Genomic DNA, 72,089 nt, shown 5'->3' with positions numbered 1-72,089 from the left:
GCTTATTTTTATAGTGATACATGTACATAACAGAATTTTTTTATGGAAATGCGGGCACTGTCAACTATGCAGCATGCTCATTTGTCAAAACGCCATGCTGGAAGTATTTCCTTGCCTTTCATGTGTCGATCGAAATAAAAAATAAAAGTCGATCGTATCGCATATAGTGATGCATCGGATATAGTGATAATATCACGGAAATCAAAAGGGTACTCTATAGCCGATACAGACTGTATACAGAGAGCCCTGATGTCGTACGTACTCATGATGTCATGACGACTTAATCATGATGCATGCCGACTGCAGTATGGAAAACTGGTTTACTGAAATTTTCGCTCTACCGGACGGTTGATTTTGGCAAATACGGAATATATCACGCCGCCGAAAATTCCCCCTTTTACAGTGCACCTGACTTACGTGTGCAGGATGAAATCGTGTGAACTCCAGTACAGACAGGCTGAGGATCCCGGTACTCATACCCAGGCTTACAGGTCACCATGCCTTCCGGGGAGACGGCGACAATATTATCATTTGAAGTGTGATTGCATTCTGGAAGAGAGAGAAAACAAAGAGGAAAACGCGGAGAGAAGGGACATGTCGTATTAGAGAGAACATACCATGCCTACCCACAGCCGACTCTCTGGTATACAGAAAACCATGCATAAGGCCCTACTCATGATGTCACGATGCCCTGCTCATGATGTCATGATGCCCTACTCCTGATGTCATGATGCTCTACACCTGATGTCATGACTCATGATGCAATACTCATGCCATGATGCCCTACTCATGATGTCATGATGCCCTGCTCATGATGTCATGATGCCCTACTCCTGATGTCATGATGCTCTACACCTGATGTCATGACTCATGATGCAGTACTCATGCCATGATGCCCTACTCATGATGTCATGATGCCCTGCTCATGATGTCATGATGCCCTACTCATGATGTCATGATGCCCTGCGCATGATGTCATTGTATTGTATTGTATTGCTTTTATTTTACATCGCAACTTCGCAAGTCAAACGGGCAATCATGCCCAATGTTATGATGACGATGGAAAGGGAGAAAAGGATTAAGAACAAGATTAGTTATCCTGGATTATGGGGAGTGAAGAAAACGATGAATCTAGGAATCTCTCCTTAGATCATCAACATTGGCCATGAAAGTAGACTTTCAATGGACGCGGGCTCGCTTTCTCACATACTTACTCTCTTTTTCTGTCTGTCTCTCCATCTCTCTTTCTGTGTGTGTGTGTGTCTCTCTCACTCTCTGTTGCGGACGTACACTGTATCTCTCTTTGTCTATCTCTGTGTCTCTCTTTGTCTGTCAGTCTCTCTCTCTCTCTCTCTCTCTCTCTCTCTCTCTCTCTCTCTCTCTCTCTCTCTCTCTCTCTCTCTCTCTCTCTCTCTCTCTCACAAGCTCTTTCTCTCTTTCAGTTTCTCTTCTTTTGTTGCTTTCTCATGAACACTAGCACACACACACACTCTCAACATTGATCACTTATTCCCATCATGCATTTTTGGGTTTCGTTGTGATAGAATATTGTACTACTAGTACTACTGATGTACAACACTATTCTCATGCAACTGGAGGGTATATATTCGGGTGCTATTTGTTGTTGTGGCTAAGAGTGCATGGGTGCTATTTGTTGTTGTGGCTAAGAGTGCATGTGTGCGGCCAGCTAGTTCCAGCATGCAAGGTGTTACATTTGCTACACTGTGGTCTTACAAGCACAGAGAACCATATGTTCTAACTTTCCTTGATACAACTATGAACCGAAGCACAACTGCTGCAAACATTTTTAACTGCCCATTTAGGCAAGATAGGAACAACTAAAAGTAGAAGAAGTAAGTAAGACTAGCGTCCTTCCAGCTCCAGGACAGTATGAACAGGCAACAACATAAATTTTAACAGCATTGCATCGTACATGCATGTAGCAATGCAGAAATAATTGTACATTTAGTTGTGAATGCAAATCCAAGGCGGAAAGCAGTCAGGCGTAATAGATGCCAGCAATAGAAACCAGATCTGTGACGCATGTCACATGCATTCATGATGATCAATGCATCGTGGTTCATCACCATTGAACACAGTAGTACATGTAAATTACACAGAAATAGGAGATTAAATCTAACATATCTCCCTCGTGAAAGAAAAGTGATAAATATCACATGAGTGAGTAAAAGACGAAGACAACAAGAAGAAAAACATGACAAAAACAATGGCAATTGAATATGAAAACTTGAATATGAAAACTCGGATGGAAGAAAAGGACCAAGGACCTACAAGACGTGCTAGAGCTGATAGCCAGTTTGTTGTAGAACGTCAGTACTGTCGGTCAGTTTGGTGCAATGTTATAATTATTGTTATTGCATGAGCTGATTGTCAAGTACAGTGGATATCGGTTATAAAGTCATCGGACATAGTGATAAACCGGCTATATTGATACAAAATGAAAATATCAAAAGCAAAACCAGAAAAAGCCAGTCAAATTATCATTATAACCAATATATCGTATATAGCGATAAATCGGCTATAAGGATACAGAATCACCATTCAAAACACCTCTTTGTGCAGAAAAATTATCGTCTGTAGTGATAGCAACACACGAGTGTGAGGCATTGATGTCTCGACTTGAGCCACATGTATGTTGTCGTAGTGTATTCTGGTCTAATGCTTCCTGGATGATGCCTTTGGGCCAAGAAGTTCTTCACTCTAGACCGGAGAAGGTGCAATAGTATCCATCACGTATCAGTACGCTACATTAGCGCGATCGAGTACCCACACGAGTATAATGTGTATGTATGACGCGGGCAGTTGAAAATCGCCTGTAGTGATACACCGGTTATAGTGATTTAAAATGTGAAAAATCAGAAGGGCACGTTATAACCAATATCTACTGTAACTGGTGATGTTAGTGGACAGCATAGCATAACGCGTTGTTCTTTGGTCTTTGTTTCTTTACTATGAATATGAAAACAATCACAGTTCGCTCAGTACTTGCACCTTTAACTTCCAGTGGCTCAAGATGATGAACTGCATGCTTGTGTACCTTCCCAGCTACTTAAACTTCTAATATCCGAACAGCACCATCCTTACCTGGATAGGTCATAAGCACACGTCCAAGTGGCTAGTGTGCAGTTGCGGTGTGCTTATCCATCACAAGCACGATATCTCCTTAGGGTGATGCTGTTGAAGCAACCACACCACTTGGATGCTTAGCTTCGGAACAATCTCTTCCAGCTAACGTTTCCATACCTGATCTACAATACGTTGCACAAACTCCCAGCGCTTTCTTGGGTGAGCTTGAGTCATTGTAGATGTGTTGGCTTCAGCAGCAATAGTTGCCCTAGCATGGCCAATGAGAAAGTGTTGTGGCAATAGCAGCTGAAGGTCTTCATGCAGCACTAGTTTCATTGCCTTGGCCATTACCTAGAACACACCACCAAAGTGTGGTGCACTTGGTGGCTTGAAGTACCAGGTAATGTCGCGGTATGACCTTTCTGCTGCTAGTCTGAAGTTGTCGAGAAACTTGACAGCTGCTTTTACCTCTTGATCAGCCACACGGAAATTGGTACCGTTGTCCGATTGCATCTCTTGTGGCACACCACGTCGCATGGTGAATCGGGGTCTAAGAGCCAGGAGAAAACCGTCGTTGTCCAGAGATAACCTCGAAATGACAAGCCCTAGTCAGCAGGCATGTAAACACACATACATATCTCTTTGAGTTGTGACCGATCTCGACCCTGGCGTGCATAGAAGGGGATGACATAGCCGACACTAATTATGGCAAATGACTGATGTGGTCCAGTTGTCTTGAAGTCGGGAAGTGGTGGCATTGCTGGTGTTGCTGTTTTGATATGGCCCTTGCGGCAAAGAACGCACTTGGCCCGTTGCCTCCAGGTGGCCTGCATCACTGGAGAGAAGCCACTCACCCGGCACAAGCCTCCACAAGTGCTGTGTGCTCCTCATCGTGAAGTGATACCTTTCCCAGTGAACGTCAACAGGCGTGTTGATGTGTTCGACGACAAAGTGCAGTGGATCCATGCATTGAGGGGGCTGGATCACTGGAGAGAAGCCAATCATCTTGCGAGAGCAGTAGCGAGTGCGTGTGCAGTTCAGCTCCTTCTCTGCATGATCAAGTTGCTACAGACCTTGCAAGCTGATTTCATACACCACTGCCACAGGTTATGTCTGTCAGCTAGCTACAGCAACAATATCCTCTTCATGAATGTTTAAAACTATTTTCTTGGGTCAAAATCAGCTCTCCACTGTCTACAACACAGCATGATCGCATGTGCATGGACAGGATCCGACTGCGATGCAGCTCTCCTGGAAGGAAGCAAAGTTCTCCTGTCGCCAATGCCATCGCTTGTCAGTGTCACTCAAGAAAAATAAATTTCAATTTCAGAAGCTACGAATTCAACGCATTCCAGTCTGCTTCCACCAAGACTACTTACTACAGGGCATCTGATTTGACAAGGTATATCAGTAGGACTTGGAAAAGTCACAGTAACAGTTTTAAACAGTTTGCAAGATCACTAGCCATTACAACAAGTATCAGAACATCAAAACAAACCTCGTGTAGATCCACAATTTCAGATTCAACCCATCGATCTACAATTTTAGGTTCCCTTTCCCGCCAGCTGGACATGCATGCATGCATGCTCTCACCAGGCCGGGAGTCGTCAAATGCCGGTACTTGGCGACTCCCTGGCTCTCACTTGTCAGCCAGCTCACACGTCTTGTCGTGCACGCGCAGACGTCCAGCACACACGCGTGTCGAAATGTGTTTTTTGGCGGGTAGTTGGCAAAAAATTAAGTGAGGGTCCCTTTAGTCCTTCGCCGTTCCAAGTGCACGTGGAGGAAGCGCGTGCAAAGGATGTGGTTGTTTTCGATAGTCGAAAGGAACCGATCATTTTGTTTGGTTGTATGGCTTCTTCAGAGCCAAGTGCACTCGAGGCTGCCGATGAGCATGCAAAATATGCTCAGAATGTTGAAATATGCTGAAAAAACCCAAAATGCGAAAAAAAGCTGAAAACCCCCAAAATGCGAAAAATATGCAAAACATTATCCGCACAGGCCTAATGATGACATCCTATTGAATGTCATCTGATGATGACATCATACTGAATGTCATCCGATGATGATATTACACTGAATGTCATCTGATGATGACATCATAATATTGAATGTCATCTGATGATGACATCACACTGAATGCCATCAGAAGATGCAGGAGTGGAGTGGAGTCGGGACCAACATGGCCGACAGCACGTGACCCACACATGCAGGGGTTGAGTGGAGTTTGAACCAGCATGGCTGTGCGGTATGATCATGAGAGAGAGAGAGAGAGAGAGAGAGAGAGAGACGTGAAACAAACAAAAACATCCTTCACGAACGAACGATGGAGTCGTTTCACTGCCCCTCTCTCGCATGATAATTGACTACCATGACATGTCTCTGACCTGTGCATTTGGGCTTTGCTGCCGTGGTGCTCTGCGCGATGCTGTTATCATTTCTCCATTGTCCAGATTTCTGGCAGGTCAGCACTGCTGGTCCACTCAAATGAAACCCAGGCTTGCACGTATAGGTTGCCTAGGTGAGCAGTAAAGAACAGGGCATGGTTGTCATGGTTATACGGTATTTAGTGCGTTTCTGCAAGTGTGGCAGGGATGCCGCTCTCGCTTATACCATTTTAAGAACATGATACATGCAATGAAGGGTAAGTAAGTGTGTGTGAGAGACAGAGAGGGGGGGGGGGGGGGGGGAGAGAGAGAGAGAGAGAGAGAGAGAGAGAGAGAGAGAGATACAGTTGAACATCGATTATCCGACCACCTCTGGGCAGACAACTGTCAGGCGGTGTTCAGATAAGGCAAATGTTCCGGATAAGAAAAAACTGTCACTCACACACTTTCAGTGGTTATTACTAGCCGCACGACCTTTTTACTTTTCAAAATTTTCGTATTTTTGAATGGCTCACTACATGCACAGTGCGTACTCTACGGCACGTGCGCCCAAAAAAACTGTTACGGATAATCGAATGGTCGGATAGTCGATGTGCGGATAATCGATGTTCAACTGTAGAGAGATAGTGCGTGTGTGTATGTGTGTGTGTGTGGGGGGGGGGGGGGGAGAGGGTGTGTGTGTGTGTGTGTGTGTGTGTGTGTGTGTGTGTGTGTGTGTGTGTGTGTGTATGTGTGTGTGTGTGAGAGAGAGTGAAAGAGAGAGAGAAAGAGAAAGAGAAAGAGAGAAAGAAAGAGAGAGAGAGAAAGAGAGAGAAAGAGAGAGAGAGAGAGAGAGAGAGAGAGAGAGAGAGAGAGAGAGAGAGAGAGAGGAGAGAGAGAGGAGAGAGAGAGTGAGTGAGCGAGTGTGTGTGAGACAGAGAGAGAGAGAGAAAGAGAGAGAAAGGGGGGGGGGAGAGGAAGAGGGAGATAGAGTGTGTGTGTGGGAGAGAGAGAGAGAGTTTGTGTGTGGGAGAGAGAGGGAGTGAATGGGGCTCGAACCCACGACCCTGAGATTAAGAGAGTCTCATACTCTAGGATTATCCCGGTCGGTCTGGACCGGATTATCCCGGTCAGTCTGGATTGGGGGTAGCAAAACAATGTGCGGTGCTTACCTGTTGCATGTATCGGTTTTCGTACTGTCGCTGGCCATTCTTGATAATCTGGGGAATGATGCATTGCGGTGCTGTGGAAAGAAAGAGAGGAGAGGAGGGTATCGCACATACAAGTGTTGCAGTGCGGTATTTTGTGTACGTGGTGTGTTCGTGGTGTGTACGTGGTGTGTACGTGGTGTGTACGTGGTGTGTATGTGGTGTGTACGTTTTTTTCTTTTTTTCTCCACAACTCTTTATTGCACTCAGAAAAATAATAAGGCACCCATTTTGATAGTCCAGGGGATGGCCCACGCCTGGTAAAAAGAATAAACAGAAAAAGAAAAAAAAAGAAAAATAATAGGGCACCCATTTTGATAATCCAGGGGATGGCCCACGCCTGGTAAAAAGAATAAAAATAGAAAAGAATCATGACAAGTACATGACTAGACCTCTAGACAAAAATGTACATGTCTGACTTTAGTTCAACAGTCCTGCAAGGAAACACGTGCCTCGGCTACTACTACAGACGCGGGTCCCTGGTGACACGGTGTGCGGATGAGGATCTTGCCCCACGAAGGCACATCACGCTAGCTCGGACTAATGCAAAGCTTAGCTTGCAGCGAAGCCATGCCATCGTCACGGAGTACGGCTCCTTCAGCTTGTCAGATAGCATGCTGGCAAGACGCTTGAACAGGGCCGATGCACACTTGCTAGTGCCACCAGTGGTTGACAGCACTACTGGCACGAACGTGGCGCGGTCAACCTCAAGCAGACGCTGCTCATATCTCCGGCGTTTCTCCTTTTCATGGCGTGCATACACTGAGGAAACTGAGGCAGCGCGATTTGAGGCAGCGTAGGAGTTGAAAACCCTTATATCAAGAAAGGTGCGCTCAAATCGGCCACCCCAGATTCCGTTGGCGGCAACATCAAGACGGGCCTGATCAGCGGTCGTTGTGGACAGAAGCCGGAATTTCTCTCCGGTGACTGGCTGCAGCATCGGTTCTGTGCACACACCATGCGTGACCTGACGCAGAACATCAGCCGTGAGGTCTCGGATTTCATTGTGTCGAATACTGGGGAATCCCCCAGTACTGCAGGACAAGGCATGGGTGACGTCAAAGTTACCATGGCCACATACGCATCCTGATGGCAGGCGTGCTGGTGTCCACCCGTACCGGAGACAGAGGGCATCGCGAAACTCCGCCTTGGACAAACGAAATCCATGGATGGCTAGAGGGCGGCAAGTCAGCCAGCTAGAGGCCCCCTTCTCCGAAGCTAGGGTCAATTGCAGCTCAAGCTCTGCTCCAGCACCATCCTTGAAAGACTTCACGGCTGCCAGGAGGTTGGTTCGCAAAGTCGTACGTACCTCTGCCTTCATGCGGAGAACTTGCGCCGCGGTGCCATCTAGGGAGGAATCTTGGGCGATTAGTTTCTCCCACAGGGATGTCGTGATCTTGCGTGAATTGCGGTAGTTGCCGCCCATAGATGTCGGGTCGGTGATGCCAAGACCACCATGGCGACATGGGAAGGCCAGCAGTGCACGCTCCTGAGAAGACGGTGGCGCGTGGCCGGTCAGAGCTGGGATCAGGATGTCCCGAATCACGTCTTCAAGATGACCAAACAGTGCAGGGGCATCCTCAAGGGTTCTTGAGAGAAAGGACCACTGCGGCTGTAGTCCCTGAATGAAGGCACTGTCGGCTGCCTGAGGTTGAGTCGATGCAAATTCAGCCAGACGACGAATCTGCTGGACCCAGTCGGTGACCTTATTAGCAACGTACTCTTCCACAAAGGACGGCGTGCCAAGGGCTGCTCCTAGATGACGACAACCATCCTTCTCAATACGCACACCAGTACTGGCAAAAATCACAGTGGCTTCCTCGTACGCCTCGGGTTTCACGAGCAGGATCGACTTTGTTGCATTCAGGAAGTACCCATAATCCGACCCTTTTGCATTCAGGTCATCCCACCATCGCCGTAGCGGGCGAAGGCGGCCGCCAGCTGAGGAATGATCCACGTACCATTCCTGTACCACGTTGGCAGAAGCAACATCAGCGATAAGCGGGGTGACACCCAAGGCATACTACATAGGCATGGCAATGGGGTCACCCTGGGTGGTGCCTTCACACGATAGAATACTTTCTCCGTCGACATAGAGACGAGCGGGGGATCGGTACGTATTAATGACCACTGGGGCCAGTGCCGGGCAGAGATGGCGGATGTTCAGGAGGCAGGCTTTGCGGTTGAACCGGTTGAAGGCGTTGGAGGCGTCCGCAAGGAGCACTCCATCCACGTCCGGATGTGTACGTGGTGTGTACGTGGTGTGTACGTGGTGTGTACGTGGTGTGTACGTGGTGTGTACGTCATGTGTACGTGGTGTGTACGGGGTGTGTACGTGGTGTGTACGTGGTGTGTACGTGGTGTGTACGTGGTGTGTACGTGGTGTGTACGTGGTGTGTACGTCATGTGTACGTGGTGTGTTCGTGGTGTGTACGTCATGTGTACGTGGTGTGTTCGTGGTGTGTACGTCATGTGTACGTGGTGTGTACGTGGTGTTGGTGCATGTTGTTGTGGTGTGAAAAGCAGTCGTCGTCTTAAGTTCGTCATGTCTAGCTGTGTTTCCGTAGTCGTCTTGTTACTCACAGTCCTTCTAAATGCAGTTATCGTCGTCCCATTGTATTAGTGTGGAGATGACACGGGGCTGGGAGCAGGTGAAGAAAAGTCAGTTACAACACATGAACAGCTCATAGTTTACACTGGGTGAGCATATTAAAGGGGAAGTATACCCTAAAATCAAATTTTCACCAGTTGTAGTCTTCGGGGTGCTGAGTCGAATGGTCTTGTTCCGAGGAAGCTGCGATGCTCCATTCCTCCTTTATTCCCAATCGAACTCGCGCACTTCCACCGAAACTGGGTGACTGCGCCCTACTAGATAGGGATTTGTATGGAAAAGTCACTAAAAACGCCATTTCGTTCTTATAAAAGCACGGATGACCGCGATTGGTCCATATGTTGTAGTCTTTTGGCCGCTGAGTCGGCTGGTTTTGGTCCGAAAAGGCTGCGATGCAGCGTTCGGCCCTTATTCCCATTCGAACACGGTTGAGTAAGCGGTCACGTGCTCATTTACAGCCTGTTTGGGCCCATTTATGTCACTCAAGTTGAACCTTTGAACCAGGGAGTCGTAAAAGCCTCTTACGACTCCCTGCTTTGAACCTTCGAGTTGAACCTTGATGTGAAAATTGTAGCCTGCAGGCACGGTGACCAGGCGACTGGTCCGTGACCGCCTACTCAACCGTGTTCGATTGGGAATAAGGGCCGAACGCTGCATCGCAGCCTTTTCGGACCAAAACCAGTCGGCCAAAAGACTACAACATATGGATCAATCGCGGTCATCCGTGCTTTTATAAGAACGAAACAGCGTTTTTAGTGACTTTTTCCATACAAATCCCTATCGAGTAGGGCGCAGTCACCCAGTTTCGGTGGAAGTGCGCGAGTTCGATTGGGAATAAAGGAGGAATGGAGCGTCTCAGCTTCCTCGGACCAAGACCATTCGACTCAGCACCCCGAAGACTACAACTGGTGAACATTTGATTTTAGGGTATACTTCCCGTTTAAGCAGGGGCGTCGGAAGGTAATTTTGTGTGGCAAGGTCAGCCATCTGAGGTAAAGTTTACCTACTGGGAGGGGTGGCTCTGCTGAAAAATTTTGAAAAATTCTAGTCCAGATCAGTGCTTTTGATTGATGTATGCCCGGGGTGCCTGGGGGCAAAAAGTGGTACGGTCAATACCGTAGTGACAGTAGCGTGTCCGACGCCCCTGCTACATGTGTGAGAGAGAGAGAGAGAGAGAGAGAGAGAGAGGGGAGGGAGAGGGAGAGAGAGAGACATGCATTGGCTGCTGCACTTCCGATCATTCCCTGTATCAATAAGTCACGTAGCGGACCACCATGCTGGTTCCAATGCCAGCCAATCCTGATATGAATTCACCACACGACATCATCGGTGGTGGTGGTCATGTTGGGTCAATCCCTGCACCATAGGTTAGGCGATTTTGGTGGCCATATTGGTTCCACTGTCTGCACTTCATGTGCACTCTCTACATTAACACGGTCACAATCATGCCAAGGGGCACACGACCAGCGTGACCAGTGTCCCTTGTCCCCTTGATCAGGATCCCCTGTACCCCTGACCAGGGTCCCTTGTCCCCTTGACCAGGGTCCCTTGTCCCCTTGACCAGGGTCCCTTGTCCCCTTGACCAGGGTCCCTTGTACCCTTGACCAGGGTCCCTTGTCCCCTTGAACAGGGTCCCTTGTACCCTTGACCAGGGTCCCCTGTCCCCTTGACCAGGGTCCCTTGTCCCCTTGACCAGGGTCCCCTGTCCCCTTGACCAGGGTTCCTTGTCCCCTTGACCAGGGTCCCCTGTCCCCTTGACCAGAGTCTTTGTCCCCTTGACCAGGGTCCCCTGTCCCCTTGACCAGAGTCTTTGTCCCCTTGACCAGGGTCCCTTGTCCCCTTGACCAGGGTCCCCTGTCCCCTTGACCAGGGTCCCTTGTCCCCTTGACCATGGTATTTGTCCCCTTGACCAGGGTCCCTTGTCCCCTTGACCAGGCCCCGGTCCCCTTGACCAGGGCCCCGGTCCCCTTGACCAGGGCCCCGGTCCCCTTGACCAGGCCCCTTGACCAGGGTCGCATGACCAAAGTCACATGACCAGTACGTGAAAAAAACAACAACAACAACAACAACAACAACAACAACAACAACAACAACAACAACAACAACAACAACAACAACAACAACAACAACAACAACAACAACAATCCCCCATCCAATTCTTCCTCACTCTTTCTCCTTTCTTACACTATTATCTCTTATTGGCCACTGGCTATCGTGAGAATAAAGATTTGAAACAACAACAACAACAACAACAACAACAACAACAACAACAACAACAGCAGCAGCAGCAGCAGCAACAACAACAACAACCACAACAACAACAACAACAACAACAACAACAACAACAACAACAACAACAACAACAACAACAACAACAACAACAACAACAACAACAACAAGCAACTCCTGCAACGACACCAGCACAAAAAGCCGCTGCCCTCAACGAATTCTTCATTTCACAGAGCAAGCTGTCCGTGGCCAATGCGGATGAGCAAACTCCAGCCATCAACACCACCCCTGACATCCTCAGTCCCCTTCAAGAAATCTCGACTTCCCAAGCTGAGGTCGAAAAACTCCTCCGCGGAGTTGATACCAACAAAAGCCCCGGGTTTGACTCTATTCCAAACCGCCTACTCAAAGAAGCGGCTAAGGAACTTGCACCGTCGTTATCGTCCCTCTTTAATCTATCGTTCCAAACCGGAGAAATCCCACAGGAGTGGAAAGATGCCACCATTACTCCAGTACCCAAGCCGGGTGACCCAACCCAACCAACAAATTATAGACCCATCTCTCTCTTGAGCACTACATCAAAAATCCAAGAAAAAATTGCACATCAACTCCTCTACAAGCACATCACACCCCACCTGCCCAACCAGCAGTCCGGATTCCGTGAGAAAGACGGCACTGAGCAGCAACTTGCCCGTCTCGTCCATACCCTCTCCACTGCGAGAGACGACGGGAAACACGTCAATGCCTGCTTTTTCGATCTAAGCAAGGCCTTCGATCGTGTGTGGCATGCAGGCCTTCTAGCAAAACTCTCCCACTATGGTGTCCAGGGCAACGCCCTGGAGTGGTTCCGACGGTACCTCTTGGGGCGTCGGCAAAGGGTCCAGGTGGATGGCGACCTATCGCCTTTCCTCGAGATCCCTGCCGGCGTCCCTCAGGGATCTGTTCTTGGGCCGCTTCTATTCCTCGTCTACACCATAGACCTTCCACACGCATGTGAGCATCCCAGCACCACCTGTAGCCAGTTTGCAGATGACACCGCTCTGATTTCCATAGCGAGAACTCTTCAAGACTGCACCCAAAACCTACAACAGAGTGTCACAGCAGCTGGAGACTGGCTTCAAAGATGGCACCTGCTGGTTAACACAAAGAAAACAGTCATCCTCCCGTTCTACCACAATAACCGCCCCCCTGAACAGCTACCCCAGATCACCCTCAGGAATAGTCCGCTTACCGTAGCACAAAAACACAAACACCTCGGAATAATCTTTCAGCATGACCTCCGTTGGACGGAGCATGTTGAATACATAGTCAAAAATCACTCAAGTCTTTCAATATTCTTTTTAGACTAAGGTCTACACTCGCCAGAGATTCTTTATCTCACATCTATCAGACATACATGCTACCTATATTCTCATATGCGAGCAATGCTCTCACAACGTTGTCCCACACTTCCCTTGACAGGCTAGAACGACTCCAGCGGAAAGCCGCCAGAATATGTCTCCACCTTCCCCTTTACACACACTTAGAACACTCCCACCTTTTGCATCGCATCAAATGGCCAACATTATTTTCACGCTTTAAAGTTAAACATATACTCTTCGCGCATTCTCTGCGCCACAATTATGCCCCACCACATATACTCTCGTTGCATACTGCTAGCAACGTGCAACCTTCGTATAATTTACGTCGCTCTCGTACTTGGCACTTGCCAACTCCGCGGACTGACCGCTGTCTCCATTCTCCCCTGTACAAGGCCCTTCATTACTTTAATTGCCTGCCCACCCAGCTTCGCGAAATCCCTTCTCGTACTCCCTTCAAATCCGAGATATCCCTGCTGTTGCACAACTCTGTATGCTCGTGTAGCGACCACCCCTCCCCGTACACTTAAGTACGCAACTCTGTATGCTCGTGTGGCGACCACCCCTGCCCGTACACTTAAGTAGTCATTAACCCCTAGGCCCTGCCCACCCAATTCTTCCTCACTCTTTCTCCTTTCTTACACCATTATCTCTTATTGGCCACTGGCTATCGTGAGAATAAAGATTTGAACAACAACAACAACAACAACAACAACAACAACAACAACAACAACAACAACAACAACAACAACAACAACAACAACAACAACAACAACAACAACAACAACAACAACAACAACAACAACAACAACAACAACAACAACAACAACAACAACAACAACTAGGCTAAGAGACTCCCCCATCTATGCTTCTCTTGATCTCTTTAATAGCATTCCACTCAGCCTCCGGCAAATCAACCCCAGACGAGATTTCAAAGCAAACATCCTACCACTTGTCATCTCTTCCGTATGTACTTGCTCACATTGCTCAGCACATCTATAGCTCCATTGCGCCCAGCCTACGTGATAAACTCCCAATTAGTATTGCCATCGCTACTGCCTCAGCAAGCAGCTAAACTTTGATCTCTCTGTATCTGATCCCCGTGCCTGTAATTATTTTTCTCTTATTGGCCACAGGCCATCGTGAGAATAAAAGATTTCAAACAACAACAACAACAACAACACTATTGGCTATGGCAATGGTGGCGGCTGAGTAGCATTCCTACCTTTGCACTGCGCTGCACTTGCGGCCACATTGCACTGCAGGCCTTGCTCAGAGCAGCGGCATGTGCAGCAGGCATGCACGCTCTGCTCCACCTTGACGACGGTGTGCTGGGCGAGCGCTTGCAGGAGAGACGCGTTGGGCGCCGCCTGGCTGAAGAAGAAGCGCGACTGCCACAGGGTACCGCCGACCTCGAGAGCGGCAGACGTGTAGTAGCGATACGTCTTGGACTTCTGGATCACGGCCGCCTTGAGCTCTTCGTGCTGGGCTTCACTCCAACGTTTGGCCGAGCCGCACAGGTACGCCTTGCCAGCTGCGTCAACGCCAAACACACACGGCTCTTCGGGAATCGTAATCGTGTTGCTCACAAACACCTCCATGTGCACGGCGGCTCTGCGCAGCATCTTCTTCAGGCAGGAGCGCATCTTCTTCTTCGCCTCTTCGGCTGGCGAGTCGCCAAAGTCCGGCTCGTGGTCCGAGATGAAGAGAAGAATGGGGGCGATGTTCGCGTTCTTGCTGCTATTGGCCTTGCGCAGCCTCAACAACTGCTTTCCAGTGAGATCAGTGATGTTGTTAAAAGCAAATTGAATAGCACCGTATCCGTTGCGCGTTGCTCCGCTATCTCGGCTATCCTTAAGGCCCTGGCAGGCCTCGCTGAAGCCCTGCACGTCGTAAACCTTGTCATCGGCGTTGTTGGTCAGGACCCTTGGCGATTCCGTGCTGCCAAAAGCGACGAGCGTGTAGCGGTTTGGCGCCTTGGGTAGAAGACCGATGCCGCGCTCTTCGAGTGATCGATCGATGGCCGACACCATTTTCACCAGCCGGTCCTTTGGCGAGTTTGCAGGTCCCGTTGACTCGTCGAACACGACAATGATATCGGCGGCTGTTTCGCCGCAGCGTTGCGAGCCATTGTTTGGGTGGGGCTGCTGGGGGAAATTGATTGGTTGTCGTGTTCTGCATTTCGCTGCAGAGAGAAAGCAACGGAAAACAGAAGGGAGCGCAAAACAAATACCATGAGCCCACGCGGTACCATGTCAAGCGTTTCGTCGGCCACCTGGCCATCAAAGGCAATGCACGCCCATTGCGCAATGACGTAGCTTGTACCGTAACCACCCCCATCCCATCTTGTATCTTTATTTGAAAGTCTTGTTACAAGATAAGTCTCGTTTATAAGATAACTTTTTGGACGGCCCAGAGATTATCTACTGACGAGGGACAACCAGCGTACAGTACATGTCATATTATGACTCTAGATGTGTAAAATTTTAACTCGGATACTGAGCCAGTAACAAATGTAAAAAAAGAGAAGAAAACAGATGAGAACGAGTTATGTCAGTTTTTGTGCCCTGTTATCGCACTTTCTGACTGTTTATCATCTTGTTACAGTTGTGGATAGTTACTGCATAACTCGTTCTCATGTGTTTTCTTCTCTCTTTAAAAAAAATCTATGATGTGTGGTCTTTCCTCTCGTATGCACATTGCTTGCAACGGGATCAAGGTCTCTCCCTCTTTTCTTTGATGTACGAGTGTGAATGTCCTCGGAGTCTGAATGTCTGCCCGAATGTGAACGGGGCATGACAGCAACACACGCGTCTTAAGACACTTACAGATGCAGGAGCCACCCGCACTCCAGCGGCCGTTTGAACAGCTGATGCTGTTGGTGCCGTGAAGGTGAAGGCCGTCGTCACACGTGAACGTGGCCGGAGACACCCGGTGGTCTATTTGCGCATTGGGAATGCTTAGCGCCACTCTGCCAGTACAGCCTGGTGATGCATCTGAGGCAGAAAGCAGGAAGAGAGAGAAAAAGATTTTTTTCACGGTCCACGCGCGACTCGGCTGAAGAAAGAGAGAGAGAAAAAAGGTTAATTATCGTGAACTCACTACGTCAAGAGTATATAACCCCCAAGAGTGTGCTACTCTGCATATGGGGTCTCCGACGGCAAAAAACTCACATCACGTGTCTCAGATGCGTTCGTACAGCGTACAAACGAAGGATAGCGTGCGCGCAATCCGGATTTCTGCCATAATCATGCTGGGGACTTGCATACCCGCAGTGAGTTTCTGCCAGAGAGTGCTTTTTTATTACTCCGCTGCTCGCTAAAAGCGGACTGGAAACGTACAACTGCGACACTGCACCACGTGATGTGAGTTTTCTCCGTCGGCGTACCCCATAGAAAGGGTATCAGGAGTAGCACACTTTTGGGGGGGGGGGTGTTATTATACTCTTGCCGACGCCCGTTAACACCCGGTTAACACTAACGGCAGACGCAGCATTTTGAGCGTAATCCAACCTTAAAGAGAGCGCATGTGCTAGTGTAGGTGGAGTAAGTCCATTGATGAAGTGGCTGAAAGTTGCTGCTCACCCTCGTTGTATAGCACCACCTTTCCGGAAACAGGCATTGCCGGGAATGTGGCAGCATAAGTACAGCAGAGCAGGTGAAGTGCAAGGCAGGTGCAGGGCTGGGCAGGGCAGGCAGGGCAGGCGGGGCAAGTGCAGGGCTGGGCAGGGCAGGCGGGGCAAGGCAGGTGCAGGGCGGGGCAGGTTCAGGGCAGGGCAGGGCAGGCGGGGCAGGGCAGGGCGGGGCAGGTGCAGTGCAGGGCAGGGCGGAGCAGGGTAGGTGCAGTGCAGTGCTGGGCTGGGCAGGGCGGAGCAGGACAGGGCAGGTGCGAGGCAAGGGTGAACAACTCACAACCCTCCGGCTCCCACTAAGATAGTCAGAGAGCGGCCACTGAACACGACAGAAAATTGGGCAACGGCTGTTTAGAAGCAATAACACATTTACTGCCTTGTCGTTGAGCATTTGTGCTCGTTTGGATTTGCGAATTCAAACAACATATACGAACAACCAAGAAGCAACAAGCCCGTATAATATTCTGCACCCGCAATCGAGCTCGCCAACCACATCAGCACATCGTCCCTACTCCCCTTTGTCTTGTTTCATTTTTTCAATTGTCCACTTCCCCTGATTATTAGTAGGGCTGCGTTGGCTAGTAAAAAACGAGAGAGCTTGGAAGCTCAGGGCCCTACGCTATGCTTTTTTGCCTTGATGACTTAGACAAAAAAAAGCATAGGGATGTTATAAATTCTTATAAATTTCTACTTTTTGTTTTAGACATAACCTGGGATTCGAACCCGCACTATCGCCCTGCACGCATCCCCGATACACTTCGCATTAGGGGTGAAACGATTAAGGGATATTCCTTAACGGTTAATCCAAAACTTATCGATTACTTATCGATTATTATCGATTAAGGGGCCGTCCGTAAATATCGATGTTTTTTTAGAGACGATATTCGTTCGTATGGGGGGAGGGTTTTTTGACGCTGTTCGTTGTTTTTGGCGGAAAAAAATATCGATCTTCACATACGCTATTTTTAGGTATGCACCTGGCTTGTACTTGCTTGTCGCGGCTCGTGCACCATGCAGCATGCAGGCACTTGAACCTTGTGTCTTGTACTACCAAGAGTACATACTCTTGGTAGTACTACTAGTACTGCAGCACGTATTATGTACCTACCTGTACACACAAACCGTTCAATATAAAAAATATCGGTCCACTGCATAAATGTATGGATGTTCGTATTAGAGGGGGGGGGGGGGGGGAGGGGTCTGGGGAGATATGAACAAATATCGTCTCTAAAAAAACATCGATAATTACGGACGGCCCCTAAGCACCACTGACGAAAAACTCACCATTTTGCATCAACTACAATCAATTTTGGAACTTCGAAGAGAACAAAAATAAAGGAAACATCGACCGTCGCACAGGCACAAACTGATTCTGAAGGCTACTTGTCCAGAATAGTGAGTTCCGTGAAGCAACCGGAACGAAAATTCGCGGGTACGAATCAGTGCACGGTGCAGAGAAAAGAGCCGCGTGTCATACAATAGATCTAGAGAGTACATCAGGTAGATCTACCGGGTAGAGTCTACGCGTGTGGTGTGTATCCAGAGCATGAGCAACTCGCTGTGAGCGCTGCATACGCGAATCCACTCGTACTCTGGTACATGTGCTGCACGCAGTAAAGTCATGTAGACACACTGCACATGCCGGATATTTCGTCGTACCGTATAGTATGTCGTACGAAAATGCTGTAGCGATTAGAAAAATCGTAATCGACTAGATTTTCTTCAATTAATTTATCGACTAAACCACATAATCCTTTCACCCCTACTTCGCATACATACTTATTCTTCCAAGTTGCTTCACGTTGATCTTGCATTTGAAAGCCCGATTTTAATATGCATTGTGGCCAGCCGTCTTTGATTGTACGGTATGGTACGGGACAGTTACGGGACAGGTACGCGACAGGTACGGTAGAGGGTAGCCCCCCCCCCCCCCCGCCTTGATGACGGCAAAAAAGAATAGGGATGTTATAAATTTTTCAATTCTCCTGTTTTTTCATGCATTACCTGGGATTCGAACCCGCACTATCGCCCTACATGCATTCCCCAATACACTTCGCATTCATACTCATTCTTCCAAGTTGCTTCACGTTATGATCTTGCGTTTGAAAGCCCTATTTGAATAGTGCGGCCAGCTGTATGTGGCCAGCTGTGTTTTATGATACGGTACGGTACGGGACAGATACGGGAAAGCGCCAGGCGTGACACAAACACTCAAACACACACATACCAAATTAAAGCTGTGTGGACCCTGGCTAGAGCCAGACGTTACTGAAGTAACGTCTTCTGCATAGCTACGGGAATAAATAAAATCACTTACTAGCAAGGCCAACAGTGGCCACGATGAGAGTGAGAAGTAGTGCCAGGTGGGCAGACATTTTCTTTATTTGCCTGCAGTTGGTAGTTTGTGAAAGGAAACGATACACACACACACACACACACACACACACACACACACACACACGCACACACACACACACATGCATGCACGTGCACACACACATGAACATGAACACCCACGCACACGCCCGCACACACACACACACACACACACACACACACACACGCGCGCGCGCACGGGGACAAACAAACAAGTTCATACAGATGGCCAACACTGAGGCACAAGTACATTAAAGCACATGCGCACTGACTCACAGAGTCACACACTGCCCACTAGGGTGTAGGTACGCTCAGAACCGTGAATAGCCGTTAACGCTGTCCAATCACCTCTCAGTGCCTGGAACCGTGAATAGCCGTTAACACTGTCCAATCACCTCTCAGTGCCTGGAACCGTGAATAGCCGTTAACGCTGTCCAATGACCTCTCAGTGCCTGGAACATGAAGCTCCACTGTTTCAGTGAAAGCAGTTTGGCGTCTCCTCTACCTTACCTTGTCATAATCTAGATTCGCAACGTAGTACATCTACAGTCAACATCGCTAATAACGACTGCGGATATAACGACAATTCGCTAATAACGACTGCGGATATAACGACAATTCGCGAATAACGACAGAATTTCCATGCCCAGAGCAAAGTCCCATCCCATTGTAATACATATGAGACTTCGGGTATAACGACACTTCGCGAATAAGGACACCTGTTTCACGCCCCACCGAGTGTCGTTATAAGCGAAGTTGACTGTATACTGAGCGAGGTGTCAGCTACGTATACGTCAGGGAAAGTCCCTTGTGCTTTGTTAGCACAGCCGTGCCTGCTTGATTGGATTCAATGATGCCCGTGCAGTCCGCAATGGAACACGCCATGGTGCATCTTGCCAGGAGACAGAACAGGTGGAGAACTTCTCGCTTGAGTTTGAGCTGGTATCGTGCTCAGCACGGAGCATTAGGTACCGGCTTGCCCATAATACGATAGCCAGCCAATGCAGGAGATGCACCCAACCACCCACCCCCCTTCCCGTGGCTGAGCCTTCAAGACCCACCGGCCCACCATCTTTAACGACGGGTACCACTGCTATGCCCGCACTAGCAACACACCGAGGCAAGGATACACAACTTTGCATTACAGACTCAGGGGCGCCGGACACGGTACATTCACTACGCAAATCACCGTAGCACCCCAGCCCCAGGTACTGTAAAAGCTGAAATTTTCCGTGGTGTTTTATTTTCGGTAACTTCGGTGCCGACAATTTTCACCGACATTAAAACGCACCGAAAATTTCGGTACAACCAATTCTGTATACATGTAGTACTAGTACACTTACCTGGAGAACGGGTTTTACCGAAAATTTCCCTCTACCGAACCGCCGATTTTGGAGAATACCGAAAATATTACACCACCGAAAATGTCTGCTTTTCCAGTACCCCGCGAATCGATAAAATACACTGATCTGGGTTCTAAATTCTCAAAATCTTCGCCTCAGCCACCACTCCCCCACGAGTAAATTGTACTTCAGATGGCTGACCGTCCCACACTGAAATACGTTCCGACGCCCCTGAGACTACATGCCCCACACGTTGAATATGTTGGGTCACATCGTATTCTTTAGAAGCTTATCTCTGGCACACTTTTCATCATTTACATGTATTATTCCAGTTCTGCACGCTTACAATCATTATGTTCAAGGGCAGAGCTCTGCCCTAGACTGTGTCTTTATCTCTTTCTTTGCTCACCTATTGCTCATCACTTCTTTTACAGATTTGGTACTATGGAAAGTTGGAAACCCCCTCGATAGGCGAAAGCCTTTGGGGAGTCCTTTAAACTCATGATGCTTCCGCCCTAAAGTACTGAAATTCAGGGCAGTGAACAGCCCAACTGTGTGGACGTCGAGACCTACGACAAAATACACTTGAAACAATAAAAAATACAAATTACACACGTATGATATTCCAACTTCAAATACAACATTCTAGACTAGAACGCTTTTGGTGAGGCGGCCATGCACCCCCCCCCCCCCTCTCAAAGGGGACCAACGGCACCCCTGGCGCCCGTTGCTGTTTTTTAAGAACGTTGAAGCTCCATTGCGGCCTCGTCATCTTTCCACTGAACCTCCAACCCGTGCCCTTCCGGGTGAAAATTTGGAAACAGTCGCTATACACGGTGTAGCCGAGGAGTGGTCGTGTGTGACGGGTTAGAGGTGTAGTAAACTGAAGACAATACTGCTGTTGGCACCTACACATAAAGTCATTTAAGGCCGATTCATACTTCATGTCGCGTACGGGAAACGCGTCGCGTCGTGAAAAAGTTGATCCGAGCTCAACTATTTCGCGTAAGGGAAACCCATCGCGCGACGGTCGCGCGATGGGTTTCCCGTACGCGAGATGAAGTATGAATCAGGCTTTAAAAGGCTGTCCAACCGTCCTGCTTTGAGCAGGGCAGTCATGCTTTGGACCCTAAACATTTGTATACATTTACATGGGACACACTTGCCCTTGTATACATTACACCAAAGCTCTAGCCAAACAGAGTAGGGGGGGGGGGGGAGGACGGGGGGGGGGGGGGCAGTGCCTCCCCCTACTCTGTTTGCGCATCCCCTGTGACAAAGTGCCGCCACCCTACTCATTTTCCGATTTTTCGACATTTTTGTGTATTTTCATGCCGTTCAACGAAAATGCAGTCGATAGTCAGTACTAGAGGGTTCATCATAAAGGCACATTTGTCTCGGGTGAAGTCAGGTGTTCTGCCCGTACGTTGTATTTCGCATTGCACGACAGTTAAGCTGTGTTCACAACTGGCGCGTGTTCGCGTGAAATCACGCGTTTGTGCGTATTTTTGCTGGCTTCTGGGGCGCCATGCGTACGGAAACGCGCCGAAATGGAAATTCCAACATGTTGGAATTTTCAGCGCGTATCAGGCGCGTACCAGTGTACATGCCAGTCACATTGACTGGCGGGGTCAACAAATTAGTACTCGAAGGTGTCGGACGCGCTAAATACGACTCGGATTGCTGTTTTTTTGTGAAAGGCTGAGCGCGCGTTTGGGCACCCATGAACCGCAAGCGTACCGCGTCCCGCGTCCACGCGCCAGTTGTGAACACGGCTTTAGTTTGCAAATAGAAGAAAATGGGGCTACAGGGTTACTGTTTTCCCTCTGCGCATTCCAAACAGGGGCATGATGCGAGAACCCGGGCCTCTTTTCACACCGCATAGGACTAGCTACCGGCGGATTCTGCTCGAAAAGGTAGTAAAATTGGCAGAACCATACAAACCTTATGGCGGGCAATTCCTCGAATTCTGCTCCATTTCTTTATCCACATACCAAACACGCATGAAACTTACCAGAAAAAGTACCGAATTCTGCCAATTTTTCTGCCGGCATAATCCGCCGGTGCCTACATAGGACACATTTCCGTTCCACTATTCTTTTTAGCTTGACCGCTGTTTTACGAGAATCGACGACGCCTGTAACCCCAACAAATAACGCCCCCGCACTGATTGCAGACAGTTCCAGTATTGCGCGCAGCAGTACGCCAGTAAACCGCGGTCTCCCGCAGCCTGGAACTGAACGCTGCTCGGGACACTTTGCCAAGGCCAGAGTGAGCAGTCTTGATGGCCCAACTGCATGCAGCAAGCCAGGCGCCGGACCGTTGTTGTTATTCGCTTGTGTGTGTGTGTGTGTGTGTGTGTGTGTGTGTGTGTGTGTGTGTGCGCGCGCGCATGTGCGTGTGTGTGCGTGTGCGTGTGCGTGTGTGTGTGTGTGTGTGTGTGTGTGTGTGTGTGTGTGTGTGTGTGTGTGTGTGTGTGTGTGTGTGATGATTTGTATTTATGGATTCTTCTCAGGCCTTAGCCTGACTCGAGGAAGTCTCCGTCAACAGCTTTAATGAAGAAGAAGACTGCTGAGGTTTGATGCTCTCCAACACACACAAGCAGACACACGGCCACATTAGAACCCAGTAGACCAACGTCACTGACACGTAGGCTACTCAATACATGCAAGGAACTACAACAATAATAATAATAATAATAATAATGCTAGCCAGATCATCCCGCGATAAAGCACCCAGTTCAAGGCTACGGTTTAAACCTAACAGCTGCCACTATCATTTACACGGCAATGCAGTATTATAACGATACGACAACGTGGCCTGCTGAGGCTGCTATCTAGCATCTAGTAAAGACTGACTCTGTTAAGGTACGTACCTCTTCTATCTGGACGGCGCGTCCGGAACCTGACGGGAAGACAGCAATGATCCTGGTTAAGTTTGGTGTGTGGCGATACGTACGAGGTGGACAAGGAAGATGGAAATATACAGCTACTTGGACGTCGTCCTTCCTCAATCTGATTACGGCCACGGCTTGTCGGCCCGATATCACACGACACCGCGCCGCGCCTCCATTGCATGCCCACAAGCGATGCAGTGCAGCAGCAGCTGCGGTCCCGTCTTGCCCTCCTGTCCTTATTTGCAGGTGGGCCGACACTCAATTGTTCCGTTTCGGTACGCGACCTGCAGTGGGAGGGCTCCTGCCTCAGCTGTTTGTGTACGCGGAATACCGTTAGGGTCGTGGCTATCGGCGAGGGAGGAGGTGTAGACCAGTCTACGGGTCTATCTTCCTACATTGGGCACGCCCTCGGGTATCCATGAGGAATCCGTGTCGTCCATATTGCATCCACTGGCCACATTTGCGGTGATCAGAACTGCACAAAGGACCAAAAGCAGGTCAAATTGATCCCGAAAGGGTTGACTGGGTTCGAAACGAGATGATCCATGACCCGATTTGGAGCGACCCCGGCCCGTAGGTCTACCCGTGGAGTCTTGCTAAAGAAGTAAAGTGCAACAGCGCTGGCAACTGAAGTCCGACCCCTAGCCCTGGAGCGGTGCACTCACAAGTCATCATTATTATTATTATCAAAATTTTGATAGGGCAATCCCCACAGGCCTAAGGCCTTCTTACAGGGTACCCTAGAAATGAAAGTACTGAATTACGGAATAGATGCAGGGAAGAGCATAAGCGGACTGCAGCGGGGAGGGCATTCCAACGGTCGGAACCGATGAAAGAAACTGAAAAGAGACCGAAACGAGTTTTAGCCTTGGGTAGAGTCACAGACGAAGATACCTGGGAGCGAGTGCAGGAATTGGTACGAATAGAAGTAGAACGAAGGCAAAAGCAATCAGTAAGGAGAGTAGTAGTTAACTGATTCAGGACACGAAACACTAAGATATAGAGTTTGAACAAATTTCTAACGTAGCAAAAGTATCGTGGAATTTTTTCATAAACTGGTGTTCGAGGTACACGGGTAGAGCCGACAAGAATCGATAAAACCAATATATCGATCGTTAATGATATTGGTTGATCGTTAAGAGTTATTGAATGATCGTTTCAGCCCTATGATGAACTGCATGTGATCTGCTGGTGGAGAGTAGACATATGTTTAGCAGCTGTCTCTTGGAATTGCTTAATCTTCAACGTACGCAGCGGTGGCTTTCGTACTTGTACCTGTCTGTTTGTCTTGAGCGTGCTGGTGGTAGCATTTAGAAAAGCGATCCTGTCAGCTTTTCTATTATTGTGTTCACATGGCAAGAAAAACGACACCGCTATGCTACGTAAGTTTCTACGTAAGGTGCTCGGTATTTCACTTAGGCTACGTAAGTCTCTACGTAAGGTGCTCGGTATTAGATCTACCAACGGGTGGTAGCCGCGTGCTGTGCACGTGCACGGCAGACATTGTGTTGCAGTGCAGTCCGTGTTTGGATGTGCATGCGCGAGGAACTTTCTCCTTTGGAACTGCTTCTTGTATGAGCTGTTTCGGATATTTCGTCTCCTGGCCTGGCTTATTTCGTTTCGGCGCTGCTGAGACCTCCTTTCGCGGAATATTACTCAATGACAGGTGAGTTGACCAGTTCCCTTTGATTCATTTGCTTGTGTTGACTCTTTCATTTACGAAAAGTGTGCTGATTTTGGGCGGAATGCAGTAAATAATGGAAAAGCTGACAGGAGCTCTTTTCTAAATTCAGCTTTTCCGCTGCCGAGGCCTCCTTTTACGGAATACTCGATGACAGGTGATCTCTGAGTTGACCGGTTTCCTTCGATTCATTTGCTTATGCTCACCCTTTCATTTACGGAAACGTGTGCTGATTTTATTCGGATTTAGATCCATTTTTATCTCTTTGCCCTTGTCTACAGTGTGCGAAGAACGCGAGTTCACCTTCTTGACGGTAAGGCTTATGTTAGATGTGTTGTCGAAATACTCATAATATAATTCATTGTACATTGGTACATTACAAGTAGGGCACTAGTCAGTGGCATACTATCGTTGGCAGTTCCCAATCTGGAGGGAAAGGTTCAAGGACCCATTGACCGAGTTTGCAAAATAAATTCGCATATCAGGGAAAATCTCCATTATGGAGAGGTTCAGTAAACTTGTTTGCTTCATACGAAACAAGCCAATGGGTGCAGTCTCGTCTCGTGAAGATCTCGTACTTGTATGATTGGATTTGTTTACTCGAGTCTGGGCTGTTTGATTTATTATTTGTGAGTACCACCGAGATTGCACTGCCCCAAATAAAGTTTCGTGCCACCAAAGCAAGAATTACGATCTGCAATCTGTTTGTGGTACCTACAAGAATGTGCTGTACATGTATCGTACTTTCTCTGTTGCTGTTTCAGTTGCCGTCATGTTGCTAAAGAAACGTTCAGTAGAGAGGTTCTGCAAAACGAAAATTCGAACGAAGTTTCGCGACAGTGCTTGCGAAAGTGTGTACGAATTTTTGCACGAACTTTGCGTTCTGCACATTTTCGTAGTTTGCGCGGGCCAAGTGCACGTACGCCATGACCCTATCTCACGAAAGTGTGTACGACAGTTCATTTCGCGTTCCCTGCAAGTTTCGCGTCCAAAGTTGCGAAAGTTCATGAGAAGTTTTGCACTTCATGACGTAGAACGAAAGTTTGTACGCATTTTCGTTTTGCAGAACCTCTCTAGTGACTCATTTCTTTCATACGAGACGAGTCAATGAGTTGGTGTGGCTTAGAATCTTTCGCTGTAGAAGAAATCCATCTGTACGCCTATTGGAGAAATAATTGCGTTCACTGGTTATAAAATAGGTTAAACAAACTCACAGAATAAATACCATCGGTCCCTTGGTGTTCGTCCTAAAGAGGTTAGACTGGATATCATTCATACTCACCAAAAGATGTGTAAGATTTTATTATTATGGAGTGCCTTGTTTATCTCTCAGTACCTTCAACCATAGCCTTGCCCCTTTTTTATCCTCAGGATCAGTGTCGTTGTTGGATCGAGGTGTCGGACTCAGCAATGTATTTGTTTAAATTTTAATACATATTTATTGTTCCTCCTTTGCTGTGTTGTTTTAGAAAATCGTGGACCAACAGTTTGAAGTCATTGAACTACTTCCAAATGTTGTATCGACATCAACAGGATTACGATTTCAGTGCAATATGATGCAGGATGACCTTATCACGATAACCCATGATTATAAACCATTATAAACACAGAATCAACAAAAACATATGTGGCGCGCACCTGGTTACATTTCTCAAATAAATCTGATCGAGGGTGGGGAAATCTGAAATATCTGAAAGGCAAGACAATTTTATGACAGTCATGAAATTCTGCTACAGCAACATGCACAGAATGACCTCCGTATAAAAAAAAGTATCACCACGGTCCACCACTACTCACATGTTTCCCTGCAGAAGAACATGCTAGTGCCATTTTCTGCAAGAAAAGGCTTGCACATCAATGCGTATAATACGGTATTGATATGATGTGAAGGCCATCATTTACGTATTGATATAGGACATTCCATTGATTGGTGACAGAAAAAACAAAAGAAATTATAGCAATAAAAACTGCTTTATGGCAGTTTTCTAAAAAAGGTTATTGTGTTCTAGTCCATGGACCCCGTCTAAAAAGTAAGAAATTAACGAAATGTGATAGCCGAAAATTAAAATTTCACACAAAACCTCACAATAATCACACACAGAATGAAAAGCTACATGTAGAAGACCTTTTCCCCTCGTGATCCTCTTTCCTATGCATGCATGACATGCATGTTGCCAATTGTCGGTGCAGTACAAGTTTAGTGTTGAAAGCAGCATTTCAAGTGTTGTGATTATTGTGAGGTTTTGTGTGAAATTTTAATTTTCGGCTATCACATTTCGTTAATTTCTTACTTTTTAGACGGGGTCCATGGACTAGAACACAATAACCTTTTTTAGAAAACTGCCATAAAGCAGTTTTTATTGCTATAATGGATATTGTAGTTCACACAAACAAGTTGGTGATCGGAAATATCACATGGAATAACATTGCAGTCTTTGTAAATCAGTTCATCCCTGCCTGGTCTCGCAGTAGACGTGGTGGAGGAAGAGCTTGAGATCAGTGCTAGGTCTATGGTTGTTGCACTAGGGAATCTAGTTGGTGACGTGACAACGTTTCGGAGATCAAAATCATGGCAGAATGTTCGTAGGTGAGGGTAATGTGCGTGACTAGGGTCTTGGACATTGACATTGAAATCGCCTAGAATTATGCACGCAGAGGAGGCCGGTGTACAATCCAGTATGTCATCAGTTAGGCTAGATAAGGTTTGCCAAAATGCTACAGGTACTGTTGGAGCTCTATATGCACAGAGGATAGTGAGAGGCTGGGGGTGAATGTTCACGTGTACTGCAAGGGCTTCAATGGGAGAGGAGTGATGTAGTGCTCGATTACCGAAGCATTCTCTTACGTATATACTGACACCACCTCCTCTCTTTGAGTTCCGATCAAGTCTATGCATGGTGTATCCAGGTACTGTAATACATATGTCAGGTACACTGTCGGATAGCCACGTTTCCGTTAACGTTAATAGATTTCGACCGTCCGGGTTCGAGTAACGAAAGTTGCTCCGAAGATCCGTTCAAATGTGACCGAAACAGAGCAAATCTACGAAAATATTTTTCGTTACCTGGAGTACTAAAATACTGATATTTTACAACTCCCTGTCTTGACTCTTCGTACCCGCGCGGCTGCCGCGTCGACCCACTACGAAAACGTTCACGCGTTGTGCGCAACCTCACGGTTTACGAATATTCGTTAGCTTTTTTCGTTAAAAATATTCGTTACGGCGCTACGAATTTTCGTTGTGCGCAACCTCTCTAATATGTCTAAATCGTGAGCATGCATGAGTGCTTCAATTTCATGTAATTTATTATACAGGCTACATACATTAAGGTGAGCGATACTTAGCTTTCGTGCTGACGTTTGAGGGGATGCCCTGGCAGTATCCTATTGGGTGACTGTGTTGAGGAGACGGGTGATGTCGTCTGATGACAGCGGTGCACCATTATTGATAATCTTGTCACGGGGGAGGTGGCATCGTACACCTTTGTCGCGAAGAGCTCGAAACTTCGGGACTAAGTCCTTCCGTCGTCGTTGTTCTTGTCGGGTTAGGTCGTGTTGGATGTAGACGTTGTCTCCTTTGTATTGTGCTGACGTTTTGTTGCGTAGAAGTAAATTCTTCCCCTGTGGGGACAACACCACTCACGAGACGAGGCGCTGGTTTTGCCCCAGCACGCGAGCTAGATGTTTCATCCTGTGGCCGTGATGAATGGCTGGCGCCAAGCCGGCCGGGCTGCCGATTTGATGTCCTCTGCATCTGGAGCGAGTTGTGGGGCGAGAGTGCCGATTATGGCAGACAGGTTCTCCGATGGGAGCTCCTGTACGCCGCGAAGGATGACATTGTTTACTCTGTTCTGCTGCTCAGTGCTCACTGGCCTCCGCAACAAGGTCACGCAGTGTGTCCTCAGACAGTCCGTATTTGGAGCTTGCAGCAGAATTTGGACTGGCGGCAGGATGTCTAGTCTGGCAGTGATGTCGGCAAATGTTTTCTTCATCTCGACAATGGCGGACTTGGCGCCATTGTCCGCCTTGCCAACATCGTCATTACATTTCTCTACTGCTGCCTTCAGCCTACGGTTCTCCGCTGACAAGCGGTTGATGTCTTGGCGCTGCTCGTCAAGCCTCTTTTCAAGGCTGTCCAGTCGTGGTCCCAGGGTCTCTTCGATGATGTTCTTGAATTCCGATCGAAATTGCCCTTGAAACGTCTCAAAGAGGCCCTTGATCTGCCTTACAGCAGCACTATCGCCAGGACCTTCTGACACTCCGGCGCACTGGGCTTGACGATCTGGTGTCAGGCTGGACAGTGGTTTGCGAGCTGTCTTCTCAGCTCCAGCTCGTCGGCTTTGGGACGGGTTGTCAATTTCGCTTGGGGCGAGACTCTCCGTTGGGCTCTCAGCTCTACGTTTATGAGCTCCTGGGGCAGGGGGAGACGGTTCCCCGGAGACATCACTACTGCATGAACTGCGTGAAGAGTCACCCTTTTCACGGCCAGCGTTACTGGGGGTGGTTATCTTCCGGACAAACTTTTTCATTGCACACTCTCCTGCAAAGTCTCTTTGGTTCAAGGAGATACCCGACAAACAGCGCCACACGTTCCTATGCTTTGACGTGGTAGAATTCTACCCGTCAATTGGTGAGCAGCTCCTCCGTCAGGCCTTATCGTTCCAGTGTCTCATCGCGAAGACCCAGCACTTTGTAGAGATACAATTACTATTATTATTATTATTATTATTATTATTTATTCTTCTTTTCGAAGTAGTGGTTGCGACTTCGGCGATGATTTGTAAGAAAGGGTTTGCTCCCCACAGTCAGTCAGTCAAGTGTCAAGTAAAGTCGGCGGAATAGCGCGAGCTCCGGTGTGGGGAGCAAACCCTTTCTTATTCTTCTTTTACTGGGGAATTCCCAACAGGCGTCAGCGCCTTTTTACAGGGAACCCTAGGTATAATTTGATGGATGAGCGAAATTCAGCTGGTGAACTAGACATGCGGCAAGCCGGTGGAAGTGTATTCCACCTGGCAGCGCCCAAATAAGAAATTGCACTAAAGCCATATCAGGTGTTAGCGGGGGGGGGGGGGGGGGCAGAACAAGAGCAGCAGAGACTTGGCCACGGGTGGTGGCTGCAGTGCGAGCACCATGGGCGCGCAAGGTAAAGCGGTCTCGCAGAAGAGGACTACATGCAGCAAGTCCATTGAGGCAGCGGTAAACAAATACATAGGTTTTGAAGTTAAGGCGTTTCTCAAGGGCGTACAAGTTAGTATGACTGTATAGAAGAGTGGTGGGAGTCATTCTATCCAACGAAAATATTCTCTTTAATGCTACGCGGCTGGCAGTAAGAAGCTTGTCATATAGGGTTTGTGATAAGCAATGAATATATGCAGTGCTGCCAAACTCAAATGTGGACTGAATGATCGATAAATAGAAAAGTCTACTAGAAGTCAGCCTATTATTATGCAAGCCTTGCCTGATAGGTGCCAATGTGTTTTCACGGCGACAGCGTGAACAAGGCGAGAGGACGTACTGTATGGAGGAAGGCACTGTTTCCCATACAGTGCGTCCTCTGTCGCCGTGAAAAAATAGAAGGCAGCCTGCGCGTTCAGCGTTGATCATGATCTTGATCATTGTTATTATCAAGAGGGTGTTATGGACTCTTGTTATTATTAATATTAAATTTTGAATCGGGCAATCCCTACAGCTACAGGCCTACGACCTTCTTACAGGGTAGATCATTCGACCCTGTGTGAATACGAAGAGCGTGACAAAACTGCAAATAAGAGGAGCAAGAGCGAATATCAGCTGGGTGATCATGCCACCGTACTGCCTACTGCAGGGCTACTGGGCGCACATCTCCGGAAATGAACAGCACCTTGTATTTGAGGATTTCCCAAAGCCATCATAGTTTCGTAGTGTGAAGAAGAGGTTGGTGCGACTTCGGCGATAGTAGGGGAAGAGTGTGTTGCTCCCTACATGGGAGCTCGCGGTTTTCTCTGGATGGCAGTCGTGAGTCAGTCAAGTGAGAATTCAAGTCGGCAGGAAAACCACGAGCTCCCATGTAGGGAGCAACACACTCTTCCCCATCAATGCATCATAGTAGTATTGTGTTTGTATTTTTAAAAAAAGAAAAAGTATTTGTATTTGATAACCGCAATCAGTAGTTCTTATTTCCCTTTATAAGGAAAAATTGGAGGCGTATCCAATTTCGAAAGAAAAGGTGTCAGCACCGACGCAATCCACACACTCAAGTACTGTAGAACGGGTACTTTTAGCGACGTAAAAACCCTAGCGAATTTAGCGATTGACTTCTTTTCGCTAAAGTTTAAAGTCGCTAATCCGTTGAGATCTTAGTACCGTAGGGCGTAGTGCAGCAGCAGCAGCAGCAGCAGCAGCAGCAGCAGCAGCAGCAGCAGCAGCAGCAGCAGTAGCAGCACTATCAGCATCACCATCAGCACCACCAGCAGGAGCAGCACTCCAGCAGCACTATCAGCAGCTGATCACCACCGTGACCACCAGCAGCACCACTGAGCACCACCAGAACTGAGAACAGCACCAGCAGCATCACCAGCACCACCACCAGCACCAGCACCACCACCAGCAGCAGCTGATCACCACCGTGACCAGCAGCACCACTGAGCACCACCAGAACTGAGAGCAGCACCAGCACCAGCACCAGCTCCAGCAGCACCACCAGCACCACCAGCACCACCAGTAGCACCAGCACCAGCACCGCTACCTCTACCGGAGCTATTCCCACCTGCACCTCATCGCCCTACCCTGTGACTGTCATCACCCCCAATTCCCCCTCCCCCCATAACTCATGCCAACAACAGGACCCCTCCATTGCGTAGCCAGTGACGATGTTGTTCAGAACATAAAAAAATTGTCGTGTCTCACTGACTCAGTGACTGTGTGCCCATGAGTCATGACTCATGAGACATGGGCTACGAAAACACCGAGGGTTAGCAAGACGAAATTCGCGTTCGCATTCGCAAACAGTTCGCGAACTTTCGCATTTTTCGTTCGGAAAAGTAGTCGGAACACGAATCGCGGATTCGTGTCAGGGCAGTCATAAATTTACCACGCTGTACTGTCTGTACACAATGTACGTCGTGTCAACGTCATGCATGTGCGAATTCTGTTTGCTAATCCTTCTCATAACGCGAATTCCGTCACTGAGTTCGACTTTCCTTGGAGAGCGACTGCGAACGAGAAGTTCGTCTTGCTAATCCTCCGTAATGCTTTCGAGTGACACGCTGGGACTGGTAAAAGAACAGCTTGTGCATCAAGTTTTTTTGGGTTTGCGCCAGGGAGTAAGTCGTAGACGACGGCCCCACTTTGCACTAGGCAGTTTGACACTGACAGCACTTTATCTTGCACACCATCACTGCATCAGTTTGGCGTCGGTGCTGTGGAATTATCCGGGACTTTGTGAAGCGTAATTTAGAAGACAGTACTAGTATGCAGCCGGCCCTTGCCAATGCAGTGGCGCGTCTTTCCGGCATATATACAAGTACACATAGCTCGAACAAGCTGCCCAGATGATCCGAGCACGTCACGGAGTAAATTAGAATAAATTTTTTAAATTACTACAGACCAACAAGGACAATCAAGGCTCAGTGTTTGCTGCTACTTCAAGTTAGTTAGTTTCATGCTCTCGCAATCATCATGTTGTATAATAATAATAATAATAATATCTTTATTAGGATGACCCAGAGGCTTGTCGCCTATCAAGGGGTTCACCGCTTTGAAGGATGTACATTGGAAAGGCTTCCTGTCTGAAGCCTTTCCATACTGGTACTCGATGTTCCAGTTTTGTGACACGAGAATGGCACGAGAATTAGTGTACCGCTGAGTGTACCGCTATACACGTGGTCGACACGTAGTCGACACGTTGTTGATACTTTTTTGACACGTGACCCCGTCAACGGTCTGCTTTGTGCCAATGACACTCGGTAAACGCCGATGTCGCGTACGACAAAGACGACTATCCCGTACGCGAAATAGTTGAGAACTGCATGACGTGGACCTGACGGCAAGGACAACTGCGAGGAGGCCCCTTTCCGTACCCCCTAGGCCCTGACGGGAAGGAGAACTGCAGAAGTCGAACGAGGAGGCCCCTTTTCCGTAACCCATACTGCAAAGTGCCATTGATGGATACCTTTTGCACCTGGAACGACCCCTTAAACGCTGTCGCGGCGACTATCCCGTACGCGAAATAGTTGAGAACTGCTGACGTGGACCTTTTGCACCTGGAACGACCCCTTAAACGCTGTCGCGGCGACTATCCCGTACGCGAAATAGTTGAGAACTGCTGACGTGGACCTTTTGCACCTGGAACGGCCCCGTAAACGCTGTCGTGTCGGCGGGGTGAATGTGCAGGGTACTAGGGTGAAAAGAATTGCTACAAAGACGTCCCCTCTACTAGGCTCTAGGCCTTTGCCTTTGGAGACATCGTCGGCGAACTGAATGCGCAGGGCGAAAAGAATTGCTGCAAAGACGTCCGCTCTAGGCCTTTGGAGACATCGTGGGAACTCCTTCCGGTACTATACAAACTGCTGACGTGGCCGTGGACATGTACATGGAGAGTCATGGTGGGACTTCATGTACATGGATACATGGTGGGAATTCCTTCCGGCACCCCCGTACCGCAAAGCCAACGGTGGGCAGGGGCGTACGCCGCTCGCCTCCAGGAGTAGTTCCCATGCCAACTGATGAACCAACATTCCACACAATTGTATCCCACGGAGTTTCTGCTTATTCTCCTCAGACTGGGTGAAATTTTCATCCACAAGCTGCTATACGATGTCATTGCTATGCATTTTTGATTTTAAAAGACTGAACTTTTCCCCGTTTTATGGATGTTTTGTTCAGCATGACGATTGCGTGCAGTCTTGAAAGCTGCCTAAGTTTCGAATCATCTGGAGCAAACATCACACAGGGCAAGCAGAGGCCACCATTGCACGCCGGTCAAAAGACTACCCAAGGTAACTCCTGTAACAAGGATAGTTGAAAGTGGCGCTGTTTGCCATCCATCTGGACACGCACAGGAAATGAAATCCTTCGCCTTCGGTGGCGCACAATGATTGTCGGTGACGCCGGAAATCTTTTCCGTGTCCGGCAAATGTCGGGGGACTGGATTCCACTGTGGACGTCGACTTTCAGAATATTCCTTCGAACACATATCCCTTCCAACACACTCCCATGTCACTGAAGTAACAACGGTCGCTCTACAGCTTCGCCGACGATTTCTTCCTCAGCGCTGCTCGATGCATGCAGCCTTCGCTTGCAAGTCAGGTGCGTCTCCATTCTCATCTATCTCTTGACCTTCGCCACTAGCACTGGCTACACGCTTTGCCTGCTGCTCAAAATAGCTCTGAATAGAGCGCTGGCCCTCTGGATGTCGATGCTTCATTTTTCTTTTCCACAAAGCGAAAGCATCGTCCAAAACACGACGAACTTCGTCAAAACAAACTGCAAAGGAAATTTGACTCTGAGATCGAGGAATCCGGCGATGTAGAGACTTTGTTGAACCCAGTCCAGTACACTGTGTCCCAGCACCGCTTTCACACCTAGATCTACCTGGGCTAGTCACAGTCCTCGGACCGTCAGCATGGTCAGGCGCGGACTCCAGGCGCTATGCATGCACTTGCACTGCGAGCGCTGGGCCTGAAAAGGCTGGATCCAAAAAATTCTGTACCAATATCGAATTTTTTTTACTGGTTCCCGGGCATCCCGGGAACCGCCCTATGTACGCCCCTGGTGGGGAAGGAGAAGTGCAGACGTGCAGGAAGACGAACGAGGAGGAACCAGGACGAGCGAGCAATGGCAGGACTAGCTGGACCGTAAGTAATAGCTGAATTGTGCATGACAACTTGACACCCATGCGGCACTCGCCACTTGCCACTGCATATTTCTTGTCCACTAACAATGTCTCTCCTCTGCCCCCTGTGTGTCCACGGCCCTGTTTCTGAATTGGCCCGATGAATCGAATGTCTTCCGCAACTGGAACGGCCCCGTGAACGCTGTCGCGTCGGCGACTGAATGCGCAGGAGGGAAAATATTGCTGCGAAGACGTCTCCTCTAGACGACGGTAAGGCACCCCATTGATATGTTGCCAGTGTGTGCCAGGGTATCGCGTGTACGTATAACTTCTCAAAAAAATTTAATGGTCCACAGTCGTGTCGGAAGGGTACGGTGGGACTGTAGACATGTTACCTTCTAACACGTTATCAGGTGGAGAGTGTCTTGTACTCACGTTATCACTATATAAGGTCGAGAGCGTATTGTAGTCACTCTCTCTATTCCTGTACTTCATTACGTTTCAGGTGTACGTATAACTTTTCCAAAAAATTTAATGGTTCACGTCTTCAGATAGAGAGCGTATTGCACCCACTGTCTAGTCTCTGTAGTGCATTGCGATTTTGTTGATCGAACATGAAATGGATACAAAGACAAAGCCAGGCCAAGTACATGGCGAGATGTCGCCAGAAGAACGTCTTCAGGTAGAGAGCGTATTGCACCCACTGTCTAGTCGATTTTGTGGATCGCACATGAAATGGATACACAGACAAAGCAGGCCAAGTACATGAGAGAGTGGACGATGTGCAGATCGACACGGTCTGCGGGTACTTCATTAAAGTTACCCGTGACATAACTAGGATAAAAGTTAATCACTGCAAAAACATTGCCAAGTATGTGAGCACTTTGGACTTGACAGAAGAGTGCACGGGCGACGTTGACAAAACATACCGCGGTGACTGTCACTATCATGACAGCAGGGCACATCGCACGCAGCATCGCAGATCGTGTCGAATTGCGCATCATAATATTGCAAAATTGCTCCTGTGCATGCAAGTGGATTTCATTGCACTTCTCAGTTTGGGAAATGCTCGATTATGACAATTCTCCGTGTGAGTGCACTAGCCCTGAACAGACATGTAGGTGAACCGTTTGCGGTGTCTCATAGCCTACCTCACGACCTTCTGCTTTCTTTCTTCATCACTTGTATCTTGCAGGTTTATCATCCCGTGACGACCACATTGAAGTCTGAATTTGAAGTGTGAAGATGCTTCAGCAACCACATCGTACTTTTCCATTGCTTTCATTGTGCTTCTACTGTGCATGTGTGTAACTTGTGGGGTAAACATGTGATGACATTGTATGCTGGCGACACGGTCAGATGTTCATGCGTCTAACGTACACCTGCATGTTATGCATTGAAAAGGGTTTGCCACTTGCGATCCTGGGACGAGTATCAGGTCCGCTTTGTCCTGTGTGGGCTGTATCAGATTGCTGTTCACTTCTCTATCTGTTGGATATGTGACTTTCTGCAAGTTTCTGGTGTATGATGGCCACGTCCTTGCTTGTCACTTTGTATCATATTACATTCTGTATTCGCTGCTTCCATGGCATGGTCTGCAAACTGCAATCCTTGGGCAAATGTCATGTTTGCTATGTTGTGCTTTGGCCGTCAGCTTGTCTACACGCTGTAGTTGAATTATTTTTGTTTCACAACTGACTTCCTCAAGTACGGTGGTCACTGCTTTGCATGGCATTATACATGAAGAATTTCCTGTTTGTGCCGTGTGCATGTGCGTATGTGTGCGTGGCCACGTGTGTGTGCCGTGTGCATACACATGTTTGTGTATCTGTGTGCGGGGCCGGGGTAGCGAGGCGGGGAGGGCTGGTACATGTATGTATCAGTGTGTTATTGCAGTCGCATGGCTACATACAGTACATCGCGCGCGTGGTCATCATGTTTACCTTCGGGGTTGGGGTGGGGAGGGAACGGAAAAAGAGCTGAAATTATCCATATAAAAATCGCTCTGTGAGCGGTTCTGAAAAACCTTTACTGGTACTGCCCCGTCGTAAAAGTAAGAAATTAGAACTGGCCCATTGTCCCCCCAAACGCGAACTGATCCACCTAAATCGCGAATGACGGGACCCGAACGCACCAGTAGCACGAGGTTCCTACCTGTGGATGCAGATGGGGACGTTGGTCCGGACCATAGGCCATGTACTGTACTAGCGGTAGGCTTACCTATCAAAATAATAAATTCTACTACTACTACTGGTGTTACCCTATGATAATTGCCGTGATCCTGTGCCCTCCCGACCTCGTGCTACTGGTGCGTTCGGGTCCCGTCATTCGCGATTTAGGTGGATCAGTTCGCGTTTGGGGGGACAATGGGCCAGTTCTAATTTCTTACTTTTACGACGGGGCAGTACCAGTAAAGGTTTTTCAGAACCGCTCACAGAGCGATTTTTATATGGATAATGTACATGTACACGTATGAGCTAAAGTGAAAGTAGTGAAAAGTTGTGCAGCGTGAATGCGTTGGGGAGCACACGGGGGGGGGGGGGGGGGGGTATTTTAGAAAAGCGATCCTGTCAGCTTTTCTATTATTGTGTTCACATGGCGCTACCTAACGACACCGCTATTCAGACACGTTGTCTACGTAGCTACGTAAGTTTCTACCAGGGAGTCGTATAGACCCGGGAGGCGACACGCGCATCACTTGTGCACAACCATGATCGACTCAACGATTCAAAATATTACGACCTGCTCGGTGTGGGACAAGTCCGTACATAGGTCATAGCGCGCGGGAAATCCGTACATAGCGAGGAATCGTCGTCTTCGTCCTTTCGAGAACAATTGTCACGGGTCAGACTTTCGATCTCCATTGCCGAAATACAGCCATCTGTGGCCATCGCTGAGGAGTTCACTTGTTCACTGTACTGGCTTACTCACTGGCTTTGCACTGCCACTCGAACTCTGAGGCACTTTGACCACCTAAGATGAGGTAATCCTTTCTTTACTAATTGCCTCAATATTTTCTCACCTTTAGGGCAATGAAGTAAATTCTTTCCTCATGACTAACCTTGACAGACTAAGTTGCCCTGTCCCAGTGATCTACAATACTTATATTGCACATTTGTGAAATATTGGACGAATCCAGATAAACGAAATGACTTACATTCGAAATTACATTTCCAAAGTTTTCCTTCACAAATAGTCCCAATTTGTTCTCACCTTTAGGGCAATGAAATAATTTTTTTCCTCATGACTAACTTTGACAGACTAAGTTGCCCTGTCCCAGTGATCTACAATACTTATATTGCACATTTGTGAAATATTGGACGAATCCAGATAAACGAAATGACTTACATTCGAAATTACATTTCCAAAGTTTTCCTTCACAAATAGTCCCAATTTGTTCTCACCTTTAGGGCAATGAAATAATTTTTTTCCTCATGACTAACTTTGACAGACTAAGTTGCCCTGTCCCAGTGATCTACAATACTTATATTGCACATTTGTGAAATATTGGACGAATCCAGATAAACGAAATGACTTACATTCGAAATTGCATTTTCCAAAGTTTTCCTTCACAAATAGTCCCAATTTGTTCTCACCTTTAGGACAATGAAGTCAATTTTTCTTCAGGACTAACATTGGCTAACAAAATGGCGCTGTCCCAGGGATCTACAATACTTATAATTATTACACATGTGAAATATTGGGAGTCAGAGTGAGGAAATGGCCTAAATTGAAGCTTGAACTGTTCTGCCATGTTTTATGCAGTAAACGCAGGGCTGAGAGCCCGCAAGAGCCATCCCGTAAGATCTTGTGCGCCACCAACCAAACCTTCGGTGAATGTTCACAAGGTTAGAAGCTCGCACAGATAACACACATTGGATGCTAATACAATGCACTCAGGAATGTGTGCAAATACAACAGAATTAATTCCAAATAAAGTCAAAAATAGCTGCCTCAACACAGTGCTAACAACCTTCCGCGTTTTCCATATTCGAGTGGAACGAAAACGCTGCAGTGGAGAGTCCTTAGAAAAGACTGAAAAAATATCATCATATCGCTGCACGAGATCATCCTTATAAGTTATAACGTCAGCTGATCGTACTGTGGTGGATTCATACGGCGGTAAATACACACCTGTCCACACACGCTCTCTAAACTGAAAAGTTATTCTGGCACAGAGCTCTCCTTCCCACCCCCACCATCATCAGTTCGCATCTGGCGCCTAGTCGATGCAGGGTGAGTGGTGTCCGATATAGCATGCTGGTACATCAGGTAGCGCATGGTTGATTAATACGGTGGTAAATACACACCTGGCAATATGGCGGTAAATACACGCCTGCCCAGACACGCTCTCTAAACTGCAAAGTTATTCTGGCACAGAGCTCTCCTTCTCATCACCACCACCACCACTACCACCACCATCAGTTCGCGCCTGGCACCGAGTCGATGCATGGTTAGCGGTATCCGACATAGCAGGCTGGCACATCAGGTAACGCATGGCACATAGAAGATGGCAACGACATAGCTTGATTGCGACGTACATTTCGTTCTCTCTTTTGTGCTGTAGCCTTAAAAAGGAAATAAGACAATGCATGCACATGACACAGACAAGTGATTACTGTTACAAATACTGCATACTGCTTGATAACAGAGAAAGAAAGTCAGTGGTCACACAAGTTTTTGGTCGTCCCTGAAACGAAGATCGTTCCAGGGGAGGGGGGGGGGGGGGGGAGCTAAAATCTCAGTTGACTGACGCTATGCATACACATGTATATGCATGCGATTTTCGTCGTCCATTCATTTCGGAGGGTGGAGGGTCCGAGTACGAAATGAATGATGTTTTTTTCAGGGATGACTAAACACTTTTGCGATGACCCCTTATTGCATCAATTTATCGTCTGAACTGCGCAATTGAGTCCCACTTTTATTATTTTGGGTCCAGATTTCAAGACTCGTGAAGTTCGAGGCGAAAAGCAGGCCGATGAAGGGATGCCAGTAGTTCAGTCTAGTCCGGTGTCATGGAGAGGGACCGATGAACCGGCAACAAGAGAATTCAATACGCATGCTACTCTTCAGTTCATTGCTGGGGAAGATTACTCAAGGCCACGTCACTCCGGCAATTCAATGTACAAATCAGCAGCAACACTTGCAAACGTATTCCTACCAGCTGACCAGCAAGTTACCAGCCATCAGCTCTTCAAATATTTCCAACTTAACAAAGAGATGGACAGATCGGAAAGTATCGTGGCAAGCTCAGGACAACACACTTCCGGCCCTATGTAAAAACAGTGGAAAGTGCGTGCCATGGTATATTTTCGGAAGCATCTCAAGAACCAGCTAATGTGGACTGGGAGTCCATTTGCATCGTCCGATCAGCTGCTACAAGTGCCGTGAGCCAATGGCAAACACGTTTGACAGAGACTACTACCTCTACTGAATGCAAATTTGGCATGGCAGAGATCTACTAGCACGTTATCTTATCTATCAATAGAGTTGTATCCTCGTATGACTATGTGAAGTGTGAGGTCGTACTGTACTGCAGACGCGTCCTCGACCCTGGTTGGAAATGTACGCAACAGTTCCCACCCTCTTGACCAGAGAGCGCACACACCCTAGGGTTTTGATGGGTTTGTACGACTCCCAGCTCTTGACTTTTGTTGGGTGTACGAGACGCACGCACAGTTTTCGTAGGGTGAGTACTTTTTCATGTAGTACTGAATGCGGCAAGCAGGACTCGCCCATCCGCCCCTCCCCAAATGGATCTACTCGAATGGTTGCGGAGGTAGGGGTGCTCTGGCGGGATTTTACGACATGCACAAGCGCGCACACAATATACACACGCACGCACACATATACACATGGACGCACGCTATGTCGCACGTCTTGGGCATGGCTTCGTGAATACAAGTAATAATTTAATGTTATAATTTATAGTATCCAAATGCTAGAGCAGCTTTACAAAACCTACCGTTCAATACTGGATCAATTCATCTTGTGACAGCTTCCTTGCAACACCCATGACTTGACCCCACTTCGTCTTGACGTCAGGAAATCGTTCACACCGGAGTTGGGACACGACTCATTGAAATCCAGGCTTATCTGCTGCTGGGAGCAGGACAGAGCTGATGGACGTTAGCAGCGGCTGTAGAACAGCCATAAACGAGTCTTCTTTCTCCGCAGTCAGGCGGGACAGCAGCTTTGCAACGCAAGCTTTTTGCCTTCTGTGGGTCTTTAGCGGCTGGGATTCGGAACGCTCTGTAGAAACCATTGAACAAGTCCTGCACTCTATCAACCCACAAGTATTTCTTCCAATTCATGATTATTCGCAACTTTTTCTGCAGTACGTGCACCAGATCAGAAGCCGCTAAGTAGCAAGGTTGAAAGTTTCAAGACAAATAATTGAAAAATATAATAACATAGAAAATTAGAATTCAAACCATACCTGTGGCCCAAGCCAACACAGACTGAGCGTTCACGCGAAGAGAACGTAGATCTACGTCAGCTGAGGTTTCCTTAGGATCAGGAGGTGATTCTTGACCCGGATCTGGATCGCGATCAGCAGCACTCTCTGCCTCCATCACGATCATCAAATGCAACTAAGTAGTTCATTCTTCTTCACGATCCTATCGATCCTGCACGAGTCCGTTCCCCAAGGAGTGCACTCCCATGGCATAAGTACGCGGAGTAGTTGGTTTATAACTCAGGGCACGCACCGGGGATATCTGAGGGAAAAGTGGGAGAAAGTGCCGCGAGTCAATCATAGTCGGCCCGGAAGGCCTCGTGTCGCCTCCCGGGTCTATACGACTCCCTGGTTTCTACGTAAGATGCTCGGTACCTGGTCCTGGACCAGGGAGCTACTCCATGGCTCCTACGTACCATCGCGCGGCCGGCTGGCCGCATGCGTGTGCATTGCAGACTTTTTGTTGTTGCCTTTTCGGATGTGCATGCACGAGGAACTTTCTTCTTTGGAACTGCTTCTTGCATGAGCTCTTTCGGATATTTCGTCTCCTGGCCTGGCTTATTTCGTTTCGGCGCTGCTGGGACCTCCTTTCGCGGAATATTTAGAAAAGCGATCCTGTCAGCTTTTCTATTATTGTGTTCACATGGCAGAAAAAACGACACCGCTATGCTACGTAAGTTTCTACGTAAGGTGCTCGGTATTTCACTTAGGCTACGTAAGTCTCTACGTAAGGTGCTCGGTATTAGATCTACCAACGCGTGGTAGCCGTGTGCTGTGCACGTGCACGGCAGACATTGTGTTCAGTGCATGCAGTCCGCGGATCCGTGTTCGGATGTGCATGCGCGAGGAACTTCCTTCTTTGGAACTGCTTCTTGCATGCATGAGCTGTTTCGGATATTTCGTCTCATGGCCTGGCTTATTTCGTTTCGGCGCTGCTGAGACCTCCTTTCGCGGAATATTACTCAATGACAGGTGAGTTGACCAGTTGCCTTTGATTCATTTGCTTGTGTTGACTCTTTCATTCAGGAAAAGTGTGCTGATTTTGGGGCGGAATGCAATAAATAATGGAAAAGTTGACAGGATCTCTTTTCTAAATTTTGCTTTTCTGCTGCCGAGCTGCGAGGCCTCCTTTTACGGAATACTCGATGACAGGTGATCTCTAAGTTGACCGGTTTCCTTCAATTCATTTGCTTATGTTCACCTTTCATTTACGGAAACGTGTGCTGATTTTATTCGGTTTCAGATCCATTTTTATCTCTTTGCCCTTGTCTGCAGTGTGCGAAGAACGCGAGTTCAACTTCTTGACGGTAAGGCTTATGTTAGATGTGTTGTCGAAATACTCATATTCATTGTACATTGGTACGTTACAAGTAAGGCACTGGTCAGTGGCATACTATCGTTGGCAGTTCCCAATCTGGAGGGAAAGGTTCAAGTACCAATTGACCGAGTTTGCAAAATAAATTCGCATATCAGGGGAAATCTCTATTGTGGAGAGGTTCAGTAACTTGTTTGTTTCATACGAAACAAGCCAATGGGTGCAGTCTCGTCTCGTGAAAATCTCGTACTTGTATGATTGGATTTGTTTACTCAAGTCTGGGCTGTTTGATTTGTGAGTACCGCCGAGATTGCACTGCCTCAAATAAAGTTTCGTGCCGCCAAAGCAAGAATTACGATCTGCAATCTGTTTGTAGTACCTGTAAGAATGTGGAGTACATGTATCGTACTTTCTCTGTTGCTGTTTGAGTTGCCGTCATGTTGCTAAAGAAAGGTTCAGTAGAGAGGTTCTGCAAAACGAAAATTCGAACGAAGTTTCGCGACAGTCCTTGCGAAAGTGTGTGCGAATTTTTGCACGAACTTTGCGTTCTGCACATTTTCGTAGTTTGCGCGGGCCAAGTGCACTTACGCCATGACCCGACCTCACGAAATTTCCTACGACAGTTCATTTCGCGTTCCCTGCAAGTTTCGCGTCCAAAGGTGCGAACTTTCGCACTTCATGATGTAGGGCGAAAGTTTGTACGCATTTTCGTTTTGCAGAATCTCCCTAGTGACTCAATTGTTTCATACGAGACGAGGCAATGAGTTGGTGTGGCTTAGAATCTTTCGCCGTAGAAGAAATCTATTCGTATGTCTATTGGAGATATAATTGTATTCTCCGGTTATAAAATAGGTTAAGCTCACAGAATAAATACCATCGGTCCCTTGGTGTTCGTCCTAAAGAGGTTCGACTGGATATCATGCATACTCACCAAAAGATGTGTAAGATTTTATTATTGTGGAGTGCCTTGTTTATCTCTCAGTACCTCCAACCATAGCCTTGTACCTTTTCTCCTCAGGATCAGTGTAGTTGTTGGAACGAGGTTTTGGACTCAGCAATGTATTCGTTTACATTTTAATACATGTTTATTGTTCCTCCTTTGCTGTGTTGTTTTAGACAATCGTGGACTAACAGTTTGAAGTCATTGAACTACTTCCAAAAGTTGTATCGACATCAACAGGATTACGATTTCAGTTTCAACATGATGCTGGATGACCTTATCACGATAACCCATGACTATAAACCATTATTAACACAGAATCAACAAAAACATTTGCGACACGCACCTGCCGCATGGCTACATTTCTCAAATAAATCTGATTGAGGGTGGAGAAATCTGAAATATCTGAAAGGCAAGACAATTCATGAAATTCTGCAACAGCAACATGCACAGAATGACCTCCGTATAAAAAAAGTATAACCACCATTGCATGCTCACATGTTTACCCGCAGAAGAACATGCATTATGCTAGTGCCATTTTCTGCAAGAAAAGGCTTGCACATCAATGCGTATAATATGGTATTGATATGATGTGAAGGCCATCATTTACATTATTGATATAGGGCATTCCATTGATTGGTGACAGAAAAAACAAAAGAAATTATAGCAATAAAAACTGCTTTATGGCAGTTTTCTAAAAAAAGTTATTGTGTTCTAGTCCATGGACCCCGTCTAAAAAGTAAGAAATTAACGAAATGTGATAGCTGAAAATTAAAATTTCACACAAAACCTCACAATAATCACACACAGAATGAAAAGCTACATGCAGAAGACCTCTTCCCCTCGCGATCCTCTTTCCTATGCATGCATGTTGCCAATTGTTGGTGCAGTACAAGTTTAGTGTTGAAAGCAGGGAGTAGTATTGTACTACTCCCTGGTTGAAAGCAGCATTTCAAGTGTTGTGATTATTGTGAGGTTTTGTGTGAAATTTTAATTTTCAGCTATCACATTTCGTTAATTTCTTACTTTTTAGACGGGGTCCATGGACTAGAACACAATAACTTTTTTTAGAAAACTGCCATAAAGCAGTTTTTATTGCTATAATTACTCAATGACAGGTGAGTTGACCAGTTCCCTTTGATTCATTTGCTTGTGTTGACTCTTTCATTTACGAAAAGTGTGCTGATTTTGGGCGGAATGCAATAAATAATGGAAAAGCTGACAGGATCTCCTTTCTAAATTTAGCTTTTCCGCTGCCGAGGCCTCCTTTTACGGAATACTCAATGACAGGTGATCAATAAGTTGACCAGTTTCCTTCGATTCATTTGCTTATGCTCACCCTTTCCTTTACGGAAACGTGTGCTGATTTTATTCGGATTTAGATCCATTTTTATCTCTTTGCCCTTGCCTACAGTGTGCGAAGAACGCGAGTTCACCTTCTTGACGGTAAGGCTTATGTTAGATGTGTTGTCGAAATACTCATATTCATTGCACATTAGTACGTTACAAGTAAGGCACTGGTCAGTGGCATACTATCGTTGGCAGTTCCCAATCTGGAGGGAAAGGTTCAAGGACTCATTGACCGAGTTTGCCAAATATATTCGCATATCAGGGAATATCTCCATTGTGGAGAGGTTCAGTAACTTGTTTGCTTCATACGAAACAAGCCAATGGGTGCAGTCTCGTCTCGTGAAAATCTCGTACTTGTATGAATGGATTTGTTTACTCGAGTCTGGGCTGTTTGATTTGTGAGTACCGCCGAGATTGCACTGCCCCAAATATAATTTCGTGCCGCCAAAGCAAGAATTACGATCTGCAATCTGTTTGTAGTACCTGTAGTACCTGCAAGAATGTGCAGTACATGTATCATACTTTCTCTGTTGCTGTTTCAGTTGCCGTCATGTTGCTAAAGAAAGGTTCAGTAGAGAGGTTCTGCAAAACGAAAATCCGAACGAAGTTTCGCGACAGTCCTTGCGAAAGTATGTACGAATTTTTGCACGAATTTTGCGTTCTGCACATTTTCGTAGTTTGCGCGGGCCAAGTGTACGTACGCCATGACCCGATCTCACGAAATTTCCTACGACAGTTCATTTCGCGTTCCCTGCAAGTTTCGCGTCCAAAGTTGCGAAAGTTCGTGCGTAGTTTCGCACTTCATGATGTAGAGCGAAAGTTTGTACGCATTTTCGTTCTGCAGAACCTCTCTAGTGACTCTTTTGTTTCATACGAGACGAGTCAATGAGTCGGTGTGGCTTAGAATCTTTCGCTGCAGAAGAAATCTATTCGTATGTCTATTGGAGAAATAATTGTATTCACTGGTTATAAAATAGGTTAAGACAAACTCACAGAATAAATACCATCGGTCCCTTGGTGTTCGTCCTAAAGAGGTTCGACTGGATATCATTCATACTCACCAAAAGATGTGTAAGATTTTATTATCATAGAGTGCCTTGTTTATCTCTCAGTATCAGTACCTCCAACCATAGCCTTGACCCTTTTATCCTCAGGATCAGTGTAGTTGTTGGAACGAGGTGTCGGACTCAGCAATGTATTTGTTTACATTTTAATACATGTTTATTGTTCCTCCTTTGCTGTGTTGTTTTAGAAAATCGTGGACTAACAGTCATTGAACTACTTCCAAAAGTTGTATCGACATCAACAGGATTACCATTTCAGTGCAATATGATGCAGGATGACCTTGTCACGATAACCCATGATTATAAACCATTATAAACACAGAATCAACAAAAACATCTGTGACACGCACCTGGTTACATTTACATTCTCAAATATATCTGATCGAGGGTGGGGAAATCTGAAAGGCAAGACAATTAGAGTCATGAAATTCTGCTACAGCAACATGCACAGAATGACCTCCGTATAAAATAAAAAAAGGATCACCACGGTCCACCACTACTCACATGTTTCCCCGCAGAAGAACATGCTAGTGCCATTTTCTGCAAGGAAAGGCTTGCACATCAATGCGTATAATACGGTATTGATATGATGTGAAGGCCATCATTTACTTATTGATATAGGACATTCCATTGATTGGTGACAGAAAAAAAAGAAAGAAATTATAGCAATAAAAACTGCTTTATGGCAGTTTTCTAAAAAAGGTATTGTGTTCTAGTCCATGGACCCCGTCTAAAAAGTAAGAAATTAACAAAATGTGATAGCCGAAAGTTAAAATTTCACACAAAACCTCACAATAATCACACACACAGAATGAAAAGCTACATGTAGAAGACCTTTTCCCCTCGTGATCCTCTTTCCTATGCATGCATGACATGCATGTTGCCAATTGTTGGTGCAGTACAAGTTTAGTGTTGAAAGCAGCATTTCAAGTGTTGTGATTATTGTGAGGTTTTGTGTGAAATTTTAACTTTCGGCTATCACATTTTGTTAATTTCTTACTTTTTAGACGGGGTCCATGGACTAGAACACAATAACTTTTTTTAGAAAACTGCCATAAAGCAGTTTTTATTGCTATAATGTACATGGCGTAGGCATACCGGAGAGCGAAGCACTATGTTTGCAAGTGAGTTTGCGAAGCTCATTCTTGAAAACAATAATCGATGGTTCTGCAGTTAGGGGCCGTCCGTAAATATCGATGTTTTTTTAGAGACGATATTGGTGCGTCTGGGGGGGAGGGGGTTTGAGCCATGTGCGTCTTTTCGAGCATCAGAAAAATATCGATGTAAATATCTGAAGTTTTGCCGATCCCTGCACGCGGACGTCTAAATGGCTATACAAGAAATGTGAAACCAGCTTCCGTTCGCGGAGCTAAAACTCGCGACACAAGAACAAAATCAAAAATTGGAAGCTGTACGCCCACGGCGAATTTCAAGAGCAAAAGAATGAGCTATTGATTGTGGAAATCGGCCGAACGATGCCTGCAGGAGACCTTTTTCAAGACGTAGAGGCAGTGCGAACAAACACGGACGAACTCCACAAGAGTTTCCAGTCTTCACTGTCTGAACAAGGATTTGAAAAAATTCAAGCCCGAGCGTAGCCGCTTTGGCTACACCAGTACACGATGGCTGTGAGCACTGCAGCGCCAACCCGGTTCGCTCCCCCCAGGCGATGCAGCTATTGCGTGAGTGCGGCGGGATTTTCACGCCTACACCGGACCCTCAACATCCTGGGCACTTCATGAGCATCCAAAAAATTAATATTGATTCCATGATCTAGATGTACATGTGCGTCTTCTGGGGGGAGGGAGGGGGGTCAAGGGAGAGAAGCACCAATATCGTCTCTAAAAAAACATCGATATTTACGGACGGCCCCTAAGGGGCCGTCCGTAAATATCGATGTTTTTTTAGAGACGATATTGGTGCTTCTCTCCCTTGACCCCCCTCCCTCCCCCCAGAAGACGCACATGTACATCTAGATGGGGCCGTCCGTAAATATCGATGTTTTTTTAGAGACGATATTGGTGCTTCTCTCCCTTGACCCCCCTCCCTCCCCCCAGAAGACGCACATGTACATCTAGATCATGGAATCAATATTAATTTTTTGGATGCTCATGAAGTGCCCAGGATGTTGAGGGTCCGGTGTAGGCGTGAAAATCCCGCCGCACTCACGCAATAGCTGCATCGCCTGGGGGGAGCGAACCGGGTTGGCGCTGCAGTGCTCACAGCCATCGTGTACTGGTGTAGCCAAAGCGGCTACGCTCGGGCTTGAATTTTTTCAAATCCTTGTTCAGACAGTGAAGACTGGAAACTCTTGTGGAGTTCGTCCGTGTTTGTTCGCACTGCCTCTACGTCTTGAAAAAGGTCTCCTGCAGGCATCGTTCGGCCGATTTCCACAATCAATAGCTCATTCTTTTGCTCTTGAAATTCGCCGTGGGCGTACAGCTTCCAATTTTTGATTTTGTTCTTGTGTCGCGAGTTTTAGCTCCGCGAACGGAAGCTGGTTTCACATTTCTTGTATAGCCATTTAGACGTCCGCGTGCAGGGATCGGCGAAACTTCAGATATTTACATCGATATTTTTCTGATGCTCGAAAAGACGCACATGGCTCAAACCCCCTCCCCCCCAGACGCACCAATATCGTCTCTAAAAAAACATCGATATTTACGGACGGCCCCTTAGTCTTGGTGGGAGGCAGTTCCATAAGAGGGAGGTTTGGAAGAGAAACAACGATTTTGATGTGGTCTTTGCTTTAGGGAGAATAATTTTGTTAGGGCGTCTCGCACTCTGCGTGATATTGAAATGGAATGAAGCTAGGCAACGTCGATACTTGAAAATAAATTTGTGCATGGTAACCAAGCTTAAAAACTGCCTGCGGTAAAGAAGGGATTCAATGTTAGCTTTTTTATTAAATTAAGATCCTGCTTGGGTGTATTAAAGTCGATTTGGATTTTGCGTTTCCTAAGGTAGGATCTTGTAAATCTGGCCTGGACTCTATCCAGCTCAGTCAAGTCGCTTGAACGAAGACGAAAGGACCACACTACGACGCTTTACTCAATCACAGGTCTAACATAGCACTTGTAGAGGAGCATCATGGCCTGCGGTGTGAGACGATGTGCCATGTGACAAAGTAGGCTTACTCTCTGCTTGAATTTGCGACTGATGTCAAGGTAGTGTTGACGGAAGTTTAGGTCTGCACTGAAGCGAACTCCCAGATGTTTGAGGATGTCAATACTGAGAAGAGGTAGACCCTCCATAGTGTAGGTGGCAGATGTTGGTGCTGGTGATGATGCTGCCGCTGGCTTATAACGGAAGCTTAAAGCAGAAGTTTTTGAGGGCGAAAACTCTCCGCCTCTTTCCTTGGCCCAGTTTTGGCATGCATGAATGTCTGCTTGGATACCAGGACTTGACAGAGAGCCTTTGTACGGCAAAACATTCTCTAGAATTTGAATTTGAAGTCGGATGCAGTTTTTCGAGCTCTGACCCAAAATCTGTTTAAGACATGCTGCCTAGCGGGACCCCCTCTCCAGGGGCCGCTGGGAGCAGTGGTGAAGTCAGTGAAGCTATGGAAGCACCCATGGATCCGTGGAGAAGACTGAGCGCCAGAGAACTGATGGCCCGGACAGTGGTATTTCCCGCAGTCAAAGATATCAAGCTGGCCACCTACGTGCAGTGCCTGGAAAAGCATGGAATCGAGGCTGAGGCGATCCTGTCTGTACAGGTGAGCTCCTCCGGGCAGTGCAGAATAACCTTTACGGAATCCTCATTAGCCATTTTGGTGTCCAAGAACGGCTTCGTGCTCAATGAACGGCATATTTCCCCGGAATGTTTGGCGGGTACCCCCAACGTCCAGCTCCATATTCACGATATTCCTGTGTGGGTGAGTGATGGAGCCGTAGAAGCTGCACTTTCCCAGTACGGTACGGTGCAGGGTGCCATACGACATGGCAGACTCAAAATCCGGGATGGCGTTTTCATTGCGACAGGAGTGAGGTTTGCCACCTTCAAACTTGGCACAAACAAGACCGTACCATCGTACGTGAAATCACGGGACGGGAAGAGCAATTTCCGCGTGTACCATGCTGATCAAACACCCACATGCAGGCTATGCAACAAGCCAGGGCACATCGCCAAGGACTGCCCGGAAAAGACTCAAATAAGCAAATCAACCACCAAGACTTCGTCCAACAACAGAGCTGTAGACTCATCCTCCGAACATAAAACCAAAAACAACACCAGCCTTCTCTCCACCGAGTCTGAGCGAGCGGAGGTACTTCTCTCAGACATAGTTGCCAACCGACAAGGTAACCAGCAAGGCAAGGAATCTGATAGCGAATCAGACGATGACCATCAGTCAAGCTCCTCCGAGCCAGAAGACTTTGGTGCTACGCCAAACACCTCAGATCATGAACCGCTGGGGCAAGCAGTAGCATCAAACCAGACCACAAATGTCCACCATCAACACCGACCACCGGCTCAAGACTGCAATTTCGATTCATGCGAAGGCGAAGTCAACTTGGGCAACTCCAAGCGTTTGCGCCCGAGTGTCACCCCCGACAGACCTGAGGATAATGGCATGAGATCACGGAATCGCAAGAAGAGAAAGCAGCCCCCAGGAAGTGCATCACGGTGCTAGCGGCCTCTCCATCGAATCGAAGAAAAAGAACAAGCCAACAGGAATCGACTCGCAATGCCAGTAGTAAGTCACTATACTACTTTGCTAGTCCTTTCATTTCTTTCAATACTCATGCTTAATCCTCACGCACAATCTTTTCTCCCCCACAATGCTACGCAATCAGATCATATTTCATACGATCGCTCTTTCTGCGGGACAAGCAAGTTCAATTTCCTGAGCTTCAACGCTCGCAGCTTGTTCAACAAAATGGACGAGATTGCGCAAGTAGCCATAGAAAAGAGACCCAGTCTTATCGCCATATGTGAAACTTGGGCAAACCCCCTAGAGCCAGACTCTCTATACGAACTCCCCGACTACTCCCTTTATAGGCATGATCGGCAGCACTGTAGAGGCGGAGGAGTCGCCGTGTATGTTCACTCATCCATCCCACACAAACACAAAACAAACATCACGATGAGCAACTTCGAATCACTCTGGCTCGAACTTGACCTACCGAATGTATCACTTACAGTCGGATGCTCCTACCGTCCTCCAAACACAGATCCGTACACATTCTGCCAACAACTGGAGCCCTGTCTAGGTCTCTGCAACATGAACTCTCCGTTTCTATTGGTAGGAGATATGAACGCAAAGCACACCTCATGGCTTCCCACTGATATCACTGATAGAGCTGGCGACCTGCTGAGCTACCTACTAGACACTGCAGGATTAAACCAGCACGTGTCTTTTCCGACCTGTATTTCCAGAGGCAACTTGAAGTCCTGCCTCGACGTTGTCATCTCCAACGTACCAGAAGAAGACCTATCTGTCACATCGTATCCCCCTGTCGGAGCGTCAGATCATGTACTCGTCGGAGGACATGTGTCCCTTGCATGCCCACCACAAGCACCAACACCCCAGCAAAACGTCGAAGCTTGGCGCTGGAACTGGGACCCTGATCGCGTCGTCGCACTGAAAGAAGCCCTGAGCTCAATGCAGCTTTTGCCACCAGCTGAGGAAATCCCGCAGTTATCAATGACAGACCTCTGGTCGCATTGGCATGACTCGCTTATCAACACAGCACACTTGTACTGTACTAACTTCGCACCACGACGTACACACCAGACATGCCCAGGTCGGCGACCATGGATGACTCAACAGCTTCTTTGCAGCATTAAACTCAAGCATCAGCTCTACCGTCAGTATCTCAGAAATCGCAGCGCCGAGAACTGGCTCACATTCGTTACTCAACGCAATAGGACCACAACACTACTGAGAGAAGCTAAATCCGCCTTCGTATCCACTACCACGCAAGGCGACGTAACTGGTGTCCCACAGCGAAACCTGTACAAGTTAATGAAATCACTGCGGTCGTCCCCGAAAAAGGAGCTTCCACCTATTTCAGCGAACGAAGCAGTGGCTAGATCAGATGGAGAAAAGGCGGAAGCGTTTAACAATTTTTTCATTTCGGAAAGCCAGAAGTCCGTCTCCGGACCAACTGAAGCCGTGCCAGAGATTGGCGTGTCGCGCATCATCGGAAGCGAACTGAAGGAAATCATCACCACCCAGGAGGAGGTCAGAAAACTCCTTTCCGCTCTTGATTTCCGGAAGTCGGCTGGGTACGATGGCATCCCGACGAAATTGCTCAAGATCACTGCAGACGAAATATCGTGCTCCCTCGCAACACTTTTCAACGAGTCTTTCTCGCGAGGCGAGCAGCCACAGGACTGGCGCGACGCCACTATCAGTCCTCTACACAAGAAAGCCTCTCGTGCAGAGGTCACCAATTATAGACCAATCTCGCTCCTAAGCGTTGTCAGCAAGGTTCAGGAGAGGATTGTTCACCAACGCCTCTACACCCACATTGAGCCCCACCTACCGGCCGACCAATCTGGATTTCGATCTAAGGATAGTACTGAACTACAGCTCTCCCGCCTAGTGCATGAGATTTCCGCCAGCCGAGATTCCGGTCAGGCAGTGTCAGCATGCTTCTTTGACTTATCAAAGGCTTTTGACCGAGTCTGGCATGCTGGCCTCCTGGCCAAACTCGAGCACCTTGGTGTCCGTGGCATTGCCCTTACCTGGCTCACAAGCTACCTGACTCGCCGCCGACAACGCGTCAAGGTTGGCTCCGCTTTGTCATCATGGAAATCCATTCCAGCTGGAGTACCCCAGGGCTCTGTCCTGGGGCCTCTTCTTTTCCTGGTGTACACGATCGACCTCCCCCCAGCATGTACAAACTCTCACACTAAATGCAGCCAGTTCGCCGATGACACGGCACTCATTGCGACGCATTACACGAGGGATTTGTCAGCTGCATTCCTCCAACGTGCCGTGGACGCAGCAGGACGATGGTTGAAGGATTGGCATCTCCTCGTCAACACCACGAAAACCGTCGTCCTTTCCTTCCAACCCCAACACACCATCCACATCACCCTCCACTCGACTCGGCTGCAGCAGGTCCACCAACATAGGCACCTTGGTGTTACACTCCAAGACGATTTGCGATGGACCCAACACATCATAGAAACCACCAACAAAGCCAAAAAACTACTACACCAACTCCACAAGACACGTAGCACAATGAACGCTTCCAGCCTATTGTTAATATACACAACCTACATCCGACCCGTTCTCGAATATGGCAGCCTTGCCCTCTCGAACACCACACAGCAACAGCGGGACACACTGGAGAGAATTCAACGCCGTGCTATACGCATCTGCCTTCGGATTCCCCTCTTTGCACCAGTTCACCACAGCTCCCTCCTCCATCACGCAAAGCTCCCCACCCTTAGCTCACGACTCCTTGTTAAACAAGCCCTACTAGCATGGGACATCCACCACCAAACCTCCCCACCACGCCTGCAACAACCACATCTTGCACCACAACGTCAACACCAACCATACACCCTTCGACAGACAAGGACCTACTCCATCGGACACGCACACACGAACAGGCACCGAGACTCCCCCATCAACAGTGCCCTCACCCTCTACAACTCACTCCCTATCGACATCACAACCCAACCTCGTAGAAATTCTTTCCGAAACAATGCATCCAGTCTTCTTTTGAGCAGTACCTGCTCCTGCTCCGCGCATCCCCCTGGTTTCTGATATCTCGAACGTGTACTTAACTATCTCGATCACCCCTGCTAACATTATTGCCCCCGCTTGTTTTTCATGATCCATTGCTTCTTGCCTCCCGGTTAATTTCCATCTAGCTGTTTCTGGCTAGTACCAGTTCTATCGCACTTATTAATCATCCTTATTGGCGTCACGCCATCGTGGAATAAAAGAATATAGTATAGTAAAATTAGAGTGACATCATCCGCAAACAAGAAGGTGTGCGAATGATGTATGGCTTCTGGTAGGTCATTAATGTAGATCACGAACAGTAGAGGAGACAGATGCGATCCCTGGGGAACACCACAGTTGGTGACTTTGGGCACTGACATGCATGACTCAATCTTCACGGCTATGCTTCGATCCTGCAAATAACTCTTAGTCCAGGCAGTGACTTTATGGTCCGAGAATTTGCTGACTTGACGGAGGAGAGTTGAGTGGCTTACTCTGTCAAATGCCTTGCAGAAATCTAGGGAGACCAAGTCGAAGTTCAGACGCTCGTCAATGTAGTCGGCCATTTGCTGAGTAAGTATAATAAGCTGGTCTGTCGCAGACTTCTCCTTCGCGTATGCGTATTGTTGACTGCATATCTTCTGTTTTATTGTTAGGTAAGCCTGGAGTTGTTTCGCTACTATTTTTTCAAAGAGTTTTGCTATACAGGGGAGGAGGGATATTGGGCGGTAGTTCGTAGGGTGAGTTGGGCAACCTTTCTCTTGTGCAGAATGTGTGGATGGTGTGGGCGGGGTTTTTCGTTGTGGTGAAGCGCACAATGCACTGTAGGCCCAGACAGATCCTGCCGGCAATGGCAATTCTTTCGGCAAAATATTGCAGAATAAAGGGGTCAGCCTGGTCGTAAAATCCCTGAAAAATCGAATTTGCAAATTCATATCGAGTGCTACATCAGTTGAAAGAGCATGAATAGCTGCAAAATCTCTGAAAATTTTGTCTCGATCTGACTAGCCGTTCAAGAGTTATGGCCGAAAATGTGCCCTTGCAAGGAAAGATTTTTTGTTGCATGCTCAGTGTCATTTGTTGGCAGCACTGTATTTAGAAAAGCGATCCTGTCAGCTTTTCTATTATTGTGTTCACATGGCAGAAAAAACGACACCGCTATGCTACGTAAGTTTCTACGTAAGGTGCTCGGTATTTCACTTAGGCTACGTAAGTCTCTACGTAAGGTGCTCGGTATTAGATCTACCAACGCGTGGTAGCCGTGTGCTGTGCACGTGCACGGCAGACATTGTGTTCAGTGCATGCAGTCCGCGGATCCGTGTTCGGATGTGCATGCGCGAGGAACTTCCTTCTTTGGAACTGCTTCTTGCATGCATGAGCTGTTTCGGATATTTCGTCTCATGGCCTGGCTTATTTCGTTTCGGCGCTGCTGAGACCTCCTTTCGCGGAATATTACTCAATGACAGGTGAGTTGACCAGTTGCCTTTGATTCATTTGCTTGTGTTGACTCTTTCATTCAGGAAAAGTGTGCTGATTTTGGGGCGGAATGCAATAAATAATGGAAAAGTTGACAGGATCTCTTTTCTAAATTTTGCTTTTCTGCTGCCGAGCTGCGAGGCCTCCTTTTACGGAATACTCGATGACAGGTGATCTCTAAGTTGACCGGTTTCCTTCAATTCATTTGCTTATGTTCACCTTTCATTTACGGAAACGTGTGCTGATTTTATTCGGTTTCAGATCCATTTTTATCTCTTTGCCCTTGTCTGCAGTGTGCGAAGAACGCGAGTTCAACTTCTTGACGGTAAGGCTTATGTTAGATGTGTTGTCGAAATACTCATATTCATTGTACATTGGTACGTTACAAGTAAGGCACTGGTCAGTGGCATACTATCGTTGGCAGTTCCCAATCTGGAGGGAAAGGTTCAAGTACCAATTGACCGAGTTTGCAAAATAAATTCGCATATCAGGGGAAATCTCTATTGTGGAGAGGTTCAGTAACTTGTTTGTTTCATACGAAACAAGCCAATGGGTGCAGTCTCGTCTCGTGAAAATCTCGTACTTGTATGATTGGATTTGTTTACTCAAGTCTGGGCTGTTTGATTTGTGAGTACCGCCGAGATTGCACTGCCTCAAATAAAGTTTCGTGCCGCCAAAGCAAGAATTACGATCTGCAATCTGTTTGTAGTACCTGTAAGAATGTGGAGTACATGTATCGTACTTTCTCTGTTGCTGTTTGAGTTGCCGTCATGTTGCTAAAGAAAGGTTCAGTAGAGAGGTTCTGCAAAACGAAAATTCGAACGAAGTTTCGCGACAGTCCTTGCGAAAGTGTGTGCGAATTTTTGCACGAACTTTGCGTTCTGCACATTTTCGTAGTTTGCGCGGGCCAAGTGCACTTACGCCATGACCCGACCTCACGAAATTTCCTACGACAGTTCATTTCGCGTTCCCTGCAAGTTTCGCGTCCAAAGGTGCGAACTTTCGCACTTCATGATGTAGGGCGAAAGTTTGTACGCATTTTCGTTTTGCAGAATCTCCCTAGTGACTCAATTGTTTCATACGAGACGAGGCAATGAGTTGGTGTGGCTTAGAATCTTTCGCCGTAGAAGAAATCTATTCGTATGTCTATTGGAGATATAATTGTATTCTCCGGTTATAAAATAGGTTAAGCTCACAGAATAAATACCATCGGTCCCTTGGTGTTCGTCCTAAAGAGGTTCGACTGGATATCATGCATACTCACCAAAAGATGTGTAAGATTTTATTATTGTGGAGTGCCTTGTTTATCTCTCAGTACCTCCAACCATAGCCTTGTACCTTTTCTCCTCAGGATCAGTGTAGTTGTTGGAACGAGGTTTTGGACTCAGCAATGTATTCGTTTACATTTTAATACATGTTTATTGTTCCTCCTTTGCTGTGTTGTTTTAGACAATCGTGGACTAACAGTTTGAAGTCATTGAACTACTTCCAAAAGTTGTATCGACATCAACAGGATTACGATTTCAGTTTCAACATGATGCTGGATGACCTTATCACGATAACCCATGACTATAAACCATTATTAACACAGAATCAACAAAAACATTTGCGACACGCACCTGCCGCATGGCTACATTTCTCAAATAAATCTGATTGAGGGTGGAGAAATCTGAAATATCTGAAAGGCAAGACAATTCATGAAATTCTGCAACAGCAACATGCACAGAATGACCTCCGTATAAAAAAAGTATAACCACCATTGCATGCTCACATGTTTACCCGCAGAAGAACATGCATTATGCTAGTGCCATTTTCTGCAAGAAAAGGCTTGCACATCAATGCGTATAATATGGTATTGATATGATGTGAAGGCCATCATTTACATTATTGATATAGGGCATTCCATTGATTGGTGACAGAAAAAACAAAAGAAATTATAGCAATAAAAACTGCTTTATGGCAGTTTTCTAAAAAAAGTTATTGTGTTCTAGTCCATGGACCCCGTCTAAAAAGTAAGAAATTAACGAAATGTGATAGCTGAAAATTAAAATTTCACACAAAACCTCACAATAATCACACACAGAATGAAAAGCTACATGCAGAAGACCTCTTCCCCTCGCGATCCTCTTTCCTATGCATGCATGTTGCCAATTGTTGGTGCAGTACAAGTTTAGTGTTGAAAGCAGGGAGTAGTATTGTACTACTCCCTGGTTGAAAGCAGCATTTCAAGTGTTGTGATTATTGTGAGGTTTTGTGTGAAATTTTAATTTTCAGCTATCACATTTCGTTAATTTCTTACTTTTTAGACGGGGTCCATGGACTAGAACACAATAACTTTTTTTAGAAAACTGCCATAAAGCAGTTTTTATTGCTATAATTTGAATGTGAGCAGACCGTACGCAACTTCTCGTATCATGGAAAAGCGCGAAAGTGTGCAGAATTTTGCTCCAAGTCCAAAAAATCAAGTTTTTTAGCCACGTCACGATTGGGCTGCACGGCGGCGGGCGAACCTGCGAACCGCCGTGCAGCAGGACTTTTGCCAGCAATCTCGATCGTGACGTTGCAGATACGTGGCTTGATTACCGTACTGGCAATATAATGTTGCCGCAATGAGGCCATGAAGCGTTACATTGGCACATGTTTGCCGCACGCAGGGCGTTACATGCAAAGTCGCACAGGCCTGCAGGAGCCGTTACACAGGTTTCTATATTGCCGCAGTCCTTTTTTTGCTATTGCAGGACTTCCTGCTGCGTCCAGTTTTGAACTTTTCACCACGCGATACACGTGCTTTCACAGTTCTCAGCCTTTTTTGCAATGAAAAGATCGCCGCACCCCGCCGGACGCGCGTTACGAACGCAACGAAAATTTGTCGCACTAGCCTGGTCGCGCGTTACGCCGCACCCCCCTGCGTTACGCGTTACGCGGCAACATATATTGCCAGTACGGTATTATTTTTGTAGTTGACGTAACTCGTTGATTTAGTGACTTTGGCAAGTTTGAGTCGTGTCAAGAAGTCAGGTAGGCTGCAGTACTACTGTAGGCAGTAGTGGAACGTGAGTGGTAGTCTTTGCCGATTTTCGAGGGTATCCTGGATTTGGTTTGCAGCTCTTTGGAAATGGCTTGCTGTGGATCATGGAGGTCCCAGCACTGGATGTTGTATCAAAGGTACGACCTCGTAGCACGCCCTAAACCTAAAAAAATTCAAAAATTGACTTGGGTCTGTGGGAGCCTGTGAGAGAACGCCCACTCGTGCCATTGTGGCAGATTCCAGGGCCACGTTGAGGGGCCCTATCCCACCACCCATGGCTGCTTCTGGACTTTTTTAGGTTTGGATCCCGCGCACGGACAGAATGGGCAAAAAAATGTGAAAAAATTGTAAATGCCTTATTTGTTTGGCTCCTGGGTGGCTCGCACACCCTGGCCGTGACTATGCCGGAATTTTGAGTTTTTCCGGCCTGAAAAGCCTGTCAGTGAGGCGCAAGAACTTTGAAATCATGTCCAGAGGGCCGGCATAGTGGCAGGAGTGTGTGGTGCAAATTTCACTTTGCTACTCTAGCACGGCTCATGTGCCTGGGGTCCGCAGACCTGTCAAATGTCGTGCATACACCACATCTACATTTCCTGCACTGATGTGTAGATCTACCATGCAGCCTGGTGCGTTCATTTAAGGTGGCAGCCTGGTCGTAAAATCCCTGAAAATCGAATTTGTAAATTCATATCGAGTGCTACATTATTATTATTATTATTATTATTATTATTATTATTATTATTAACTTTTATTTTACTAGGGTGTTTCCCACAGACATATCAGGTGAAAGAGCATGAATAGCTGCAAAAATCTCTGAAATTGTTGTCTCTATCTGACCAGCCGTTCAAGAGTTATGGCCGAAAATGTGCCCTTGCAAGGAAAGATTTTTTTGTTGCACGCTGTCATTTGTTGGCAGCACTGTATTTGAATGTGAGCAGACCGTACGCAACTTGTCGTATCATGGAAAAGCGCGAAAGCGTGCAGAATTTTGCTCCAAGTCCAAAAAGTCCAAAAATCACATTTTTTAGCCACGTTACCCACGTATAGGCCTGCACGAACTTTTATGTGGCTTGTGGGAGCCTGTGAAAGAACGCCCACTCGTGCCATTGTGACAGATTCCAATTTACGACCAGGCTGCTACCTTAAAGGAGCGGAATTTGCCGGCAAAATCGGAGCAAAATATCGAGATGCTCGGTAAAATCGATGCCTGGTACTTGGATTTCGTTGTTTCTTACCCGTTCAGCATGATACGCTGCCCCGGACGAGATCATGTCACCGAAATATCACTGGGATTCACTGTGGAATGGTGCGGATGGACATGATTTTGGAAGAACTCAGGGACACGTGGGTTGAAACCCATGTTGAGAAGCCGACCCTGCGATTTTTATGAAACATTGTACGGGAAGTGGATATAATACACGTTTTTCTGGAGCAAAATGGAGCAACTGATGAGGGGTGAATTCCCCGAAACACTGTGTATTGAGCAGGGAGTGGTGCTTTCTTGCAGGTTTGCCGAGTCGAAGGTTCGATGGACTTTTCGTGTGCTCTGGATGGCAGTCGTGAGTCAGTCAAGTGTCAAGTAAAGTCGGCGGAATAGCGCGAGCTCCGGTGTGGGGAGCAAACACTTTCTTACAAGTCATCGCCGAAGTCGCAACCACTACTTCGTACTGTTGTGCCCAGCGCGGGCTTGCGACTAGTTGGTTTGGAGGTGACAGCGTTGCGAATGACCGAGGGTCCTCGACGTCTGTCTCACCGTCCAGGAGCGACACTGACTCACGCTGCTATCTGGTGTTCACGAGGTGTTTGTCGCGCTGGAAACGGAGCATCTCTGTAAGTTTGTATCCCTGGTGATGTTTGTGCCTGGAGAGCACTATATAAGTGGTGCTCTTCAGGCACAATCTTCCTCAGCCTACTCAAGCTCAACTGATGAGGGGTGAATTCCCCGAAACACTGTGTATTGAGCAGGGAGTGGTGCTTTCTTGCAGGTTTGCCGAGTCGAAGGTTCGATGGACTTTTCGTGTGCTCTGGATGGCAGTCGTGAGTCAGTCAAGTGTCAAGTAAAGTCGGCGGAATAGCGCGAGCTCCGGTGTGGGGAGCAAACACTTTCTTAATAATAATAATAATAATAATAATCAACGCAATAAATAGAGTAAGCTGCGCACTCAGTACAAACACCATTAGCAAAACTTGTTTTCATGTAAATAACTAAGCTTGTTCCTATGTATCTTCTGTTGCAAACCATCTTGTTCAGAATAGTGATTGTCGTTCTAGTTATACTGATGATTGCTTTTCTGTTTGGTCTCGTTCACGTAGTCAAAGGTATCTGCATGTATTGGAGTCTATCTACATTTTTACCAACAAGCCGATTTTGTGTAGGCAGAAAAAGAATTTGTTTACGTTGAAATTGTTTGTGAATTTAGATCAGTAGTTCTCGTTTGTGGTTACTTTCTAGTGGTGAATTTATCGCATCTGTTGTCACCTGATATCGTTGATTGATATAATGTTTCTTTCAGCTCTCATTTTCTCGCACTACTTAGGGTCTAAATTATTACTTGCATTGTGCGTATATATATTGAGTTTAGAGTTAGTTTTGATTTGCCAGCAATCCTCTGATGAGATGGCAACGAAAACGTTGAGGAACAAGCTTAGTTATTTACATGAAAACAAGTTTTGCTAATGGTGTTTGTACTGAGTGCGCAGCTTACTCTATTTATTGCGTTGATTACATTTTTATCTCCACGTAAGCTTAATAATAATAATAATTAAAAAGCTTCCGTGGAGATAAAAATGTAATCAACGCAATAAATAGAGTAAGCTGCGCACTCAGTACAAACACCATAAGCAAAACTTGTTTTCATGTAAATAAAGAAGCTTGTTCCTAAACGTTTTCGTCGCCATCTCATCAGAGGATTACTGGCAAATCAACAATAGCTCTTAACTCAATAATTATACGCACAATGCAAGTAATAATTTAGACCCTAACTAGCGCGATAAAATGAGAGCTGAAAGAAACATTACACCATTCAACGATATCAGGTGACAACAGATGCGATAAATTCACCACTAGAAAGTTACCATGCAACCAGAAACGAGAACTACTGATCTAAATTCACAAACAATTTCAACGTAAACAAATTCTTTTTCTGCCTACACAAAATCGGCTTGGTGGTAAAAATGTAGATAGACTCCAATACACGCAAATACCTTTGACTACGTGAACGAGACCAAACAGAAAAGCAATCATCAGCATAACTAGAACGACAATCACTATTCTGAACAAGATGGTTGGCAACAGAAGATTCATACACCCTAACAACGCTACTAGAACCAGTACATACTTTTGAATTACGTGACAATGAAACCGACCTGACATTCCTTGCCGCTACTGCCAATCCAGACGAGGCCGATGTAGATGTCAGTACCAAAGGCACATCCGTTACTGGCACTGCCTGCTGCGATGATGCTCCCTTTGACGTTCCAATGGCTGTTGATGTTGATGAAGAGGAGGAGGGAGATGAGGAAGACGCTGACGACGACGATGACGACAACGACGGAGACGATAAAGACTCTGCTAACCTCGCCCTAGAGCGAGTCACTGGTCCCGCAGACACACCATCCGGTGGTTTCTTCGGTGGCCGGCCACGCTTTTTGCCACCGGAGGTGGACACACCGGATGACGGTACCAAGGAAGTCAAAGAAGCCGAAACCGCAGATACCAACGATGATGACGGGATAGAAGGAAGAGACGGTAAAGACGAAGGCAATGACGAACAAGCCGATGCCGACGAAGAAGACAACGACACCCCAGTTGGTTCCGTCCCCAGCGAGGGTGCACCTCCAGTCGCAGTACCAATCTTTGGGGGACGACCTCGTCTAGGCCTTGACGACCGTGCCTCAACAGGCATAACGTGAAGAGGCACATGCTGGTGGATCCGTGCCTCCAGGTGCTGAAGGGTCCTACCCACATACCGGCTCTCACATTGCCGGCACTCGAAGTTGTAAATAAGATGTGATAATTTAAGAGTGGGTAGGACATCCTTCTTCACCATGAAGGCACGAGCTGTTGTGTAGACGAACCGGACACTAACATTACGAAAGTTCGATTCTACAGCTGACTTAACTCGACGTTGCATGGTACGGCAAACAGCTTCACCCTTCCAAGGCAAACGAAGATACACCGGAGTGGCCTCGGAGGACACTTCCTTCGTTCCAACCAGTGTACTAACTACGACATATTTAGATATCATATATTCCGGGTACCCATTTAAACGAAACAAAGTGCGTAGCCGCTCCAACTCCTCATCCAACTTTGAAGGCGAACATAATCGACGAGCACTATCCACTAGATTACGAACCGTTGAATGGTGTAATGTTTCTTTCAGCTCTCATTTTATCACGCTAGTTAGGGTCTAAATTATTACTTGCATTGTGCGTATATTGAGTTAAGAGCTATTGTTGATTTGCCAGTAATCCTCTGATGAGATGGCGACGAAAACGTTTAGGAACAAGCTTCTTTATTTACATGAAAACAAGTTTTGCTAATGGTGTTTGTACTGAGTGCGCAGCTTACTCTATTTATTGCGTTGAATAATAAGTATATGTTATCGCATGGTTGCAAGGGCCTTATATGCCATAAGGCCCGCAGCAACCATGCGATAACAAATTTATCACATGGCCCACAGAGCAGACCATTGGGCTGCTGTTGAAATTAGCCCAAATGCCAACACATTATGACCACAATGTATATTGATGTGCTATCATTATCAAAACAGGAAAAATGAAGATATTTCTCCTACACCCTAACAAAAAGTCTTCTACAGGCCATCAGAGAGTATACAGTACTGAAAGACGGAGACAGAAAACAAGTGCCGGCACCGCATCGTCATAGCAATAGACATGGCAACGATAATAGAATACAGCAGAATCATAATTTCAATTGAAAAATTAAGAGTGCTACCACAAAGAGTTTCTTCATGTTTACATGTGTATCAGGAAGTTGTCAAATACAGTACTGCAACAAGTGCAAGTATTTGACGACTCCCTGGTGTGTAATTCTGAGGACAATTTTTCTTCTTTTTTTTCAGCTCCAGATAGCTGTATTTTTCATTGCAAAACATTCCTGAATTGTTGTGTTTGTTGTTCAAGCAAAGGTGAGATGAGCCTGGTAAGAGTTTTGCGTGGCACATGAAGACCACACACAGGCAGTGACTTTGCGAGGATTTGAAAACGCACGACGCTGAGTTGAATTTGTGTTATTTCAAATAATTGTTTGTGATCACAGTACCACTTCGAGCAGAACTGAATCTTATCCACAAGCTTACCGACGGTCAGGCTGCCAACATGACTGAACAAATGATCCCTGCAAGCACCACACGGCAGACGTCCGAGGCCATGTCCATTGCCGGGATGTCCATCTCCAAAAAGAATTCCATCTTCGTCTCAATGCTACACGTACACTGCGACTCGTCGTAGAGTCGTACAGTCTACAGAGTCGTCGTACGATCGTAGTCACGCGATCACTGAAATAAACTATTAATTTTTTTGCGGGCAAATAAACTATTTTTTTGCGGGCAATATCGCATATTATTGCCCGCGGCGCGAAAGGTGCTGATTCGCTGGAGTACGGGCAACAATCACGTGCCATGTGATAATAATAATAATAATAATAATTTTAATATGGCAATAAGTAGGACGAGCTGAAGCGACATGTGGACTACTTTATTAACAATGTAAGCGATGGAGACGATGCAAGAAACAACCTAAAGGGTAAGGAAAAATACATGTAAGAAGAAAAAGGGCAATGGAAAAAAAATAGATGATTCGAACAAGTTTTCGTACAACACTCTTCTTTTTTTTTCCATTGCCCTTTTTCTTCTTACATGTATTTTTCCTTACCCTTTAGGTTGTTTCTTGCATCGTCTCCATCGCTTACATTGTTAATAAAGTAGTCCACATGTCGCTTCAGCTCGTCCTACTTATTGCCATATTAAAATTATTGTCTCCTCGTCGAATTTTTAAATAATAATAATAATAATAATACGAAGTAGTGGTTGCGACTTCGGCGAAGATTTGTAAGAAAGGGTTTGCTCTCCACACCAGGGAGTGGTGCTTTCTTGCAGGTTTGCCGAGTCGAAGGTTCGATGGACTTCTCGTGTGCTCTGGATGGCAGTCCTGAGTCAGTCAAGTGTCAAGTAAAGTCGGCGGAATAGCGCGAGCTCCGGTGTGGAGAGCAAACCCTTTCTTAATAATAATAATATCTTTATTAGGATGACCCAGAGGCTTGTCGCCTATCAAGGGGTTCACCGCTTTGAAATCGTGCGGTTTGGTACAACTTTTACAAGTTTATAGGCAACTCTTGAACCTTTGTACAACTTTGCTGTAGAAAAGGTCAATATCGTACGCCAAATCGCTTGTCGCATCGCAAAAGTTGACCCAGTAGCGGCAGTTGCGTGGGCTGCGAGATGGCTGCGATTTGGGAATTTCCCGGTTTCGCGGCCGCAAGCCAAGCAAAAACAAATTATTATTATTATTATTATTATAATTATAGCTATGAATAGGATGAAGGCCGCAGACATCACGCAACTACGTTACTTGTTTGACATGTATTACTGTGTATTTTATAACAAAAATATTATTGAAAACCCAGAATCGATTTTCTCGTTCCTATCATCAGTGGGAAAAACGGAACTAAGGATACAACCAAAGAAACTGAAGTTAAGTACTGTAAATAGAAAGGTGTTAGAAATAACATCAAGATACAAGTGCAATAAAACCACTAGAGGAAACGCAAAAAAGGTAACACGATTACATAACCAAAGGCGAGAGGGCACTGAACGAAGTGTCAACCTACGAATACAACTTCAGTGCAACAACGTGCTCTTTCTGCTTACTTTGAAGTACACAAAACAGGCTTATGAATACGTATACAAACTGCCTCAAGGACTTTCAACTGTTGGACATAACGCGCACGACACAGTACAGAAAGATGAGAGTCATCATACACACCAAGACAGTCAGGACGAGATAACAAGTGTAGATACACAGCTGACTTCTTACGATCAACACATTCATCCGCCTCATCTCGCTCCTTCCCACCCGACTCCTCCTCGTCCATCTCATCGTCCTCTTCCTCGCTCCGCTCGTCATCCTCACGATCATCATCACCACCATCATCTGCCTCGTCCTCTGTCTCTTCACCGACCGTTTCGTCATCCAATTCCTCTTCCATCCTCTGATCATCTGTCTCATCCTCCGTTTCAGTACAGACCACTTGTCTCCCATTTGCTAGCTGCTCGTCCCGTGAGTTGTTCCTCCAGATCCGCTTCACTCACTGACTCATGATACTGCTCGAGCCTCCTCCTGTTGGTACTGTCCACAACGCGCGGTCCTTGGCCGTTTCTGGCATAGATCTCTGTGGAGTAGTTTGCTGTTGCCCTCCGAGGTCTCTGGATTAATGTGGGCAGCGTGGCAATTCGTGTGAGAGTTGGTGATGCCAGCACGAGTGTAGGTGGGTCCACCCCAGCCCCCGCCACAAGAAGAGCCGGTGGCGGTTCTGGTGGTGGCAAGGGCGACGGTGGTGCTGCTGGAGTTGGCAACTTGGGCAGCCTAGCTCTCCCACACGGCACTGCATTCTGTGTTGGCTCAGTCTGTACCACTGGCACAGGGGGTGGTTTGTATACGTATTCATAAGCCTGTTTTGTGAAAGCAGAAAGAGCACGTTGTTGCACTGAAGTTGTATTCGTAGGTTGACACTTCGTTCAGTGCCTTCTCGCCTTTGGTTATGTAATCTTGTTACCTTTTTTTGCGTTTCCTCTAGTGGTTTTATTGCACTTGTATCTTGATGTTATTTCTAACACCTTTCTATTTACAGTACTTAACTTCAGTTTCTTTGGTTGTATCTTTAGTTCCGTTTTTCCCACTGATGATAGGAACGAGAAAATCGATTCTGGGTTTTCAATAATATTTTTGTTATAAAATACACAGTAATACATGTCAAACAAGTAACGTAGTTGCGTGATGTCTGCGGCCTTCATCCTATTCATAGCTATATTAAAAAAAAATATTACTTGAAGTATCTCCACGTAGGTTATTTGTATAATAATATTATTATTATTGTTTTAAAGTATGCATTCCAAATGTGATAAAACTTACAAGCAACCAGCCCTTCCACTGACGATAGTGACATGAAAATCAGGGAGTCGTAAAATACCGGTATTTTACGACTCCCTGATGAAAATCGATTCTGGAAACCATTTGACTTCGTTGGTGCATGGTGATGACGGCAGAGGTAGTTCTATTTATTGCTTTATTAAAATTATTATTTGAACAAACGGCAAGGAGACAACAATTCGATAACCGCAATCAGTAATACAAACTGGATCGACATTTGTGTACACTGTATTCATGTATTGTAAAACTGTGAAGACAATGTGCAATAAAACGATGAAAATGTGAAGAAATTGTGTAGAGAAAAAAGGATTCAAACACGTTTTCGTACAACACTCGTCAGGAATCTTCGTTGTACTAAAGGACACTGAAAACAAAATTGAACTATTATAGAAAATCTAAGTTAGAGAAATAACACTAAGAACAACAGCAGTGAAATTTACAAGTGTGAATTTTAACAATGAAAGCGAGAGCAATAACGAATGTGTGTACTAACACTAAACTTGCAACTGAAAAGTGAACAAAGAAGAGAAAGAAAGAAGGAAGGACAAAGTGATAACAAATAACAGCAGTACATTACACCTAGAACATTAACGGCCAAGCTTGGCCGCACCAAACATGACACTTTACTTGAACAATTTCAACCCAATTATACTATCTTTCTGTACACACAAATTAGGCTTATACAGACGCTGACAGATGGCTTCCAAAACCTTTAACTGTAGTCCATAACCATGACGACCACGGCACAATACAGTGAATGAAGAGTCGTAATACGAATTGCAACAATCAGGACTAGCCAACAGATGATTGTACACTGAAGACTTGCTACCACGAAACCTACGCACAACACTAACATTCTCACCGGCACCCTCACGATCACTACAATCGTCGCTCTCCGACTCATTGCTCCCTTCACCGTCCGTCCCATCATCTGCTTCCTCTGCACTCTCTCTGTTATCCCGCCTGACATGGTCCATTGAACGGGACTCGGCCGTCACCCTGCTCTCACGTCCCTCCTTACGCCCTTGTCCGCTGAGTGCGTAGTTTCTGTTGTAGTTGGCTGTTGATCGTCTTGGTCTTTCAATAATGGGCTTGGATGGTGGATTAGTTGTAGTTGCTGTAGATTGCATTGTTGGTGATGGTGTGGGAGCTGCCAATACGCAAGGTGAGTCTTTTTGGGTTGGCAATCGTAGTGTCAATGCCCCTGCCGGTGTTGCTCGCGGTCTGTCACTGGCAAGCTCCACCGCCGCAAGAGCCGACGGCGGAGGATCAGGAGGAGGCAGTGGGACCGGGACCGCAAGTGGCACCACCCCAGCCAAAGCCACCGGGGGCACTGACGAAGGAACCACCGACGGCAGGAGCAAAGGCAGCAACACAAACCGGCCCGATGAGCCACCACGCCCACCCTCCTCCACCACCGCCACCAGCGACGGCGGAGCAAGCACAGTCTGTGAGCCAGGATCCGCAAGTTGTGTAGGTAACGGTTGTTTTCTAGGTCGCCCTCGCTTCGGTCTTTGTTGTTGTGCGCAAGGTGGAAGTATGTGACGTGGTGTGTGTTGTTTGATGCGTGCGTTCAGGTGCTGAACAGTCCTATCAACATACCGACTAGCGCATTGTCGGCATTCAAAGTTGTAAATAAGATGACTAAGGTGAAGGGCTGGTAGGACATCCTTCCGCACCGTAAACGCACGCATCTTCGTAAAAACTGGCACAAAGTGTACTGCATAGTATGTTCGACGAACAACGGACTTGACTGCACTACAAACTTTAGTCGACTCCTGTCCTTTCCAAGGCAAACATAAATAGACGGGACAACGAGCAGGACCAAACAAAGGAGCCTTAGTAGTTTGTGCGACTTTCAGCAACTTCTGCAACAAAAACTCAGGGTACCCGTTCTAAACGAAAACTGACCGGAGAAAGTCAAGCTCTTCCTGCAGCTTGCAGGACGAACAAATACGCTTCGCACGGTCTACAAGGTTACGCACTAAGTTTACTTTATATTGAGACGAACAATAAGAGTCATATTCAATGTACTGACCAGTAAACGTCGGCTTACGATAAACGGTTGTCAGAACGTCACTACTCGTTTTTTTCCACCAGCACATCTAGAAATGACAACTTGTTGGACTGTTCATGCTCACATGTGAAACGAAGGGCAGGGTGAATACCATTTAACACGTCAAGAAACTCGTTACTACGCTCCTCATTATCAAAATATGTGAATGAGTCGTCCACGAAATTTTGTTGAACGAAAACTCAACACCAGTTGTGACCAGCAACAGCAACCGTCTAAACGCACTTTCAGATATCCAAGGAGTGTCAACGTAATCATTACGGTACAAAACATCCATGCAGATGTCGACAGTTTCTTCAATCGGCACATTAGTAAATAAACTGACGATGTCAAACGAACACATGTGTGCGTTGGGTGGTACAGGCTTGTTGCGGAGCTTTTCGACGAAATCAAAACTGTCTTTTACAGTGCGCTTGCAATAGTGGTCCTGCACTGGTTGTAAGTAAATACACAGCCACTTGGAAATAGAATACTGAGGCGAGGCCGTCATAGAAACGATGGGACGTACTGGACATGTGGGCTTGTGTATTTTGGTAAGCCATATAGCCTAGGCCGGAGCGTGCCTGTCGGTTTAATGCGATCGAAATCTTTGTAGGATATTTCTCCGTCGGCTTTCAGTTTCTTTAGGTAAGCTACTAGTTCTTTTTCTACTTTCTCTGTTCGATCAAAACTTTCAACCGGGCCGATGGTCTGGAACTTTGATGTGTCATTTAGGATGACAGACATCTTGTCTATGTAATCAGTTCTGAGCATCAGAACTGTAGCCCGCCCTTTGTCCGGGCGCGTGACGATGATTTCAGTGTTTTTGCGGAAGTCATGCAGGGCTTTCATGTGTTCCTGGCCTAAGGAAAATGATCGCTTGTCTGGAAGTTTGTCCGCATGCTCCTCAGCCTCAGCTCAGATCTTTGCTGCGCATATTGATTGTTGGGCCTCTGATATTGGCGTAAAGCGTAATAACTTTCGATAAAACAATTCGAACTCGGTCATGATAACTTCCTTTTTATTTGATGATGGGGGAACGCCAAAATCAGTGCCACGGCAAAGGAGCTCCTTCTGTACAGTAGTCAATTCCAATGGGGTTAAGTTGATTATTGTTGTTTCGGGATCGATGTTAACTTGGCCGTAACGTTTCCTTCTGAGCTAGTTATATGTCTTGTCATGTTTGGTAATAAGTTTTATTCGTTTTTTCTGGTCGTTCTCAGAAAGGAGCACTGAGAAACGGAGGAAGTCATGAGATGACAAAAATGTACGTGCACGATCATACAAAGACCTAAACTGGGAACGAGACTTGCACACCGTGTCACCGGACCTGGCAATCTCATCCTTCATGAAAACGCGTTCAATGTTCAACGTGTGGTATGCCTTGGCTCGGTGAACACGCTTTTCTACACCGCTAGGACATACACCATTGTCTAAACATCGTCTAAGAAAACCTACATTAAAGGCGACACTACGGTGATGAAAACGTGCTTTCAGCGTTAGATTCAGAATATCTATCTGAGGCTGGGTGTATCTCGATTTAAAATATTTGAACAAACGGCGAGGAGACAACAATTTGATAACCGCAATCAGTAATACAAGCTGGATCGACATTTGTGTACACTGTATTCATGTATTGTAAAACTGTGGAGACAATGTGCAATAAAACGATGAAAATGTGAAGAAATTGTGTAGAGAAAAAAAGGGATTCAAACAAGTTTTCGTACAACACTCGTCAGGAATCTTTGTTGTACTAAAGGACACTGAAAACAAAATTGAACTATTATAGAATATCTAAGTTAGAGAAATAACACTAAGAACAACAGCAGTGAAATTTACAAGTGTGAATTTTAACAATGAAAGCGAGAGCAATAACGAATGTGTGTACTAACACTAAACTTGCAACTGAAAAGTGAACAAAGAAGAGAAAGAAAGAAGGAACCCAATTATACTATCTAATTCACACTTGTAAATTTCACTGCTGCTGTTCTTAGTGTTATTTCTCTAACTTAGATATTCTATAATAGTTCAATTTTGTTTTCAGTGTCCTTTAGTACAACAAAGACTCCTGACGAGTGTTGTACGAAAACTTGTTTGAATCCCTTTTTTCTCTACACAATTTCTTCACATTTTCATCGTTTTATTGCACATTGTCTCCACAGTTTTACAATACATACACAAATGTCGATCCAGCTTGTATTACTGATTGCGGTTATAAAATTATTATTATTATTATTATTATTTTACTAGGGTGTTTGCCACAGACCTCTATATTTCTTTATTTCGCGCTGTACATTATTTTTGTCGGCTCGTTAATTCACAGATTTTATCGCTCCACAGGTATCCTCGACCTCAGTTACTCTCGTCATTGTGCAAAATTGTTCATTTTACTCTTGAATTGTCCTCGCTGTTACTTTCTCACAGTTGCCTCGTTCATATAATTGGGTCTGTAGCCCATGTGCACTTGCGAATTCAAACAATCATTATTGGGCCATGGTAGAAATTATCTTTGATTCTCAAGTACGCGCGCACCGATTTTTGGCGGCGCAACGATGATTTTTTTATTTCTATGCGCACTTGAAAACGGTCAATGCGAAAGGCATGAATCAGGGAGTAGTAAAATACCGGTAGTTTTCTACTCCCTGGCATGAATAATAAAATAATATTCTAATAACCTGTGACGTACATATGTGTGACCCTATCTTTGGAAATAAAAAAAGTTGTGGGAAGTAAAATAAAAAATCGCTCGCTCGCACTGATTTTCACAGGCTCATGACCTGAGAATCAACTTTATTTTTTACCATGGCCATATACATACATTCATACCCAGACAGAAGAGCGAGCAGTTGCTGTTTCAATACAATCATAATTGAGCCCTCTATCGACGCGTCGACGGTGGATGAACTTCACATGGTACACGCATTCCGGCATACAGTACAGGCAATACAGGGCGCGCCTGTGAGGTTATGTGCTCTTGCATCGTGATGGTGCAAACTTCGCTTTTTTGTACTTGCTGGTTGCTGTACTTCTACCTGAAACCATAATAATTACATGTATAAAAATTTAAAGTGTGTGTTTTGTTGTTACATTTTTATGTGACGGCGTTCCACTGATGAAAGTCACAAGAAAACGTTATGGAACTTAAGTTTCTTCATTTTTTGCTGTTGTTATGAGTGCACAATTTACCTTATATATTGCCATTTTTACAACTATTGTCTCCTCGTCGATTGCTTGGACACAAACGGGAAAGGTCTGAAGAAAAAATTGACTGTCACCACCAGGACTCGAACTTCGTACATGGCACATCCATGTTCTTCAGTGCGCGCCTCTCTCTGGACTGGTTCGAGCCCAGATCACTGATACAACTTTATTCTCAGCTTCTCGGGAGCCGCCCGTTAATTAACAGGTCGTCATGATAACATTCTCAACGTTTTAAATACTTTCTAGAATCTGAAACCAACACACAGCATTCAGTCAGAGCAGAGCTAGAGTGCCGACGTAGGGCACTACTTTGATGTCCCTGCCCTGCCCCCCCCCCCCCCCCTCAAATCAGACAGCGCACTACCATGCTCATTTTTTATTTTCGTCTTTTTCAGTTCACACAATGGAAATACGGCCACAAATCTCCCCTCTCAAACACACGCTCGAGGATCTCCTCAACACTGCACGGGACAAAAAGCTATGGCTAGACTTCATTGACAAATGTACATCGGTGTAAAAATGGCATGTACTTGTCATGTACTGGAACCTGTATACTGTAAATATACAAATTTTCGGCAGCTATTTAATTTCGGCTATATTCGGCACCGACTCAAAGCGCCTAAATTAAAACGCCGATGAAATTTTTCACAGCATTTGTCGCGCTATACCATGCCCTCTACCCCACGCCGAAAATAAATCGCCGCCGAAATTATCTTCATTATAAGCACCGCGCTTTTTAGATCTCGGGG

The 72,089-nt window shown here is 46.5% G+C and overlaps 1 protein-coding gene and 1 long non-coding RNA gene across 2 annotated transcripts in view; both read right to left on the bottom strand.

The window, feature by feature from the left end:
• The window catches only part of LOC135827148 (mucin-19-like), a 46,754-nt gene extending 41,172 nt beyond the window's left edge, over positions 1 to 5,582 (bottom strand). The window contains exons 1-2 of the mRNA XM_065339673.1: positions 5,475 to 5,582; positions 418 to 549 (exon numbers count right to left, since the gene is read on the bottom strand). Coding sequence (XP_065195745.1) covers positions 418 to 499 — 82 coding nt within the window. The 5' untranslated portion in view covers positions 500 to 549; positions 5,475 to 5,582. The remainder of the gene's footprint in view (positions 1 to 417; positions 550 to 5,474) is intronic.
• A 32,855-nt stretch (positions 5,583 to 38,437) lies between these two features.
• Positions 38,438 to 41,413, bottom strand: LOC135827469 (uncharacterized). The gene is made up of 3 exons (XR_010555459.1): positions 41,040 to 41,413; positions 40,566 to 40,852; positions 38,438 to 39,165 (listed from the first exon to the last, which is right to left on the bottom strand). It is a non-coding gene; the product is annotated as an uncharacterized LOC135827469 (long non-coding RNA).
• Positions 41,414 to 72,089: the final 30,676 nt, after the last annotated feature.

Source organism: Sycon ciliatum, chromosome 11, assembly GCF_964019385.1.
Source record: "Sycon ciliatum chromosome 11, ocSycCili1.1, whole genome shotgun sequence".
In the NCBI taxonomy this organism is placed as follows: domain Eukaryota; kingdom Metazoa; phylum Porifera; class Calcarea; order Leucosolenida; family Sycettidae; genus Sycon; species Sycon ciliatum.
Note: the sequence above shows the minus strand (reverse complement) of the source record. Positions and strands in the feature narration are given on the sequence as shown.